Source organism: Molothrus ater, chromosome 3, assembly GCF_012460135.2.
Source record: "Molothrus ater isolate BHLD 08-10-18 breed brown headed cowbird chromosome 3, BPBGC_Mater_1.1, whole genome shotgun sequence".
NCBI lineage: Eukaryota > Metazoa > Chordata > Aves > Passeriformes > Icteridae > Molothrus > Molothrus ater.
The window spans coordinates 26233446-26305227 of NC_050480.2; the positions used below are offsets into that span (position 1 = coordinate 26233446).

At 45.9% G+C, this 71782-nt stretch overlaps 1 protein-coding gene and 1 long non-coding RNA gene across 2 annotated transcripts; one reads left to right on the forward strand and one right to left on the reverse strand.

Annotated features, from left to right (window-relative positions):
• Nucleotides 1–4035: 4035 nt before the first annotated feature.
• On the reverse strand, nt 4036–9267 carry LOC118685724 (uncharacterized). The gene is made up of 2 exons (XR_004980024.2): nt 6553–9267; nt 4036–5059 (listed from the first exon to the last, which is right to left on the reverse strand). It is a non-coding gene; the product is annotated as an uncharacterized LOC118685724 (long non-coding RNA).
• A 25405-nt stretch (nt 9268–34672) lies between these two features.
• On the forward strand, nt 34673–39723 carry SIX3 (SIX homeobox 3). The gene is made up of 2 exons (XM_036380203.2): nt 34673–35855; nt 38219–39723. Exons 1-2 carry the CDS (start codon nt 35089–35091, stop codon nt 38409–38411), a joined length of 960 nt encoding a protein of 319 aa, XP_036236096.1. The 5' UTR covers nt 34673–35088; the 3' UTR covers nt 38412–39723.
• Nucleotides 39724–71782: the final 32059 nt, after the last annotated feature.

Consider the following 71782-nt stretch of genomic DNA (forward strand, 5'->3'; position numbering starts at 1 on the left):
TGAAATCAGGCTAAATTATGTATGAGGCTGGACTGCTACTCCCAGCAGATTTAGGGAACAGGAAACATGCCACTTCCCCTCTTGGGCTGTTTGACCATGGACGCCATGATAAGAGGGGGAGATCTGCTCTGGTGGGCTGAGGTGCACCAGGCTGAAACACAGTCTTCTCAGATTCATCTGCCCCTCCAGTGAATTACTTGCAAGGGGTGAGTAGCTCTAGGAGGAACATTGCAAAACTCAGGAATCTATGCCTTCCCTAGTATTTGACAACTAAGGGATAATGGAGCAGCCAGCAGATGTAGGGAAGAATGAACAAAGCCATGCACCAGGCAAGAAGTTGATACATTCACCTGGGCTTGCTGTAGTTGACTGTAGATGCAGCAATGAAACACAGGACACCAAGCACTGTAGCCACCAGTCTGGAGAACTGTGCTGAATTTTGGTATTTAGTCCCATGGCTCTTTCAAAGAGATAGCAACCACAGTAATTAGGTACCACCTCACTGGGAAGAGCATTCCAGTACTTTATTATTCTTTCAGTGAAAAATTTCTTCCTAAGATCCAACCAGTACCTTCCCTGACATAGCTTGAGACTGTGTCCTCTGGTTCTGTCAGTTGCTGCCTGATGGAAGAGACCGACACCCACCTGTCTACAACCTCACTTTAAGAAGTTGTAGAGAGCAATAAGGTCACCTCCAAACCTCCTTTTTTCCAGGCTAAACAGCCCCAGCTCCTTCAAACATTCCTCACTGGGCTTGTGTTCCAAGCCCCTCACCAGCCTTGTTGCCCCCTCTGGACGCCCTCAAGCATCCCAACATCCTACCATCTCTGGATGTGTTTAAAAAAAGACTGGACATGGCACTTGGTGCTATAGTCTAGTTGAGGTGTTAGGGCATAGGTTGGACTTGATGATCTTAGAGGTCTCTTGCAACCTCATTATTCTGTAATCTCAGCATGAGCAGAGCAGAGACAGAGCAACCATCCTGTCACCTGTCTGTCACCCATGATGTGGAGCAACAGAGCTGGGACAACATAGTCGAGTTTCTTTACAACAGGATGAAGCCTTCCCAAGTAATAGGACTTTTTTCCTCATACCTCAAGCTCTGATTCTCTCAAATGTCCTTTTTGATGCCTGCACTTCCTTTTCTTCCTCATATATCCAACATCCTTGTTTGATCCATTCATCACCAGGGAGCTCTGTGGGATTCAAGATTTTGTGTATGTAGAAAATTTTGTGAGATGGAAATATCTGGCTATGGGTAAGAAAGTGGAAAAGACCATTTCTGTGATGCAGCTTGTTACCTTTACTGTTCTTAAAGCTATTTGTCAAGCACTAAGTCAAATAACAGCCCACCTCTACTGGGCTCTGCTCTTACACTCACGAGTACCTTCCTCCTCCAGTGGTACTGAAACCAGCAGAGACATCCTTCCCACCAAATAAATGCCCCTTATGAGAGAGAGTGTTGGACTGAACCTCTTTGGCACAGAGAGACAATCTGAAGACAGCATGGGGGAGTGAAGGTGCCACAGTAAAGCATTTCAGTGAAATAACTGAGTCAGCTCCTATGAGCTCTAATGGCTGTAACAACCACACCTTGTGGCCACTGCTCTGCTTTTGCCAAGGCATGTTTTCTACGGGGTGACCTCCTCTTCAGGGTAGGCAGAACACTTCTGCTTTTGCACACAGGTTCTTTGTGCCAAATAACATCACATTTTTGTTGGAGGTTCATGGTTACTCTTTCTTCAATGTGTCTCTAACTATTTTGCCAAAGCCACCCATCCCCTGCCATCTGTCAGGTGGCAAGAAGAAAGAATGTGGCTTCCACTGTGCTGAAGGACAGGGAAGCATGTGATGAGATGAGACAAATTCACATCACCTCACAACAGCTTCTTTCATGTGATAGGTTATGAATCATCAGGGACTATTTTATGTATAGTGTAGAAACCAGAAAGTTAAAACCCCGCAGACTAAGAAACTGCAGTGGTGTGATGAAGCAAAAGATGCTAAAGCCCTTTCTGGTCCTATATACCAGTGACCACAATAATAGAGTTTTTTGTAGTGATTCTTTTCAGCCAGTAAGCTAAGTCCTTATGGACAATGCCCACAGTTTATACTTCTCATAGAGCAAACATGTTTTATCTTTTATCTAAGCTGTTTCCACACTTCCGTATGCTTCCAGTTATTTATCTTAATTGTGGAAACAAAACAAATACACTACAAGTAAAGAAATGACTTGACCTTCCTTCCATAGGCCACATCCTATATTCTTTGTGTGCTCCAAAGCTACCTTGCACTCTGATTAACTTGACTAGGAGCTGTGTTTGTGTATATTCTCACACAAAATGCATATATAACCTGCCCTCACACGGCTCCACAGGGCCCAACTGAAATCCCAGAACTTCAGCTGTGGTATTAATCATGTATTCATGATGAAATGTGGGTTGCAAGAAAATATTTAAGAGCCCATAGAAAATTTTCTTCAAAGTATGCAATCCCTAAATATTTGGGTTCACATTATAGTCCTTTAGCTAGGATTTATTAGACTATTTCATATTTGCCTTTCTGTTTATTTTGTAAAAGTATTCTTGTCTAGCACACATTTTTTATGCCAGCCTTGCTTTGCATTTTTACAGTCTGCTAATTAGACCATTTTAACTAATTTGTTTGCATTTTGTATGAGCAAGTTGGGCTTTTGGATTGACTAATGTAATTGCAGCCAGTTTCTGCCAAATACAAATTACTCTTTCTAGTGTGAGCTAGAGAGAAAAGTAAATATTTAATAGCCATCAATACCCTTGCAGCATTCTAAAGTGTGCTTTTTTCCTATGGAAAGTTTAAATAATTTCTTCAGAGCTTGATTGCACTTTAATGTTAAGAAATTATTTTTTAATCTTTTTTGAAATAATAATGAATTAGACATTTTAACATGTCCACAAGGGTTTTATTTCTGTGCACTTTGCAGTTTTAAATTCCAAGCTTTAAGATCTGGTACTTTGATGTTTGAAGTTTATTTGCTTAGCTTTTTATGTACTGAGTACCATCTCCTGAAAACGTTTTACTGGCATGTACTTGGATTTTAATGTTTCTAAGGGGAGGAAGACAAATCTTGTAGCAAAGCTAAATTGTGGGAGTTTTGCTTGCTTTGTCTCTTTTACTTTTTTTTTCTCTCCAAAGGAGCATAGCAGAAGACAGGAACTGTTTACCAAACATCAGCATTATTTGTATCTGTATTTTGAACTGCAAGTCTTACATGCTTCTTGTCTGCATAAATGTACATAAAAGCATAAGAGCCCCAGAGCCTTAAGCAGGTTAAAGCTCCTCAATTTCCAGCCTTAATATTCCTGGGATACTTGCTATGATACAGATTAAGAAGAGCACCGGCTCACCAGGGCAGGGCAACCTTCTTCCTTTTCCTCTTCCTCATGTCTCACTCCCTCTGTGACCCATGTAGAGAACAGGGCTGTGTCTGCCTCACCCGAGGGGCTGCCCCTGAAATGTTCTCTGCAGAACACATTCCTCAGGTCAGGGATATCATAAAAGTCCAAGAGGTATTGATCTCTGACAAAATTTGGTGATGGTGCTCCACATCCTGCTGTGCCCTCAGAGGTGTTATCTGTGCATTTTCCCAAGGGTGTAAGTGCTTCAGTCTCTACTTCCTTTTCCCACATGAAGCTTTCAAATGCATGAGTCCCACAGGTCTTAACCAATAGCCTAAGGAGTGGGGCAGCTGTTGTTTTCTGCTACCCACTGAATGTGGGAATAATCTATGTTTTCTGCCACCCACTGAATGTGGGGAAGCAGGAGGGTTTGAGTAGGAGTGGTGGGTACTGGTTAGCTGTACCTGGGCTGCCTCAGTGCACTTTAAACCTTGCCTTACCTCTTGTGCAGCTGGTACCAGACCCAGGATGCTGTGGGAAGCAGAACCTGCCTTTGCCCATCTTTCTGTTTCATCTGATGAAGCTAAAATGGTTGACAAAGCAACAGTGAGATCCAGCACTAATCAGAGAGAAATCAAAACACCTTTTAGCCAAGTCCTCGACATGTCAGTACTCATTTTATTTTCAGATAGGGTGTTAACACCATGTCATGCAACATCCATAACTGTTAATTAAGACAGTGAATATGTAATCACATCCAAATGACAACAGAAGTCCATATGATCAGCAGGTTATAGAACCAGGTTCTGGATTTCATAATTCCAGCAACCAAATTCCTTCTCTCTGTTTCATTCCTGGTACAGCAAATGTGTCACAGAGCATGAAGCAACAAGTTTTTGATGTATGTTCCATCACTGTCTAAACAATCATCTCATCATGTGCTAAGAACAGGTGCACTGCAAAAAGTAACAATCTTTTTTTGGTTTTGGTATTTACCTGGCCTAGATGGATGGGCAGGTGATATGATCAGTGAATTAATCATGCTGTTCTGAGAATGTTACTACTAATATAACATACTATAAGGTTACAGACAGTCTTACCTGACCTCCTGGATATGTTTAATTGTGACATTTTGTTAGTAAACCCAAAACCACCATTCTTGGATTTCTGCAAGTCCCACAAATATGAGTGGGAAATGTGAGCATAACTCTGTAGTAGGAATTGTCTACTTGGATTAATTTTTTTTATGTAATACTGCACATAATACTAAAATTTGATACTGAGAAGCTGTAGCTAATTTAACTATATTTAATAAAAGTAGATTTAATACTAAATTTCTGGTGTATATTTTCCATTATGACATGCTTGCTCTTTGGGAATAATGGTCTGGAGTCCTTATATACTGAATTTCTAGAGTAAGTGTGTTTTCATGAAAGACACAGAGAAAAGTACCTCCCAGTGTATCCTTATATTTTCTATCTTGGTACCAGTATTTTGGAAATGAAGAGGACAGATTATTGAATGGATTTGCTTATCTATTTTTCTAAGTGTGCCCATCTGAACACATATAGAAGAGCTGGTGTGGTTTTGGTACCCCTGAGAGGAGATAAAAAGATGGAGTCTTTGAAGATGTTGGTACCATCACGCAAGAGATCTGTCTAAAAATACTGCACAGATCATCCCTAGAAAAGAGAAGGAAGTCAGGTTATTTTCTCACTTGTGACCATTCTATGCTTTTTCCATGCCTGTGTTCCCTTGCTGCTAACAGGATTATTCACACAAGGAACACAATAGCACTTTAGCCTTAAGCAGTTGGCCTCCACACTGATACACAAGTGAGCATGTCAGATGGTGCTTGCTGTGATGCAGAGAACAAACTAACCAAGGACTGGACTGTTACAAGTCACAGATAACTGAAATTTATTTTAATCATTTCTGTCACAGGAAAGTATTTTCTAAATGCGTTATGTCAAAACATCCCAAGAAGTGACATGTAATCCAAGGCACATGTTTTATTCTTGGTTACATTTGCAAATTGAATCTCAGTACTTTCAAGGCATTTTGAATTTAAAGTAATATTGTTAAATGCCTGTGTTCTTGTGCTTAACTAAAGCAGTGACACAGGAATATTCAATAAAGGACTTCAGTATAATAATTCATTTATTCACTGAATACCTTGTCTTAACAACTGACAACTTTTACAGATCTGATCCCTCTCCAGAGATTTAGCAATTCTCCAACATGCAACAGCCAGAGATGAGGAGATGGTAAAAGAAATGTACAGTACTTTTCATATTCAAATAAATATCCACCATAAAAAACAGATGCTTTTCACCATCTACATCACAAGACCTTTCAGTGTTTGCTCTCAGCTTATCAACTCTTTATTTCTTTAAAAGCCTATGACACTCAATGTCTTTACAATGTCAAGTCCTGGTAAAACTTTTCAGGAAAACAAATCCCATGTGTTTATCTTTCTAAGCATACAATGGTGTTCCTCACACTGATTCAGCCTGACTGTCTCTGCTGCGCTAGGTTGTCTCAGCAATTTCCAGTATTTCATACTTCAAGGCAAAATCACTTGTTTGTAATTTTGTCAATTTCTAAGGCCAGTATTTCTACACTTGAAAAGTAGCTTGAATGTAAGGGGCAGTGCATCAGTTCCTCTGTGTTACTGTAACAATCCAGCAGGAAAATTCTTGATTCAACTGATGGACACAGAATGTGAAATAGCTGCTATTTCTTAAACATATACATCCTCTATAAATTTGTGCTCTGCCCATGACATTGTTCCACTAAAGACAGACGTACTGAGAAGAAAAATTTCCATGTGAATGGCAAGACATTTTGCAATCATTGTGTGAATGAAAAGGGGAAATTACAATCACCAGTTTTAGACTACTTTATTTATATCAAGAAGTAGATGTTTCTAGTGTTAATTAAACTCTGTTTAGATTATGAGAACAGTGAGATCTTGTCCAAGATAAATTCATGGTTCATTTTATGTCATTTGTACCAATAGTTTGGATTTAATAGACCAAAATGAAGATATGTATGGGAAAGGTATGTGAGAAAAAAGTGCATGCAAAGCAGTGATGTGAATAGTGTAAAAGAAAGAAAAGCCAAAGAAGGAAAAATAATGGTCTGGCTGGATGTTGCAGAAGTTTCTACTCACCTGTGATAGAAAGAGGTGCCAACAAAGCTGGTCCTTGTTGAGTTCTACGTTAATACAGGAATTCTACAAAATTTAATATCTTGATCAACAGTGGGCTTGCTCCTCCAAGAGTACAGATCTAAGCCTGGCCATCACTTACATGATGCACTTTGACACAAAGCATTTCTCATGTTGCTGCTTACTATGAAATTTTGTTTACAATGATAAGCATCACTTTAAAAGGTGATAAAGACACAATGAACAGGAGCCAAACTTTTCAATTGCTAACCCATTCTATAATGTACGTGAAGTATACTTAAAAAACAGGAATGCCAGTTATGTTTGCAAGTGGCTTCAGATTAACAAGGGCAGATATAATCCAAAGTACTGCTTAAAGGTCACTGAAAGGTTTAAAGGTTAAACCCTGCTCCTTTTTTTTTCACTTCAGACTCCAAGGGTTTCAAAAACAAAGGCCATTTCTACTCTCAGCTACACTAGTGTGAATTTAATATTCACAAGTGCTTGGTCTTAGTTGGATTGGTGTGGATTTACAGCAGAAAGACTTCCAGCTCTGGCCCTATACTGCTGCTTTGCTGCTTCGTTGAAAGAGCGGGCTTTGTTCAGCTGCCACTTTCACCTAAAAGAAAAATAGATATAGCTATATCTATATCATCTATATCTAACTTTCTCCATGAAAATTTGTCCATGGATTTTTCAGAGCAGAGAAGCTGCACAAAATACTCTGAATACACTGTAGGTGTTGAAAACACATATAATTGGGAAAGGCAAATTTTCATATTAAACAACCTTTTTTGATGTTCTTTATCTAGAAGCAAGAATAACACACTTCCATCAGCAGTTCTATGGCATTTTTGAATGTGGTGAAAACGTTGGATTATATTTTACTGTTTGTTAACAATAAAATCATCATTTCCTTAATTCTATAATAACTTAACAGGAGCTATACTGCTGAAAAGAAGAATGTCTTATCTCAAATGAGGTTTCCAACTAAGATAATCTGAGGAAATGTATAACAACTGTGATCCTAGGACAACTTGTTTTTCTACTATTAGAAGTAATAAAACCATACTATTTAGCAAAATCTTTAAAAATCTTCAGCCAATATACAAAAATATTTACATCTTTTCTTCCTGGAGAAATACTTCAAGTCTCTCCCTTTGTGTCCACACTTCCTCACATTCCCTGAGGACAGAAAATATTCCAGGGCCGGGAAGGTTCAGGGTCAGTCCTGAAACAAATTGCAAGCATGATACACTTGAGCTCAGCAGCACTGCCTTCACCTGTTCTCTGCCAGCCACATCACCCTCCAAAAGCCCATCCAAATATTCTCTCCTGGCTGGGTCTGTAAGCAGTCACTGCTGGAGAAAGTTGCTTCAAGAAAACGTGGAGGGTGTAGTGATAAATATATAGAAAGTTTACAAACCACATTCTACAAATTCCCTTTGGGTACCTTCCCACAATGTTACCCTGAGAGGTAGCTGGGTCAACAGCAGCAAGGAGCCTTGTAGGATCCCTTAAATCCCTCTTAGTCCTACAGGCTCTTTGCATTTTGCTGTTCTGCTCCTGTGCCCTCCAGATCATTCTTCCTCAGATCCTTCAATTTCATATCCCACTTCTGTGATGTCTCAAGTGTCCTCTCAGAATCTCCACTGCTCCCAAAGCTCCTGCTCCCGTTCATACCACATTGTCCTGTCACTTGCCCATGCCTGCACAACACCATTCCATGGGCAGCTCTCACCCCAAGGTCCCTGCTTGGTTTCTAAACCAGATAGCACTATGGATAGGCTTTTTATCAAGTAATATTTTTAAGCCTTTTTTTCTCTTTTGAAGCTCTCTGAAGGAACTAGATGAGATTTTGAGATTTAAGTCATCATCTCATGCAGAAGGAAAGATGAAATGTTGCATGAGAGACAAAAAAGAGAAATGGCAGCCTTTTTATAATACATCCAAAAATACAGTACAGTTTTGGGAATTGCAGCTGGTTTTATGACCCATCTGACAACTCATGGCTTGAAAATCTGCAAGATGTTTCCTTCCCTTGATCACATACCTGTAAAAGTACTTCCAGCAAGAAGTATTGCCAATGTGACCTTGTGGGGTTTTTTTTTTCCCTTTTCAGCCATTGCAAACAGACATACAAATAAATTCAATTGCTTGGATCTGGATAGAAAATAGATCCACAAGAATGACAATTTGGGCAATGTATACTCATTTCAAAAGTCAAGAAAATATTGACAGAAAACACTTCTGCATTTTCCTCTGGAATTACTGAGTATATTTGATTAAACATATAAACTTCACTTTGGTATTCAAGTTCACCAAGCATGTTTGGAATAACAATTATTCTATTAACATACTGACATGATCTAGTCAAACAAAATTAAACGTGTTTTGGGGTAATAAGATGTAAAGCCTTATTTAAGTATTGCTGCATTTTTAAAACAATGGAGAGACAGCGATATCTGCAGAATCAAAACAGTACTCCCACAAAAACTGTAAATTAAAATCATTAACCTCAGCCTTGACATAAGCATCTTTTTCCTCAGGGGCATGGACCAGCTGTCCTCAAAGAGAAATTTTAGTTTCAAAAAGCTCCTAGGAAAAATAAACAAAATACAATGGTCTACTATTCATAATATACAACAAGTTGTCTCTAATTCTGTTCCTAATCATTGTCAGGCCAGAAGAAAAAATAAAAATGTTTTAAAACTAAAAAATTTTTATAGTCTTAGAGATCTGGGAAGCATCTGAAAAAGTTTAAGTAAGGGATAACATTCTAACCGTAACATTGGCTTAACAACCTGTACAAGCTCAGGTGCACCATCTTATGCCACATTTTCCAAACTGTGAAATTCACATGGTATTTCTTACCTTGTTCAGAGCAGCTGACAGGCTTTAGTTAGAACAACACTTGATTTTCCATGTCCTCTTGCCTATTCTGTTGCAATAGGGTCTGCCTTTTAAGCATTTTACTGTGACATCTTTGTTATCTGTTACCTCAAAGTTTTTGATGGTGCCATATATACGCACATGGTGCTTTGTAAGCAAAGTTCAAAACTGCTGAACTTGTGCACCCAAGCGTTAACCTACATGCAAGAATAATCTAGTTAATGAAAAGATGACCAGGGAAAGCTGAGTCTGTCTGTAAGCTCAGGATGTGAGAGGTAGCATGGTCTGTGGCTGGCGCTAAGAGGACCCAAAACTGCCAGTGACCCATTGCGTGATTCCGAGGAAGCCATTTCACCTTTCTGTTGTGCTTTTCTTCCCAGCCTTCATCTCTCCAACCTGCCAGCCCTTCACAGCAAGATCTGTCTCTTATGATATATCTCACAGCAGGAGCTCAGCTGGGGCTTCCAAATTAGAGCTGATTGGGGATTTTGCAATGAAATGAATTTTCATTAGAAAGTGCAGCTCAGTTTCAGTGCAGTTCTGCAGTGCAGTTGTGGGGATGCTCACCCAATATATGAGGAAGCAAATTCAGATAATGACTCTGAAAAATGCTTTGTTATAGGAAGTAGATCACCTCCAGGAGGAACTGTGGAATGCACCTTGCCCAAGGACAACTATCAGGCTGTGGGTGAATTGACACAGTCCTCTGCAGTTAGAGAGACAGCAGCTCAGGAAATTGAACCCAAGCATGCATGGGGAGATCACGTGTTCTTTTGGTGGGAGCTGGGTTTGTTTGTTTGTTTGTTTGTTTGTTTGTACTAAAAACAAGCCTTCCAAAAGCACTTATGTTTGCTGCTAGAGAGCACTGGAGCATCAGTGGAATGCTGGGAAGTCTCATGGGTAGATTTACTTGGCCTAACTTGGTTCTGCTCCGAACCCTGCCTGCTGTTAACAATGAGATCAGATGTATTTTAACTTGTAAAATACTTACAGTCTAAAGGAAACAAACAACTTCAGAATAAATCATGATCAAATATCTGAGGAGCCTTAATGACAAAGAAAATTTATTTTTAAAATAATTCCAAAGAGAAATAGGAAGGCCTTCTGGTAATTAGGAAAAAAACCAAGCTGTCCCCAAAAAAGGAAAAAAAAACAAGCATGAGGAAGGAGACCACAGCAGGTAGGTGTGGTCAAAGGGAATAATCAGATCAGTAATTCAAAAGAAATAGTAAAAAAATCAGTAAAGAAAACGGGACATTAAAGTACTGAATTAGGGGGAAAGTGATATGGGGCTCAAGTAAGTTTTGATATGCTCTAACAAGAGAAGGGAGCTTGAAGGAGTAATATCACTACAGTTTTTAGGACATTTCCTTAATAGCTTCTGAATATTAATTCTGATGAAACACACTAAAGAGAGAAACACTTGAGAAAAATTGGTTTTTACAAAAAAAGTTCTGTTGTTACAAAGCTGGTCTCCACTATGCACCAGCATAAGCTGCTACCTGTGCAGAACATTGCAGCATTACCAAAATGGCAGTGCTGAAGGGAAGATGTCTTTTCTCCATTTTCTAGCCCCACTTCAACTCCTCTTACTGTCTGCTGACATAAAATACCCTGTGTGAGTAATCCAGAGAGCAGCTGAGCCATGTTCAATCCCCATGGTCACTTTGAGCTGAGTATGACTGCATTACCCATGTGGTATCTCCGAAGAATATGCAAAATGTCATTTGCTGAAATGGCAACTCTTAAACGTGTCTCCAGGGGGCATTTTGTACAAAAGTTAACAATATTGGGAGGACCATATCTCTTAGGCTACAGATTTGTACTGGGCCATGCACTGCTCTGTCTCCAGCTTCTGTGTCCAAAACACCAATTTTGTGTGCATTCCTGTGGAGCTGGGAAGAGGATTCAGGCTCCAGGGTAGCTGCAGTCAGGACACAGGCTGCTGCATGGTGCTGGCATTGCCACTGTGCTCACCTTCCAGGAGAATTAAGGTCTTAAACATAAACTCACTTTGAATTTCCATTCTCTAATTGTTCACTTTAGACTCAGACAGAACAAATCATCTTTCCAACTTGCAGAACAGTATTTCAGGAGAATATAGGGAGAAACAAGCCCAACTCTGGAGGTAAGCTCAATGACAATATTGCATCAAAAGTACAGATTACTAACAAAGTTCTTGATTAGGCCCCTTCATGATGACCTAGGTTACTTCCTCAGCAACAAACAAAAAAAAACTGTGTTCTTTTAAGTTATATCACTAAAAACACCAACGAAGTATGGAGTGTTTGGGGGGAAAAATGTTTGGCTGTGAACCTTCTGCTACATAAATGTAGATTAAAATGAGAAAAATTTGAGAAAAACAAGCACGGACCTGTGAGAGAGAGTTGAAAAAACATGTAGATGAATTCGGAGATGCTGTCCTGTGATGGGAAAATATCCAGGGTAATAAATGTTTACAGAAGAAAGTTCTGTGGATTTTCAGGCAGGGGAATAGCAGTGGTTACCTCCTGCTGAAATATCATAGCCGCAATGAAGTGGCAAAGACGACAACTGACATATCAGAGACACATAAATCTATCCTTACAGGACTGACAACTTGGTCTGATTGCTCTCCAAAGATAACTTTATAACTTGCTGAAGTGTGACTTAAGGATGCCCTGGAGCAGCACTAACCTGTGTACCTTTCTTGTGGGTAACTTTTTATAAGCTGTAGCTTTAGTTAATATCTTATGCAATTTTTCATTTGACCTACGGGTATCCCATGTGGGTGGGATTTTCAAAAACACTCAGGCCCAAATCCACATAGGGATTTACACAGAGATGATTGCACCCATAATATGTATTAGGGAGCAGAGCAGAAACTTGGCCCCAATTTAGCCTGTAATCTAGCAAGGATACAGGAGAGGGTCTGCCACTCCCTAAATGTTCACCAGGAAATCTACCTATGCTTGTAGGTGTGAAATTGCTCTGGACTGTGGTCATGCCTTAGCTCTGCTCCAACTAAAATTGAGTAAAACTGGGCATCAGGCAAGTGCTTTTGAAAAGGCCAGTATGAATATATTTTCTTTTCCTTACTGTAACTTCAGTGCTTTCTGAAACACCTTTTAGAAAGAAGTACTTGAATTTTATTGTCAGGTAGATCACTTCAGTAGGAAAAATGTGTGTGGTTTTTATTTCAGTGTTTTGTTTTTCAAGTGAACTATTGAACACACACACAAGAATAAAAAGGATGATAAAAAGGACAATAATACAATATCCAGTTTGGTCCCAGTGATGTTGGCTGTGCTTAATCTGAAGCTGTTGATAGTCTCGGCATGCAGCTTGAGATCTTTGAGTACATCCTCCCTTTTGATGCTGGCAAAGAGCAGGGGTGGTATCTTCATATATGTCAAACACTAGGAGAAATTTTGTCCTCCATGGGAAACAAGCCACAAGCAGCAGTGTGTCTTACGAATAAGCCCTTAGGGAAGCTGCTTTATTTCCTTTTTTCCACCATCTTTTCACAAAGCCAAACCATCCCCCGTGGCATTTGGACACACAGAAGACAGTTGCATTTGAAAGGCCATAAGCAGTCAAACTAAATAAATAGATGTGAAAAGCTGAATCCCTTGCAATGCCATGCTGAAAAAAGAAAAAAATATAGGTGCCAAACTGGCAACTTCTGCATGAAGGCTCCATGCTGGTCTGCTTCCTCTGACCCAGAGAGTTTTTGGTGAATGTCTCTGAAGAAGTGCAAAGAGCAGGTTGATGTGGCCTCATGCCTGTGGAGCAGGCAGAGGTGTTTCTGAAGGACAGTGCAGCCCCAGAACATTGCAAGCTAAACTCTCAGAGCCATGGTCAGACCCCAGTCAGTGGCAGAATTTACACTCCTCTGAGTGGGGAGAAAGTGCCTTTGAAGCAGTAGAAAACCCCAGGGCTCTTTAGAGCTGCTGGGATGCTTGACCATAGTGGTAGCAGAACTTACTCATCTGGCTTCCACAAGGGCAGGTAGCAAATGCAGTAAACTGAGCTCAGGGTAATCTGAGGGCTGCAGAGTGAACTGGAGAAAAGCCTTTGTTTGTCCTGTAGGACCAGTGCTAGGGAAAAGCCTGTAAATTTTAGAATTTCTAGATCCAAGCACAGAGCCTCTGCTGGCTTCCAGGAGCGTCAGCTGAAGATATTTAGCCAAAGGCTTAAAAGCATAATAGGGCTTCATTTCAAAAGCATTTAAAGTTTATTTTTCACCCCTTCAGGACAAGCAAAGCATGGTAATACTGTTGGCTGTTTTAGTAGTATGGTCTAAGAATATAATAAAAACTGCTGGAAAAGGCAATATTTTCTCTTAGACCAACTGTTTTAACTAGGGGGAATAAAGCTTTCAGACACAAATCCTCCTTTGTATACAAAACCTTACTCCAGATGTTGCTTTCAGTTATCCTACTAGAAGATGTTTCTTTCCCTTAAACTTTCCCTTGGAAACAAAGTGAGGTCTAAACTGTGTTCTAAAGCAAAGTACTGGATGATCTATGTCTACACAGTAAATTAGCACTGAAAATGTTAATTGGGAAAGCTGATGGATTCGTGACATTTCCTAAGACTGACATGATTTTAAAGTTAGTCAGATAAGAGATTTTTCCCCACTGAGCATATTTTGTAGGCATAGGGACTTAAAGTCACATCCTTGCAGGAGGTCATCATGGATTATGCGAACACTTAAGTCCTAAGGGTGAAATATGGACCCTCTGGAACTAGTATGGATATGAGGGCACAGGCCTTGTAGTAGCAGCATGTTAGTAGTAAGGTGGAAGTTGGTGTAGGGCATGGGAGAAGAAGAAGGTAGATTTTACTCTAGAGCACTTCCACCCTGGCTCCTTTTCAAAAGCCAAGTAAGTATTTTATGCTGCATGTCATATCAAGATTTAGAAGCTCTTGTCCTCACTGATAAAAAATACCAGTTAAATGCAAGTAATAGAAAAATCACATAAAAATAATTTCAGCTACTTCCTACTTTGTGGCATGGTCTAAAGAAGCGCTGTTGTCCCTCAATGCCAAAAATGCCCTCTTTGTCAGATAAATTACACCATTCACCATTTGCTGCAAAACAAATATTCTTGTTGGTTCTAGCATTTAGTTCCTTTTGTGCTTTCTAGCTCTTCGATGGGAGGAAATCTGGGCATGAAGCTTTATGATCATAGAACAGGGAAGGTTCTTTTTAAAGAAAGGTTTCTTTTTAAAGAAAAGGAAGGTCTCTTTTTAAAGAAAAGAACTAAGGAACTATGATGTTTCTTTTAAGTATTCATTGCAAAGGCAGGGAAAACTAGGGAAAAGTGATACCCAAGTATCATCTGCAGTCAGATTTGGGGTGAATGTTCTCAAAAGCTGTTCTATATTCTGGACTTGAGAATTTTGTCCAAAAAGTTGATCAAGAACTGCTGAAAAAGGAACAGAAAAGCTAAAGCAGAATAGTCTTCTAGATCCTTGAGTCCAGGGCAGGTACACTGTATTTCTGAGGTTGTTTTAAAATCTAAGTCAGCCTCTCTTGACCTATTTTGGTACCTAAACTAAAAGAGGATAGTAACACCAGGTGCTCTCATCTGTTTATTTCAGTTGGTGTTCATTTTAATCACAGGTGCCACCAGAGACTCTTTCTTAGAGCATTCCATTACTTTGGCCAGCCTGGAGGGTTTCCCTCAGCACTCCCAGATGCAGGAGCAGTATAAACATGTCCAGTGCTGCAGTGATAAGCAAATTCTTTGCAATAACCTGGATCTCAGCATGTGTGCATATTCATACATAGGCAGTAAGGCACATCCAGCATCAGCCTGCACAGAGCATATCAGCACAAGTGCAGAAAGCAAGTATAAATGAGCCTTGATCAAACAGTTTCTACTTCATTTATTCTTGCCCTGCTCTGACTGGTGTAACTTATAATTAGTCTCTGCCGGCAGTGCTGTGGTACCAAAGAATGGTGGATTAGGGAGAAACTCTAGAATTTCTCCATAACTTGACAAGTCATAACCTGAAAAGCTACACTTAGCCCATTAAAGATTTTTCACAGTGACATTTTAGTGCAGCTAGGGAAATATGCCACTGTGCCATTTATCATTTTCAGGCCATGGACAGTGGAAAGGAGGTTGCTATGAAGAACAAAATAAAATAGATTACACGTATAGAAGCGAGGTGAAGAATACTGATAAATATACACTACTGAATGTCAGCAAATGTCACTTGAGAAGCCATTTGCAGCTACCAGAACAGCCTGCAAACCAGCAAAAGTAGCAAAACCAGGCAAAACAAGTTGGGTGTACTCACTTCCACATGAATAAGCAATAAACCTCTCTGAAGTTACACCAGAAAGTTGTTAAACTTGATAGATGAATCTTTTCCAAATTGTTCTGTCGCATACTGTATGTGGCTACAAAGGACTCTGGATGGTTTAAGGTGAGAAAGAGAATGCATTGCTGAGAATGCAACAACTGAAGCATTTTTGTTCAAACATTTGTATTCTGCTTTGTTTTAAAGGGACAGTATGAACAAAGAAGTGATTCATTAGACCACTTTTTCTTCTATAGGGCTGCTCTTTTTTTTTGTCTGAACCTCACTGTCAGAACTATTGCATTACTACCATTTCTCCTTTAAATACATTTGCCATTCTAGCAACAGGACTTGGAGTTAAATCAGTTTGGGTTTGGTAGGCAGAAACATTGCAAATTAAAGCTTTTCTGCCAAAAAACTTCTCACAGTATCTATCTAGCATGTGTAAGTGAAAGACCTGCAAGCAGGTGGCAGGTCTTTGTGGCAGCATCTGAATTGTAGATCTATGGATCAGCTCCATTTTGGGTTATAAACATGCTGACCTAGAAAAAACCCTCCTTGCAAAAGTTACAATACTTCAGAGACAATATAAAGATTTCTTCAGGCTTATTTAAATCTGTGCTGTCTGCAGCCTCTTGAACCATTACTCTTCATTGATTATAAACTTAAAATCTTTGACTCAAAAAAAATCTCCTAGGAAAAAACAGGGGTTCTTAAAATTTCAGAAATTCTCTCTGCTTTTATTTTCCATGAGATTCTTCCTCCCAAATTCTAATTTATCTTAGCAAAATCAGAGACAGCCTGCATCATTTTGATTTCATGAGACTGTTATCCCCAGACATCACACTCATGCAAATTTCAGATCAGTTTTGTTTTCATTAGTGAAAAGCAGCAATGTGGATCACATAAATGGGGTCACACAGGAACTCCTTTATTCAAAATATTTCATACATGCTAAGATATGCTGTTTGTAGAACTATTTCAGTCAAACTTCTCACCATATGTTCATGTAAAAGCTATAAACAACCAGCCCTACGATGGCATCCTAAAGCCAAGGAGTTTAAATCCTTGAAGAGAACAAATTTCTTGTACTTACAAATCCTGTAGATGGAGTATGGGTGAACCTTCCTTTCTTGGGCAGGATGTTTATAAAGTGAATTTTCTTTGTACTAGTCTTCACTCTATTCTTGCGAAATCAAAATCAAAAGTGATCCTTATTAGTCAAACCAAACACTTTATTAAATTAAGTGTAAAGCCTGGTTTAGAAATTAACAATGAAAATTGGAAAACAAAGATTAAACAGATGGGTTGAACTTTCCTGAACCGCTCTCCACCCCTCTCCCCCCCGTTCTTTGAAAACTGAAGTAATCTTTGAGGCAAAACAGGCGTTTTGACAGCATCTGTCATACAGAAGTTCTGTAGATGTTTTGCTGCTTCTTTGGTCTTGTTTTGCACCTCTCTGTCAATTTGAACACACGCAACAGAGTCTCTAGGAGTGATGCTCACCCACAAGCTAAGAAGGCAAGGACCATGTGGGATGCAACAAAAGGGAAAAAATCTATCAGTTTGTTACTTCATCATTAATATCCCCAAAAACTTCTCTTTTTACACAAAAGTGTGCAGTTTGGTGGAAAGCACAAGTAAGCTTATTTATAATTTATAGTTGAAATTTAATATGTTACATAATAATATACCTAACTGGTTTTCAGAAATTCTGAGGGGTAGTACATTTTCACACACTTGTCTTCAAAAGAGACAAAAATACAATTTCCTAAAGGGTATTTGAAAAGTAGAAATGCTTGGCCTAGAGATTTTAAATAAAATCTTGAATAAATAGGCAGCACATGAATAAATATGCTGATTTTGTGACAAGCACTGGAAAGAAACTTCTGGTTAGCAGCCTGCTTAACCTCATGAATGGTTTAGTCCTTCCTTCCTCCATCCTAAGCATGAAAGCTGCTATCCACACCCCAGACTTGACCTAAACTACTGAATGTGATAGAGAAGTGCCTACTGATGCTGGATCAGGCCTGGCAGCCTCCAGGCTTGACCCTGTAGGCCTGAATGAGCCCAAAGCCAGCCTGTGCATCCCCTTGGCCAGGAGTCCTTCCAAAGCAGATGTTAAGGTACGTGCAAAATGTTTGAATTGCTTGATCAGACAGCCCTGGTCCTTTGAAAAAAGCAGAAATTTTGCCTGAATAAAACAATACAGGTTTTGCTCCGGTACAGATGGTAATAATGAAGAATCACAGTTTCTGTTATCAAGTTTTTTGATGCATTTGTCTGAGTAAAAGGAACATATAATTCTAAAGGGCAGGGGAAGAAGATTGTAAGTTTTTACCCTTTTTTATTTTAATGGCTAAACATTGTAATGCTAGCTAAACACAAATTCTTGTCTGTTAATAGGTTCCTCTAGTTTGTAATAAATAGGAATGCTAATGACTAAAATTTGGTATTTGGTATGCATTAGCTTTTGTAAGTCTTTTCTTTACAGGCTTCATTGACATTCAATATGGCAAGCTTCCTTTGAAACATATTTATAAAATAACTACAGTATAATTAAACCAACAAAGCCATCTTTTAAGTAAGCTTAATAGCTCAGTTTTTCACTCTGTAAATTTTTTATTTTAAGGAGGAAAAATAGTTATACTCAATTCTACTCTATATTTCATTTTGCATATAATATTTCCCTTCCGTTTTCAATCTGTGCATATCTAATTCTTGACAACTGTGATTATTAATAAATGTGCATGAAAAACATGCTTCAGAGATTCTTCCACAAGAATATTTTTTGTTAATGAGAACTAAAACATATCTTGACAAAGACAATATAGGTAATACATATGTGTATATATACATATTTCAATAGCTAATGGTGGTGTAGTTAATACAGAAAAATGGATTAATAGATGTGGCAGGTAATACTCGAAGTGGATGCTGTTTGATAAATGTAACTAAAAATATTTTAATTATATGAAAGCAATAGGTAAATAAAAGCAATTATATTCAATTTAGCTTTCAGCTTGTGAGCATTTTCTGTAAGCTTTAATAGAGGAGATAGCCTGTGCAGAAGGCTAATGGTATAGCCACTGCTAACATTGCTCATTACGGTTTCTAAGCAGTGCTAATTCTGAGGTATTTCTCTGGAAGACTACAGTGTTCTTCATAAGGGTACTTGGAGCCTGAAAAGTCTAATTCATAATAACATCTACCTCATTCAGAAGATTAAAGTTTACAGAGTCCTCAGCAGTCTGAAAATCTTTATACTATTTAGAACCACGATCATGTTTACTTAAGGACAAGGTAAAAAGTGATAACTCGCACTATAATAAGTAAAGTGGAACCTCGTAACAGTTTCTTAAACACTGTCCTCTACAGGCACAATAATATTGAGACCCCATTTACGGTATGATGAATAAAAACAGTTGACATCATTGTTATAACCTTTATTTAAAACTGTTACCAAGGTTACTAATTACCATCACTGTGTGCAACAGGTCCCTCTGAAGCAGTATCTTTACAGATGAACTGTAATGTGTAGGGCTATAATAAAAGGCATAAGGGATTATGCACAGGCAAAAATGCTGAAAATCGCACAAATACATCTACATTATTCGGTGCATCACTTTGCGAACCTCCGCTTTCGATGCTGAAATACACAATGCGACTTTTTGTTTAATTCGAGCATTTAGAGAGATGTTAACTGTGCCCTGAAGCGACTTCACAAATATCGGGGAGCAGAAGAGGTAGGGACTACAGTGACCAACAAAACCTGCTACTGCTGCTGCTGCTGGAAAATGTTCTCACCTCTTCTTCACTCTTCGGGGGGCACCTGGTACACGGGGAAGCCTGCCTGCGTTGTGTTGAGCAGGACTGCAGGGAGAGAACACGGAGGAGGCGGGGGCAGCCCCGGGCCCGCACCGCCTCCGGCGGGGGGAACTCGCCCGGGGTGCCGGGCTGGCTTCAGGGAAAGCGGGGCGGCAGGTGACATCCCGCTCGGCCCCCGGCCACCATCCCGCCAAGCCACACCACCCCGCCCGCAACTTAGTGACACAAATCCGGGCTCTTAAAGTCTTTGCGACTGATCGTACTCGCTCATTTATAAATAATGATCTCCATATAGATGCATAACAACAACATACCAGAAGTGTTTGGGGAGAAATCCGATTAAAGTCTATAGCTTTTTTCCCCTCTCTCCCGGAGCAAAAGTCTTGCCACAGGTCAGCTGCCGCGGCCGGCCCAAACTGCGGGGTTAAAGGGAAGAAAAGGCTCCAGGCGGGAGGGGGCTGCCCCGGCCCGGACGGAGGGAGGAGGGAAGGAGGGAAGGAGGCTCGGCCGGGCATTTTGGGGGGAGGGAGCCGCCGGCTTGGCTCGAGCGTGAACTCTGCTCCCGGGACCGATTCCCCCCGGCGCCAGCATCCCCGGGCGGGGGCGTGGGGCCGCCCCACTCCGCCCGGCCCGGCCCGGCCTGGGGTGGCGGTGACGCAGGACTGTGCTTTGCTTTCCTCTTTCGGGCGATTTAGGGGAACTAGAAAAACAAACATCGGGCCGTTTCATGAAACGGTGGAGAAAACTCCGAAGGGAATGAGAGCGGGGCACATCCTTTTAGAGGAAGGACAAGGGTTCTCTGAGGAGGGAAAACAAAAGATGACAGTGGTGGCTGTAACCCCACCATGAACCAGGGACCTTCTGGCCATGCTCGGAGAGCTAACCTCCCCGGACTTCCCATTACCTCTCCATGACACTTCACTAATGCTCACACAATGGCCAACTGAGCAGTTTAAGTAAAGATATTTTAACCTGAACTAAACATTGTCTCTAGACAATAGGATGCAAAGCAACATCTGGTACCACGCATAAACAATGCTGTGCAATAGCATATGCTCGACGTCTGGAAGTTTATGTCAACGCTAAGCAGTCGAGGCATCGCTGCTTGGCATGAAATCTTAATAAATGGCTGTTTGCTGTGCTTCCGAGATGAGCATCTAGGATCCTTCCTCTCAGGGCGTCCTCTTCAGGCGGAGATTGCCCGGCAAAGACATCTTCGGACCCCATCCGCGCCTCTTCCCTCCCGCCCTAGAAGTAGAGCAGCAGTGAGAAATGCCGCGGGGAGAGCCCGTGGATCGGCCTGGGGACAGCCCCGGGTTCGCCTTTCCCCGCTGTGGCTCCGGCTCGGCCGCCGGCGCCGGTGGAAGCGGCGGAGGCTGAATGGCCAACTTCAGGGAAGCGCTTCTTTAAAGAGGAGGCTCTAGGCTAATGAAACAACGGGAGGTGACTATTGCAAACAGCTGTTCCTCATACATATTTCATTATACAATCAGATAATGCGTCTTACCACCTTCTCAATTATTCACAGATAAACATTTTCAAGACGTTTTGACATCTGTCTTAGGGCCTGCTATTAATTTAGTAATCACTATGGTTAAAAATGCATGGGGACGGCACCTCACAATAACTCGGATTTTTCTTACGGAAAAACTATCGTAAGAGCTCGCCCTAAGCAGCTCATCGGGTCAAAGAGAGCCCCGAGATGGAGGGAGCACAAGATCTTTGCCCTGCAGCCCTGGGGGTGCCGCTCGGGGGGGCTGTGCCGTCCCCCCGCGCCGTCCCTGTATGCCCGGGCTGCGCAGCGCCGGGCCCCCCCGGCTCCCTCCGGAGCTCCCGGGAGAAGAGATGGGCGGAGGAGGCCGAGGGGGCGGAAGAGACGGCACCTTCCCTCGCCGGCGACCCACAAAACACCCAGAAAAGTCGCGTCTGCCCCTTCCGTCGGGCTGTGGGCACAAGCGCTGCCGGCTCTCCCGGCGGGCGGAGCGCGGTTCGGCTGCCCCGGGCCGGCCCGGGAGAGGACACCGAACACTGCCCCGCCGGGACAGCGCTCCGCCAGCCCTCCGGCCAGCGTGCCGGCCGGCCGGGGACAGCAAGGAGCCGTGGCAGCTCCCGTGGCTTCGTTCCCCGCGGAACAAAGCCCGCGGGTCCCCGGCCGTGCAGCGAGATGCGCTCCTCCTCGCTGAGCGTCGGTAAACTTCTGACAGCAAGTTTGTTTCACTGCTGCTGAGCTGGTTGTAAACCCGCAAGGCTCTAGGAAGACGCAGCATCTTAAAACTGTCTCTTTTTCTCTTCCTTGGCAATTATCCCTTTTCTCAAAATACACCCGCAAGGCGCAGCTGGACACGCGCAGTACCAGATGTTACACATGAGCATTAAAGGGCAAGTTAAACTAGCAAACGCGAGAATCAAATCTCGACAACTATTTCAGACATTTTATTGATTAAATTAAGCCGCTCAGCGCCTTTCCTCCCTCCCCTTCCTCAGGTTACCTCTTTTTAACCTCAAAATCCACACACAATCGGCGCCTTTCACGACCCTGCTCCCCCTTCCCTCCATGCCCAGGTAAGCAGATGGAAACGCTTGCGTACTTCCCTGTCCTGCTACATAAGATCTGATCACAACTAGTTTCTAGAGCTGCGGTCTCGACAGCGATAAGGGGAATCGTTTTTGCAGAAGGAGCAGGACCCACGCGTGAGCCAGCACAACGAGGGAGAAATGGTATTTTTAGCTTGGCCAGACTCCTCTCCCCGTCCCGCGGGGGCACGGCCACGGCCGCTGCCCGCCAGTTCCACCAGTTCCCAAAGTGCTGGCCGTCCCCGATCGGCCCATCCCGGCGGGCACCCGGCTGCGGGTGGGCTTGCTCTGAAGCCTCAGCCAGAGTCCCGGCCGTGAATTTCATTTTAATCGCACTGCCAAGTAAAGTGCCGGCGCCCAGGACGGACGACCTAGAAGTGTAAAGGCCTTTCTGCCTCGCAGGTGGCGAAAGGCAGAGAAGGATTTGGGAACAGCCAGAAGAGGGGATGCTCTGTGAAAAGGAAACGAGAACTCTTAGTGCTCCCTTCAAAGTATAGCCCACATTTGAAGACCTTGCCTTGTCTTGAATGCTCTGTAAGCAGCAAAAGGGTTAGTGGTGAGCTCTGAGCCTCTGGTTCAGATCCACCTGGAACCCATGATTTTAAAAGTCAGAAATAGGGGAAATCGGGCTGTGAATGTGCGGAGGTGAGACCCTTCCAGCTCAGCAACATTCATTATATTTTAATGTGAAGTGTCAAAAGCCCGCTGGAATCTTTGCCGCTCTTGAATGGGTCCTGCACTTGCTCAGAGCCGGTCTGCGCCGACCTGGCTCCTGACTTCAGCTCTCTAAGTCCTCGTAGAGTTTCAACACTATACTTGCAACTTTGCCCCCGCAGAGCCGTCCTGCTCCCCGTCCCTAGCCCAGCCTCAAGACGTCCTTTGCCCTATTGATGTGTGCTACAGCCAAACAGGGCAAAAAGACGAGAATTGTATTCGACAGATGCTGCTCACTCGTGAATAACAGGTTCAGCGCATACGGTATCTCTCGCCATTATCTTGTAAGTTAATATCGAGTAGCAATAGCTGTCTAAATATCAAAATCTATTTATAGGGGATGCAGAGCTATGACTTCTCCATCTGACCTTCAGGAACCGCAGGCTGGAAAACGGGGCAAATGAAGAAAGGGAGGGGGGAAAGGATAAGCCCAGGATTACAATGGAGATTCGTGCGTGGCGGAGCTGGGCTGGGCCGCCTTTGTTCCGAAATCCTGAGAGGACTTGAATCCTTAGGACGGCACCGGCCCTGCGGCCCAGGGGAGGAGCGGCTCTGTCCGGCTTCTCTGTGTCCCTGCCGCGATCGCGGTGTTGCTTCCTCCACTTCTGCACAGCTACAGAAGTTGTTGTTGTCGGGCTTTGGGTGGGGTTGGTTAGTTTTTTTCACAATAAGAAGAAAAAAAAAGCAGGCGGAAAGACAAAAAAGAGCGCCTTGACTAAGGAGCAGGTCTCTGTGAGAAGTGAGGGAGCAGAGAGCTCAGCAAAGTGCAGACCCACAGCTTAGGAAAACATTTTCCATGGGGGTAAGAGGTGTTGGGAGTGTTTTCTGATTTTGAGCCTCATAGTCTTCCCAGCGCAAACAGGGAGCGAGGCTTCGGGAGTTTTCCCAGTCCCTCCCCGGCTAGCAGCAGGATGGGGGAAGCTGGGCGCTCTCGGGCGCTGCCCGGGGCTGCCTGGGGCCCCCGGCAAGGCGAGTGTCAGGGCCTTGGACAGGGCCTCCGTGACATCCCGTGCTCTCGGGGATCACCCCCTTTCCAGCGGGCGAGAGGGGGAGGATGCTCCGTAGGGTCCCAGAGCAGGCATCAGTGTTACAAAGCGCATCCCCTCGAGGGGAGTTGGAAAAGGGAGGAAAAGGACGATAGGGAGGATAGCGGGGGGGGCGGGGGAGGGGGGGGGCTAAGAAGAAAAGAATAATCCCAAAGTACTTTTTTTTTTCCCTTCTTTTTATGGAGCCATCGAGTGCTCGTCCAGTCTGAATTAACAACTGCGTAAAACTAGACTAACCGCGCACCCGCCCTCCCCCCGCCCCAGCCCCGGCTCCCGGCGGTAATATGGCGCCTGCGAGAGAGAGAAGCACTTTTCTCGGTGTTTAGCAGTGGAAATGTGCTCCCTGAAGGTCACACCAGGCGACGCGCCCGTTGGCTGCCGCGCAGGGCCGGGGCGAGGGCTGGGCCGGGCCGGCGGCAGCGCCCGACCGCCATCCTGCCGGGGACAACAGAGCGGCTCGGGCAGGTCCCCGCAGCCAAATATGCCCCGGCTAGGCTTTCTCTTCCCCTTTATGCTTCTGTGTCTACAAGGGAACCGTACCCCATCTTCCCTCTCTCTCTTATTAGGAAATAAAAAAAAAAATCAAAAACTCTGACCAAAACACCCAGCAATAGACCACCTAAACCAGCCCGGCGCTCCCAGGGAGCTATTCCTTGTGTCTGAAAATTAAAAGGCTCAAATCTCCTACGTGACCATGTTGAGACGCGGGAGCACTGTTCGCAGCTACTTCAAAGCGCCAGTCCCAGTTGGTTTGGAGGTCGGAGCTACTGTTCTTCAGTAAGAGAAGTGTAGTTCAGGAGGCAAACTCTGTCCCCGGGGGGTGTGCAGGCTCTCTTGCCGCCGTCTAAGTGCACCTACCAAGGGAAAAGAGAGGCAGGGCTGCTCACCGAGCTGCTTAAATGTTCCCTTCTTTCTGCTGCCGGGGGCTAAGCAAGGAGCAAGCTTCTCTAGCTTTCCGAATAAAATTAGAAAGATGATTTTAAAAATCGCTATTCTTGGCATTTGCGTCCCACTTGAGAAAAGTGTCTGGGGGGAAACAAAAAAAAGGATCTCCCAAACTCTTCCCAACACACTTGGTAATAATCTCCTTTTAAATCTTGGGACTTGCTACCACATTATTCTCCGTGATATTGCATTCCAAAGAAAATAGACTGGGTATTAGAAGAGGAATCCCCTTTTCCTAATGAATATTTACCCTGAGGTCATTACATCCGTAATGGTCCTTGCTAACTTACCTTGTTCCCCTCTTTCTCTGCTAGAGACTGGGATTTCAATCACAATGCCCTCGATTTTAAAGTGTCGTGTACCATTTAATGGCGGGGTGCAGGAGAGGTTAGAATATTATTGACTTCATGCAATATATAAGATGGATGCATTTAAGACTTTTAACTTTTTGTTGCAATGACATGCTGTATTTTTATGAGATACCTATTATGCAGACAGAACCATTGTGCTGTAGCTGCCTCACAGTTGCTGGATCGTTTCTATCAGATGAAAGATTTTGAATAGTTTTCTTTCAACAATGCATCCTTTTGGTCTTGATACAAAGAACGTAGGCATGGTATACACTTAAACAGCTCTGTCACAGAGCAAGATTAAATAGAGTATATATCGAACCCTGTCTGCACTATAATACGTACAGGGAACAGAATGGAGCTCCCTCCTCCGCTGAAGGAGCACATTAAGGTCTGATGTCCTGGGAGCATCTTCCAGGTTTCCCTTATCTCTGATATTTCGTTAAGCTGTTAAAAATCTTTACAGACGGGCTTTAAAATCGGCTGTTTCTCGCAGAAAGACCGAATTTGATGACAGAGTCTTTTAACAAAACCCACTGCTGGCGCTCCAGGAAAGGGACAAGTTGCGCTCTATCCAGTCCCCCATCTCGGCCCCCGCGCCTGTCCCGGGCAGGCGGCTTTTCCCTGCCCTGCCGCGGAGGCGAAAGAGGGGCACGGGTTCAGCGCAGCAGCCCCTGGCGTGCGTGTGCCCACGCCGGTGCCCACCCGCGGCGGCAGCCCCGGGCCGGGGTGCGGGAGGGCGGTGCCCGCGGCCGCCGGTGCCGGGCGCGGGGGGCCGGGGGTGCAGCCCGGGGGGCTCCGCGCCCGCGGCCACCCCCCTCCGGTGCTCACTCGAGCGACTTGACCAAAGTGCACGTGCTGAGCCCAACTTCCCTCTGCCCAGCTTTGTGCTCGCCGCTGATTGAGTCCCCATATTAAGCTCGAGATCCTTTCTAAGCAACTGCTAAGAAGTCAAGAGCATCCTTGCTTGCTTTCTCTCCGTGGCCTTTCATGCCCTCAATTTGTTATTCTACTGACACTTTTCTTAAAGTTAGCGCCTAGCATTGAAACATTAGCAACAAAAGCCCTGGAAAATCTCTCCCTCCTCACTACTAAATCCTCTAATGGCTCTGTGCGTCTCGAATTTTTATTTGATTTCCAATAATCTCTAGCGCTTCAATATTAAACCTACCTCAGCCCAGTACCTCACCTATGGGATATTTTTCAGTGCTGCTTTGGAAAGTAGAGACGCTCAGATTTCCTTCCACGTGCACCCACTAATTTATAAATAAGTGTATACAGCTGTCTTCGTGTATATCTGTGTCTCTGTATCTGCAGTAACGCTTTCATTTTGTGTCAAAATAACACATCCTGTCACTCCACACCAAAAGTATATTTATCGAATGAAATAGCACCGCAAGCTGCATTTTCTTTATCAAACCTTCATTTCTGTTTTACCCAATTGTAAAATATCTTTTCATTTCTTTTCCTATTTTAAAATATGTATTACAGTAATTGTTACTTGGAGGTCTTTTGTGTATCTATAGCTCCTTTGATTCATATCTTTTCCTTTCTTTTAATCTTGTTACGCAAAATTATATACACATTTCTCAGGAAATCCAAGGAGCATAACTTGATTAAATAAAAACCCCCTAATCCTCGAGGTTTGTGGCAAATACCAATTTTTAAAGTACACGTTCCTAACCTATGGGTTTTTTGAATGAAGATCCCTAAGTCCTCTTCACTTTATTACACGGATTTGGTGAAATGATTCTTCAGGCTCTCTAATTTAAATAAGTTTTAGTGTGAACTAAGAATGAACATTATCCTCTAACCTGAGGTCAAGTGAAGGGTGATTTACATGACAAAGAATAATTCCCATTTTGTCCAATATGAAACAACTTCACCTTCGGCATCATTAAGAAGAGTTTAGCACTTTCAGGGCTTTGGGGGTTGGGTTTTTTGGTAAATAGTTGGCTATGTATAGCGCAATTTCCCTTTTATAAATCACAATACAAAGGCTGACTTCTTGTGCTCTTGAATTTCGGCATTATTTTTATAGCCTTAAGTAGAGTGAATTTGCACCTGCTGATATTTAAACTTTAACATATTAGCTGGGGAGGACTTATCAACCCAGAGCACTGCCTCGAAGCAAATTAACAATCTTCATTAAAGTAAAGGGGGGGGCGGTGAGGGGGAGAGGAGATGTGACCATTTAAGACGCTGTCCCGGATCTCTCCGATCTATACAGGTTCCAAGTGGATTATTTGGGGTCTTTACAGCAGCAGAATAACCGCTTTACTCCCCCTCCCCCCAACACATATTCGCTTCCAAATTTCTACTTCTCTCCCGGCACTTTAACCCTCTCGATACCTTCTTGCCCTCCGCCTGGAGCGATGCCCCTCAGAGGAAGGTTGCGAAGAGACAGGGGCAGCTCGACTGCGCTCCCCGTCTCAGCCTCGGCGGCCTCCTGCTCCCAGCCCACCTCCCTTTAAGAGCACTTCCCCCCCAAAAAATCAAGTCGTGCTCTTGGTGGTTTCTTCTCTCTCATTTATGGTCACTTGGAGCTGAACTTGCTCCCTCTCCTCCTCTTCCTCGCATTCACATACTCGCACGCACACCACAGGAGCCCGTGAGGAGGTGATCTTAATCTAAATATCAAACTTACCGTCCGGAGCATCCTGCCTTGGGAAAGTTCTGCTCTGTTGGGTCTCAAAGTTAAGGAAACCACGGCCATCCCTCATTAAGAGCTCAGGTCTCGGGGAGAGGGGCTGCTGGCGGAGGGCCACGGGCGGGGAGCTGAGCTCCCCAGCTCTGCCCGCCCGGCGATGCCGGCTCCGCGCCCCGCGGGGACCCAGACCCCCCTGCCCGCATGCGGCCCCGGCGCCCTCGGGACGGGGCGCCCCGGGATTTCTCCCGTGGGCACGGGCGTGCGCGCCTGGCCGTGGCTCCGAGGGGGACCCGCACGCTCCCCGCGGCGGGAGGGGGCCCCGGGGCAGCGCACCGGCTCTGCCCGGCTTCTTTGCGGGGGTGGAGGGGTGGTAGTGTGCTTGTTCGCAGCTACACCGGGAAAGTGGGAGCATTTCGTGTTTACAACCGGCTCCGGCTTGTATTGGTGAGATGTAGTTCAAGCAGCGCTCCTGTGTGTCGCGGGCTCTTAACTGGAGCTTTGCTCAGTCATTGAGAGCAATAGAAAGTATATGGAAATCAATATATAGACAGTGTGGAGGGCAGATAATGGATTCGAGTCAGTGAGTGTTATAATCTGCATTATGGGCTTCCTATTGTTTAGACTGAGCACAAATTTCCAAAGGGTGAAGTGTTGGGTTTTGGGTCCCCCCCCCCCCCCCCCCCCCACTTCTTCTTCTTTTTGGAGGGCTTTGTGTGTATAGGGGGAGGGGGAGTGTTAAATCCTCCAGCCACAATTATCAGAGTACACCCACTCCCCCCTTCCCGCCCGCCCCATCTGATTTTAAAGGTAGTGCTTTCACGGCGAAGCTAATGACTTTCATTTAATTGAACATGCCCTGATGTAGCGGATTGTTCTCGCAGCCCTATGCCTTTGTTGCTTTTGGGGGGAAATAAAGCTAATCAAACCTTTTGTCACGGCCAAATTCTCCCTCAGGGTCTCCCAAACATTTGTTTGAATAATTCACCTCAAGAATTGAAAATACTAATTGATTTTAAAATGCCAGCCCGGAGGGACGGGGAGGTGGGGGGTTGGGGTGGGGGGGAGCCTGGAAATTAGAGGCGAAGAGCGAACGTCTACCTGCCAGCAGCGAAGCCTCCGCAGCCGCTGCCCCCGCCGCAGCCGCTGCCGGGCTGAGCCCCCCCGCAGGCTGCGGTGCCCCCGCCGCCGCCGGCCGCGCTCTCCGCTCCGTGCCCTCCCTCGGCCTCTTGTCCCCCTCCCCACCGCCAAACTGCGCCTGGTCACCTCGGTCCCGGGTTCTCCGCTAAAGTGCCGGCGGTGGCAGGGGTGGGCTCGGCCGGGCGGGGAGGGGATCCCGGTCCGGGCGCCTCGGCCCCATTCAGGGAAGAATTTTGATGCGATTCATTAGAAGTAACGAGTTGACATAAGGTAAATCTACATCGAGGGGGCCTTTCTTTGAGTGCATGGGGAAGCTTCATTAACCATCGCTAACAAGGCGTGCAAATGCTCTGATTGGGCAGCTTTCTTGTAACGCCAAGGCCTTAGCAGGATGCCCACCTAATGAGGGTCACTACAAGAGACTGATAAAATATTCAAATTTTCCGTCGCACCAGGAACTTTGTACTAAAGGAGAAAGTTGAGACAACTGTGTGCTTGTTTACCTTGGGAAGGCACACTCGGGGGAGAAGGCATCTGGCTCTGACATCTCCATCTCCCAGAGAAGCCCCGAGCTGGATGGTCGCTCTTTTACGGACGTTTATTTGCTAAATTCGTCAACAGATTTTCTCCCGCCTTCTCTCCTTCTCCCCCATTGTAATTGTGTTTCTCTCGGATTTAATGCGCTGATTAATAAATAACCTGTCTGGGAGGTTCCATATTTTTCTTCGCTTTTCTTTCCTTTTTTTTTCCTTGAAGATTTATTAAAATCAGCCTGATGGCTTTAATGACACGTCAATCATTTCAAAGTTGCTGCTTGTTGCTAATATGTCAGACTCTGTACACATCACCGCTACTTTCCTCTTCGTAGCGTTTAAAGCCTGTCCCCTCCTCCCCCCGCAATTTGTTTCTTCAAGTTTTCATCGCTAGGTTACGATTTCTAATTAGAGCTAAGTATTTCACTTAATATTTAATTTAGACGCCAAGCACATATATCATACCTAGATCAGTCAATCAAGTGTCCCTTGTTGATAATGCTACATCATTAAGAGTTGTGTTTAATTCAGGAGCAAGCGACTGTACGGCTGCTTCTGCTGCAGAGCAGGTAACTTTCGACTGGCGGGAGCTGCCAGCAGATCCAGAGGGATGAGGGAAAGCAGCCCAGCCCAGACGGGAGGCGGCTGCGGCTTCCTCACCTCCTCGGGAAAGTTTTCTGCTTCCCAAGCCGTCACCTCACCGCGGAGGCGAGCTGCATTCCTTTTCTCACTTCTTTTTTTTTTTTTTTAAGTAATTTAAAAATTGTTGGTGTTTCACGTTTCCCTCATCCAGCCTCGGTGTTTATGCAAATAAAGCGTGAGAGGGGTCCCCGGAAGTTTAACTTGGAAGCTGAAGCAGTATTTTGGACCACTAATTAAATACCCCCTCGACCTCTTAAGACAATCCAAGCAACTAAAAAAAACACCACTTGCCACTTGTTTGTTATCACCACCGGTACAGCACACACCGCATCCACAGAGCTCTGTTACGCCAGCCGGATGGGCCACATCTTACACACCCATCAAATGCACATTCATTTATCCCGGGAAATCGTGACTAAAGAAAGAGAGGAAGAAAGAAAGCGGAAAGGAAGGAAGGAGGAAGATAGATGTGTTTTTAAAGATAGCATCCGTGCAAATTTGTCAGCGCTTGCCCTTGAAGACTGACAAAAATCCAATTAAATCGTTGTATTAATAACATAAAAAGCCTAACAAGACCAACGCGATGGGTTCTTCTTTACCTGCCCCTGGCTCTCCCTTTCTCCCCCCCCTTGGCTTCCCCCTCGCCGCGGCCGCAGTGCTGCATTTTCCTCTCGCCGGTACCTCGACCGCTACGCCCCAGCCCCGTCTGAACCACTGCCTCCCCCGATAAAAAAAAAATAATCAGAGCTCGCAAGCGTCGACTGAGTCACTCCCGAGTCAGGATTAAGGGGCACTAACTAGGCAGCAGAAAATCGCAGCCTCCTGGGAGCGACCATCAAAACAAGCAGTGAAATAAAAGAGCTTCTCTCTCTGCTTCCCTTCCTCTCCCCAGAAAAGTCCTTCAGGTTGGCAGCCCGACACACACACACGCACACAACTTCGTAGGGCTCCCTCCAGGACAGCGCACCGGCTCGCCCGGGTTTGTTTAGGGGGAGGTTTTTGGGGAGAAGGGGGGTGGGGGGTGGTTGCTCCCCTGCCCTGCAGAGCCACATGTCATTCTAGCAGCTGAAACAATAAATCATGCGGGACCAAGTAAGATTGACTGGAAACGGACGGCAGGTTCCCCGGCCTGGAGAAGACGGCCATCGTCAGAGCAGAGGGACCCCGCCTTGCGCGGCCGCGGACCCCGGGCCCCAGCGCGGGGGTGGGGAAGGGCCGGGGGGGAGGAGGGGGAGGCCGCGCACCCCCTGGGCGCTCCCCCGCGGGACCTCCGCCTGCCCGTAACAAACTTACAGGATCCGGAAAGGATTTCCCCGGCCGAGAGGGCAGCCTCTGCCCAGCCCCGTCCGCCGCCGCCGCCGCCTCCGCCGCGCTCCCGCCGCCGCCGCCGACCGCGCCCGGCTCCGCGCCCGCCGGGGCGCCCCGCTGCGCCGCCGCTCCTCCGCTCCGCTCCGCTCCGCGCCGCTCCTCCGCTCCGCGCCCGCGCCCGCCCGGCGGCGGCGGCTGCGGCTGGGCACCCGGCGCGTCCGGGCTCGGTATTAGCCGATCCCATTGACAGTTTGCAGCCAGCAGCTGCAGTCATTAAAAGCCATTTACACCCTGGCCTCCTCACACAAAGCTGGAGCGCCAACAATTATCTGCTTGCACATTTCAGGACATGAGAGTGTGTCCCTAACAGGCTTAGGGGAGCGCTGAATCCCCGGCCGCGCTGGGCAAGCGCAGGATCTGCTCCCCGAGGTCTGGCTAGCGACCACCGAGCCTCGGTGAGCCGCGTCTCCAGCCGCGGGAGCCGGCGGGAACGGCTGAGGATGCCGGCTCCGTCCTCGTAAGAGCCTCTGGCCAGCAGAGCTCCCGTGCTGGACCGTGCGGCACAGAGAGGAGACTGGGCTTCAGCAGACCTTGGTGCTAGCTGATAGGCAGGGTTGTGGGTTTGTTTGGTTGTAAACACACACACACACACACGCACAGAATACATGCATTAAAATACCCCAAGGAAGGATATTGTGGAAGAAAGATTTTCGCCAGAAATGCAGTTGTTACATGTTTCGTATGTCTGGAGGGGAGAAAGGTAAAAAAAAGGGGGGGGGGGAGCTGAAGGAAAAGAGAGAGAGAGAAAGAAAGAATATATGTAGAAGCTTTCAGAGATTCATCAGGAATACTAATAAAGAGGTTGCAACCTGAAGCTGAACGACCAGTGTATGATAGTCCTTGGGATTAAAAAAAAAAAAAAAAAAAAAACAAAAAAAAAACCAAACCAACCCAAAACAACAGAGACGGTTTGGGTGTTATTCTGGAAATACATTTTAAGGCAGTTTAATTTGCAGCTCGAAGAAAAATGGAATCAAATATTAAGAAACTCCCGCAGGAATTCCCCCCACTCTCCCCTCTATAATCCTTTACATAAAAGGAAAGGATTACAAAGAAAAAGATTTTGTGTGTGTGTGTGTGTATTAAAATCTTTGGCTAAACATATTGTTGTCCAATTAATACCTCCAAGTCGATTTGTAGAGGGGCTGAGAAGTCTCTTTCCCTCCTTAGCTGTACGACTGGAAATATGAGCCAGGGAAGGTGGGAGGGTAAAAAGAAGTTTTTCCCAAGTCTGTTAACAGAAGTGCTTAAGCAGATCACTAAAAATTAAGAGGCCGAATTATTTCCATTAGGACTGTGAAGCCATGTAGCACACCGATGACAGTTTAGTGGAAATCAGATGAATGTGTCATACAGCGAGCTTCTTCCAGTCCAGCAGCTCTTCCAACTGGACCTATTCATCTGCCACTTAGAATTATTTCACGAGGAGTGCGCTATGAAAGGATCACAACCAGTTTGGAGCGCAGCTAAAGAACTTCTACCACCCATAGCAGTATTATTATTATCCTTCGGATAGGGCAAGTCACGCTATGTTTTCACATTTTAATTGTAATATCTCACTTCCCCCCCTCCTTCCCTCCATTGATGTCTGAAAGTAGTTTGGGCTCCAAGCCTCACCCCTCGATCTCCATCGGAATGCAGAAAAGATCTTTAAAAAAGTTTTGAATTCCTGAATGATTTTTCTTCTAGAAAGGCGGCTTAGGATAATTATTTCAGCTTTATTGAGGGCAGATTAGTTGAAGTCTGGATGCTGCGTTTCAATACTCGTTGTACATGCCTTTACAATGTCGGTATTGTTTGCTACTGTGTGTGAACCTATTCAAAATATACACTTTTTAACACCAAGCAAAGTCCTGTCTAAATATACACAGTAAGTCTGGAAAGATGTCCATGACCCGTACAAATCTCTGTAAATCACACTTCCATAGCTACAGAAACCAAACAAAAGAGTTACCAGCTCAAGATGCTGATTAAATCTTCTTAAAAGCAACATACCTAATAATAAATATAGTTGCATGGTAGCAAGGTCTGACGACCCAGCTGTGTTTTACTCAGGGATGAACTCAAACCACCACTACGGATATTTTCCCTGCTCTCAATTTCATAATAAAAAAATAAATAAATGAATAATTTTTTTTTTTTTTTTAAAGCTCAAAACCACTTTGGTTCGCATCCCTTTCCTCTTCCCCGCACAAGAGCCTTGCGAGTCGGGGGGCAGAGTTAGCGGGGAAAAGGAGAGGTAAGGTGTAAAGCCCCGGCGGATTTCGGGGTGAGGAACAACCTCGCAAGGTCGCTGGGCTCCGGAGAAAGGAAGGGGCGAGGGGAGGTGAGGCGAGTGGGAGGAGGAAAGGCAGAATACAAGAAAAACAAAGTGGGGAGAAGGAAGAGAAAGGAGAGGGAAAGGGAAGACGAGAAGGAGCAGGAGGGCGGGGAAGCGAGGAGTGGGACGGGGGAGGCAGCGAGCTGGGGTCGGTGGCGGAGCCGGGCGACCGGAGCGGATCCGGGCTGGGCGCCCTGGGCGGCTCCCGGCGGAGCGGCCGCGGAACTCCGCGCACAGCGGATCCCTTCTTCTGCGGAGAGGGGCAGGGAGCGGGAGAGGGGAGGAGAGACTCTTGGGTGAACCAGGGCTAAACCCAGCCTGTACTGTATGTGCCTGCTTCTGGGAGGGTCACCGGCGCGAGGATGGGTCTAATGATCTCATCTTTCTTTTCTTCCCCGGCACTATTAGTGCTCAGATAGGCAGAATGAAGTGAAACTACGTGCAAATCATGTGTAAATTGTCTCAGTTAGGAGCCCTTTATCCGAACGCGTATCCCAGCCTGGCCCATTTACTTTTCCCCCATATCTCCTTTAGCTTTAACGAGGCTCGTTAAGATCACAATAATATTCCACCCTCTAATTGCTCATCCCATTCAACAAATATGTGCACACTGCTTTTCGCATTATTTGATCCCTTATTTAGGAGGGGTGTGGAGAAGGAGGGGGGAGAGACAGAGAGAAGGGGAAGTGCTGAGATTAGGAGTTGCAAAGATTAAGGAGGAAAAAAAAAAATCCAAACAACAAACCAGGCTTTTCCACCAACCGCCCGGCTTCCCTCCCCCCCGTGCATTTGGGCGAAGTGGTAAAAACCTCCCTTACGTACTCCGTAATGATTGGCAGGGCTGACAGTGATTGGCAGCGGCTGCCATGGCAACGCCACAACGACACTCAGAAGACCAATAGAAAAGCGAAACAAAATGTTTCAGCGCTGCACTCACTGTGGATTTAGGGGAGATATTATGAGGCTGTTGTCATTAGGGCGATCGCTGTTGAATCACTGAATCCTGACTCGGCGGCGGCGCGGGGCCGGGTGTGTGTGAGTGCGTGTGCGTGTGGGGTGCGTGTGAGCGCGCGTGTGCGTGTGCCCGCGTGTGCGTGTGAGTGTGTGTGCCCCCGTGCCTCTATGTGGCTGTGTGTGCGTGTGCGGGTGTGGATGCGTGCGCGGTGCGTGTGCCCTTTCCTCCCTTCTTCCTCCCTTTCTTTCTTTTCTCCTTGATTTATCTCCCCCTCTCCCCGGTCATCCCATGGTGTTCAGGTCCCCGCTAGAGCTTTATCCCACCCATTTCTTCTTGCCAAACTTCGCCGCCGATCCGCACCACCGCTCCCTCCTTCTCGCCAGCGGCGGCGGCGGCGGCGGCAGCGGCAGCGGCTCGGGCTGCAGCCCCGGTGCCGGCGGCGGTGGAGGCGGCAGCTCCCGGGCACCCCACGAAGAGTTGTCAATGTTTCAGCTGCCCACACTCAACTTCTCCCCGGAGCAAGTGGCCAGCGTCTGCGAGACGCTGGAGGAGACTGGAGACATAGAAAGGCTGGGGAGGTTCCTCTGGTCGCTGCCGGTGGCGCCGGGGGCATGCGAGGCCATCAACAAGCACGAGTCCATCCTCCGCGCCCGGGCGGTGGTGGCCTTCCACACGGGCAACTTCCGAGACCTCTACCACATCCTGGAGAACCACAAATTCACCAAGGAGTCCCACGGCAAGTTGCAGGCCATGTGGCTCGAAGCGCACTACCAGGAGGCCGAGAAGCTAAGGGGTCGCCCGCTGGGGCCGGTTGATAAATACAGGGTGAGGAAGAAGTTTCCGCTGCCCAGGACCATTTGGGATGGCGAGCAGAAGACGCACTGCTTCAAGGAGAGGACTCGCAGCCTCCTGAGGGAGTGGTACCTGCAGGACCCTTACCCCAACCCCAGCAAGAAAAGGGAACTGGCTCAGGCCACGGGGCTCACCCCCACGCAAGTAGGCAACTGGTTCAAAAACCGAAGGCAAAGAGACAGAGCGGCGGCGGCTAAAAACAGGTCAGTGGGGCTGCCGTGCCACTTTCCGGGCCGGGGGGCGAGGTGGGCGGCGGGACCGTGCGGGCGGGCGGCCGCGCTCCGCTGCTCGGCAGCCGCCTGGCCGACAGCGCGCCTCCGCCTCTCCTTTCCTCCTCCTCCTCCTCTCCACCGGGGAGAAATCGGTCCCCCCGCCGGGCGGGTAGGTCTTCTCCCGGCAGCCGCGGGGATGCGACGGGGATAGGCACGGCTCAAAGTTGCCTGATGTGCCTCCAGCCCTGCCCCGGCTCCCTGCGAGCTCTCGGGGTGCGGGCAGGGCTGGGGCTCCCGGCGGGCGTGGGCAGCTCCGCGGGCGCGCCTGTGTGCAGATACGCGCGGAGCACCTCGGCTGCCGCGGGGGCAGCGCCCGGCTCTCCCGGCCTCCCTCCCTCCCTGCTCCGGCGGCTGGCGCGGGGGACGGGAAACCCCACGGCTCCGGGTCGATGGGCTTCGGTTCGGCTTTGGGCTGGCCGGGATTCGTGCCTGGCCGCTCTCAGGCGCGGTTCCCCGGCCGAAGGGCCGAGACAAGCTGTGCGGTTCAGAGCGGGTTTCGGCGGAGCCGGCGGCACCGCTCCAATTGTTCGTACTGCTCTGCGTGCGCAGCGGGACCAGCACTGGCATACCCCAGAGCTCTTTAGTTCATGGAGGAAAAAAAAAACCAAAAAAACAACCCACACCTAAACCAAAAAGAAAACAACATTTAAGAGACCGGGAATCTTTTTTCCCCCTGCATCTCCATTTCTGTGTTTACACCACATGGCGACCTGGCCTCCTGGTCGTGTGTTTCCTGTGCATTTACACTTGCATTTATTTGCTTGTCTCTCCGTGTCTTTTTTCTTTTTTTTTTTCTTTTCCGCTTTGCCATGATAAAAGCGAGGCACCCTTCTTCCTTTCTTTTGCTTTTTTTCTTTCTTTCTCATTACTGTCGTAAAAGTTATTTTGCAAATGAAAATGGACCCTTAATTTAGTTTGACACATTGGTTTTATTTTAATTTAAGTTTTGCTACCGCTGTAAGCGTGTAAACAAAAACTTCTTCTTATAAATGCTGTCTCTTAAATTCCTGCTAAGTACAGCAGTGGTGCTACTGATTAAAGATTCTGTAGGAGAAAAGCAACCTAAAAGTGCCTCGCTATTTAATTTCCATTAAATGGAAAACAGATCAGCTTAGGACTGTAAATAAACAGAAGTTGCCTACGGATGCTTTTGTTGACTCAATGCTGTTGACAGCAGATGAATGCACCAGGATTTGTAAATGGGAGAAAAATCAAAGACCCTGAAATTAGACAGCTTAAAATAATGAGAAATGTAGAATAAACTGGCTACATTTTTTCTGTTCTTTGCAGGAAGTTAAATAAAAAAAATACCCCGGTGAGAAACATTTGAGCGAAGAGTGTGTTTTGATTCACACAGGCAATCCTGGGCGCTAGAGGTTGAGTCTGGTTACTCAGTCCAGGACTTTTAGCTCTTATCCCTGAATTCGGCTTTCTTTGGGTTTCGAGTGGTATAAACGGGGCCAGAGGAATATTTGCAATATGCTAGGGTACCTAAAAATATTTATTGTCTCTTAAAAAAAAAATCAAAGGTAATATTCCCTTAAGCGTTAACAATGAAAGAAATTAAAGAAAAAGCACTTAAAAGCTGATTATGGCTTTCAGATGAAAAAAGGACTTAAATTTCGAGGGAGAGTAGCTCTGCGTTCCACATTCTCCTTCCTTTATTTTATTCATTGCGCTGCGCCCCTGGGACAGGACCTCCCTCCTTCCCTACCGCAGACTCACAGTGTCTGTGCACTGGGAAATATTTAGGCAGGTGTTGGCTAGAGCACAAAACGGGGTTCCAGTACGATTCTTGCCCGCTACGGACCGCTCCTCGAAGCTTTTAGCGGTGTCCGAGTGCTGCAGGGGCTCAGCCCCGCACGCTTTCTCCTAGGCCCGCCGCGCTGCGGGCACGAATGAATGGCACTTTATCCGGGAAGGAGAAGGCGCTGCTCGTGTTTTCCAAACGCGGGCACGGGGAAGCGATGTCCCCGCGCTCCCCGTCCCGTGTCAGACCGCGGCCCCCGTGGCCGTGTGCGCTCCGGGCGCGTCCCCCTGCGGCGGCCTGGCCTGCCCGGCAGCGGGGGCAGCGCGGCCCGGCCCGGCCCTGCCCTGCCGGCCCTGCCGCCGCTCGGAGCTGCGCGGGGCGCTGCGGGAGAGCGGCCGGCCCGGGGCCGCGCCCCACGGCCCAGGGCCGCTCCCGCTCCGGGCCGGCCCCGGGAGGGCGCAGGGCCGGGCGGGCGCCGTGCCCTCGGCCGCGCCCGGTGTCTGAGCGGGGCTGTGCTGTTGTTTTGTCTCCCGGCGCGATGCAGGCTCCAGCACCAGGCGATAGGACAGAGCGGCATGCGGTCGCTGGCAGAGCCCGGCTGCCCGACACACAGCTCGGCCGAGTCTCCGTCCACGGCGGCCAGCCCGACCACCAGCGTCTCCAGTTTGACAGAAAGAGCCGAGACGGGCACCTCCATCCTCTCGGTAACCTCCAGCGACTCGGAATGTGATGTATGATATCGGAAAACAAACAAACAAACAAACAAAAAATCCAAATCCAAACAGCCAAGCACCCTCTCCCCGTCCCGAGCAAAACAAACCGAGGCAACCTAGAATCAGGACACACACACGCATGCACGCACACACACAGCCAGGAGGAAAGAAAAGGCCAAACCCGACCCAAACATAATAGCAAACAAACAGACAGGGATCAGAGAATCCACCACCACCACCACCACCGTCAGCCAACACCACCACCAAGAGATGGAGCTAAAACTTCAACAGTCACAAACGCTGGTGCTGCAGCGGGAAGGGTGGGGGGGAGGGCGGGAAATAATAATTATTATATATATAAAAAGAAAGGAAAAAAAAAAACAAAAACAAAGCAAAAGTGACAATTGTATTCTTTTTAGGACAAGCACGATTTCTCCTTTGCGCTTTTCCATGGACGCATTTCACCCACTTGCATGATGATGATGATTAAATTTGTATCTGGGAAAAAATATTCTCTATAGTAAAGGAAAACAAACAGAAACCAGACAAACAAATGCAAACTCCGATCGAATTTGTACAAAAATCAAAAATAAAAAAAAATTTAAAAGGAACTCCTTGAAGAGGGAAATAACAAATGTTTATCGCCTTTTTGTTGGTCCTATTTCTCTTTCTCTCTTCCTCTCTCTTTCTCTCTTTTTTGTTTTTTGTTTTGTTTTTTTTTAGTCCGAGTGATGGTCCAGCCAAGATGCAATTTTCTGTTTTTTTGTTCCGCAGACAATCATTTTATTCGTAAGCACCTTTTTTTCTACACTTCTGTCACTGCCTGTGTGGGTACTGGTTATAAATGTGGAAAAAGAATAGTTATGACTGTAACAGATTTTTATTTTTATTTCAAAATTTTATATGAATTATGTATATCTTAATGATGCGGTCATTTTCCCAGTTTGTAATATATGTGTAGAAATGCTTGTATATGATATTTGCTCTCCTCTTTCTTCCTCCCCTCTCTCTATCTCCCTCCAACCCTTTCTCTCTCTCTCCTTTTTATTTTCCTTGACTCGGTGTTCCTTGCACAAACTTAGCCGTCAAAATCTGACGTGCTTGGTTTCCAAAAGGGACCTCAGCGATAGAAAAAAAAAAGAAAAAGAAAAAAAAAAAGCTTAGGGTGCAACTGTAGTTATCTTATGCAAAAGCTATTTTGAGTATTTCATAGCAGCTTTGGGGGGTCTCTTCTTAAACTCCACGTAGGACGCTTAAACTATTGTTTCCTTAACTGCGTGTTTATCTATATGTACAAACTTTCTAAATCAAATACAGTATTCCATTTTCTTATCTACCCAGCGATGTCGGTGTTTCTGTCCGCCACGGAAAATCACTCCTTCCCCGTGGGCTCCTGGCCCCGCTCTCTGTCCCGCGGCGGGGCGCGCAGCGCTGCGCGGCCCCTGCGCCCCTCCGGGCCCTGCCTTCCCCGGCTCGGCGGGACAGCCCGGAGGGATTGTACAGGGACGGAGCGACCCTGCGAGGAGGCTGCGGGCGGCAACGGGGACACAGTGCTGCGATAGCGGCGGCGGCGCCAGGCACGGCCGTGTCCCTTCGTGTCCCCTCCGCCACGGCGGGCTCCATCGTTTCCCCTCACCCCGGTCATTTTTTTTGGGCACTGCGAGCTAAAAAGCTTTCCCCGACCGCCTGCCTGCAAGGATGGGTGTCTCCAGAGAGCGGTTAAGACATTTCGGGATTTGTTTTGTAGCTTTAAATGAAAACAAAAACAAAAACTCCTCGCCCTTAACGGGTTGCAGCTCCTCCCCTCGAATCCGGAGTATATTGTAATGTGCTGAAAGAAGCCTTTATTTGCATGACTAACAGTATTTCAGCATCTTTCTTTCTTTCCTTTCCCCTTTTTCTTTTTTTCCTTTTCCTTAAAGTTTTGCTTTGCCCTGGGCAGATTTTTCAGCCGTGAATTAGCAAGAGGTGAATTTTAAACTTGTTTTTACTTGAAAATACAATTTTGAATATTACCAGGGATTTAAAGAGAAATGTGCCTGGAATTTCTTGACCATTTCCAAACTAGTATGGTCTTCCTATCTACCTTTGTGTTGCCCGAATCCTCTCTCCCTCTTCCCTATTCTTTTTTTTTAGTGAAGTCCGAGCTAGGTCTGCAGAGAGACATAGAAAGCGCATGGGCTCTTCCCCCCTCCTCCCTCCCCCCCACGCCTCACGAGGCTACCTGTGGATTTGGGAGAACTGCCATAGGGTGCGAGATTTTAGACCAAGCCACCAATGGGTAATTTTAAAGGACGAACTGGTGTGTGGACACGCTCGCACACCTGAGGCTCCCCTGAGGAGGAGCGGCGCGTGTGGGCGCAGTGAGCCCGTGGGGAGCGCGTCCCACCGCGCCCAAGGACACGCACGGCCCCGGGCAGCGCCCGCCCCACGCGCGGCTCCGCTCCGGGGCCCTCCCCTCGGGCAGCCCCGGCCGTGCCGCTGGCCCGCCGCCAACACGAGTGGGGAGCTAATAGAAAATAAATTCCCGTCGTACGAAACTGAAATGGACGGGAGTTGCCTGGGGGCAGGTGCACAATGGGGCTACCGTGTTCCGCGTGGGTGGTGTGATGGACCTAGTTCTTCCCCTCCCCCACGCGGCTTTTTGAAGGGAAAAATATTACCCGGGAGGGGATAAAAGGTTCCCCAGTGGCCGACACCCTCATCGGGTCTCTCGCTAGAGCTTGGGCTGCTTTTTCTCTCCCCGCCGGCAGAGAGGCAGCGGAGAGGCCTTTAGAAGAACAAACTGGCTTTCCAGTCACCCCCAGTTCTGGGTGGGAAGATCTTTGGTGTCGGTACATTGTTTTTAAGGGCAGTATTTCTGTTCCTCTCTGATAGCAGCGTCGTTTTTAACGGAATTTAATACCTGAAAGGATTCAGAGGCGTGAAAGTTTGGGACGTACTTTTTTCCTTTCTTTTCATTTTCGCGTCTCGAAGCTGCAGCTAGAAGGCGTCAAGCCGGCAGCAATAATCTACCTCAGGTCAGCCTTACACTGATAGGTTTGGATTCTTCTTCCCTCTGGTTAAGCCTCCTGAATATCACCCCGTCGTGCCGTGACTGCTAGGGGAGGCCAGAGATCGCCCTTAGCCTCGCCCCACCGGTACCTGGCCTTAGGCTCCAGCATAGCTTAAGCTGAAGGGCAGGGCCTTTACTTTCCCGCGCCATTTGTCACCCCCATCCCCAAAAGTTGCTCCTTTGGTCGGATCCCCAGCCCAAACCCGAAGGAGGAGCCGCCCCAGCCGGGCTGGGGGTGTCCGCCCCTCCCTGGAGCCGGCGGGGTTTGTGGGGGATCAGGACACACCTCATCCAGGGGGCGTCGGTGCCTGCATGGTTTGGGGGTGCCAAGGGCGCAGCTAATGATATGCCGTTTCAAAGCCGGGCTTCGTAATGGATAAATGATGTTGTTTTAGGATTTGCATAAAAAACCTGAATGGCTGATTGAGGTGTAAATCTATGAAAAGCTGCGTTTAAGCCTTCTCACCCACTAAGTCCATCTGCCCCGGGAAGATAGGGCCTATCGAGCCCCACCAAACCCGAGAGCTGCCTCCTCCCTGCCCCTGGCCCGGCATTATCCACAGGCCCTCTCCAGCATTAGTTTGTTATCCGCGCCGAGCCCGGCCTCTGATTAAGATGAAATTACTCAGAAGCTGAAGAGCGTCTGATCAATATTTAAGAGAAAGCCGGAGGACAGGAGGCAGATGGCCGGAGCCCGGCAGCCCAGCGAGCTGCCTCCCCGGCCCGCGCCGTCCCGCACCGCCGCCCCTCGCCCTCCGCCGCGGGGGCATTGCCCCGCCCCGCCCGTCGGAAGTCGGGCCGAGACCAGCCGGTTCCGGAGCAGTTTGGAGACGATGGTTAACCCCCTCACCACCCACCCCTCGCCTATAACACTGCTGTAACACTGCCTTCGTTCCCAGCTAGCTCCGATTTGCGGGTCCACCGGCGCGCGTGCCACCCGGCGCGGAGGTCTGGGGACCACCGACGCCACCTGCCTCCATCTCTTCCTCCCTCTCTCTCCGTGGTGGCTGCCCGAGCCCTTTAGCATGGCTGGGGGTCCTTTGTGTGCCTGCTGGGCCGCGGCTGCTGCTGGCCCTCCACGGTCAGGCGTGGGCTTCGGTCACCCCATCTCTCTCTGTCTGATCAATTACAGCAGCCTTTTCGAGGGACTTGAATCTGCTTGCCCGTTGCCCTTAATTTTTAGCATACCCAGATGAGGTTACTGCCCCGGCCCGAAGTGAAAAGAAATGTGGACGTTGGTGCCCTGGTATTGCTCTGATTTCCTCGGTTAGCTGAGCACAACTTTCTATTCGTGTTTATTCATGCAGTTTCTTATTGAGCTCCGCATCGCACTGGCCTGGATTCCGCGTGTGGGGAGAGGACAGACAAACATCGCCTTTTTCTGGAGCGCACACACGCACACGGGTGTGCAGACTGACACACACACACACACACACACAGGAGTACAAAATGCAGAGGGTCTGTAGCCACATCACCACCCCGCAGAGAGCCCAGAGACACAGAAGTTTGCAAATGGTGTATAAAAAGGGAGGAAATGAACCAAACCATCCAGTTGCAAACTGACCAAGGGATGGCAAAGGCAGGGAGGCGGGTGTTTGTGTGCCTCTGTACGTGCAAGAAGGAATTGGGAAGGGAAAGCACTAAGGATATTACCGACAATCATGGTAAATATTATCTTCTGGCACGGTAATGACAAAAGGCAAGGGCTGTCGGGTTATAGCTGTGATTAAATGATACGAAAGGGATTTGTGTTGCTGTGTCTGGGGGAAGGACGGCTGTGAGGTTTTGTTTTCGACGCTGTTCTTTTTTATTTTGAAAGTAAGGCGGTTTCAGACCAGGAGGCTTCGAAGTGGCTTGGTACCTCGCGATCTGCAAGAGAAGGAAGATGTTAAAGAGTATTGAATAAAGTGTAGGTGTAAATACCTCCAAGTGCATGGTTAGAATCACCTCGCTCAGGTGAAGTGGCAGAATCGTTTCTCCCTGAGGCAGACAGGACCTTTGCTGAACAAGTAGAAAAAGTAAGACGAGAACTACACTAGAAGTCAAGATTTACAACAGCTAAATCCAGACTGCGACTGATTTTAATTCCAGTTCTAGTTATTAGAGGGCAATTTAGCTATACTGCAAATATTTGGTTGGGTTTGTTGTTTTGGGGTTTGCTGTTTGGTTTTTATGATTTTTTTTGGGGGGGGGGTGATTTTTTTTGTCACCATAGAAACATCATCACGGGAAGTTCATTTAAAAATAAGGTCACTTACAGAGTGTTTTCCAGAACTGCTTCCCTACTGGATTAACCTCTCTAGCAATATCTGGCAACAATAAAGTTATGCTGCAGTTTACCAAAACTCACGAATTTCGACAGGACCTGGAGGAGCATGTGTTATTGCGTGGGTGTGTGTCCGTGTGGACAAGGGTGAGCCCACACACCCACAGAGTGTGGCTGGATGTGGGCACTCGCCGATGGGGTGGAGCTGATGTGTACAATGTCCACACACAGAGAGGAATATATATGTGTACACACATATGCGTGTTTTCAGATTAAAGGAGCTCTTGTAATATCTTGTAGAACACTGAATATTCCCTTATAATATCTAAATAGGTCAGTAATACAGTTCAATAACATTGGAGGTGTCTGTATATTCTCTCTCTTCAGTCTGTGATAAAACATTCTTTAAGACTATTGGGATTTTACACTGTAATTCTATTAAATAGTAATTGAAGGGGCGCGAGAGGCTATGATACAGGATCAGCAGTGTGTAAGCCATCCGTTTGAACTTTAATTTGGAATCATAGGCAGATGGGATCACGGCCTCTTTGTGGTGCTTGCAGATTTAAAACTAGCCGGCACATGGAGGGGGAAAAAAAACCTGCAATGCAGATTCATTCATTAAACATGAAAGGTTAGTGCTAGAGAGGATAAACGTTTAGACGTCTAGGTAAATACAAAAATATACTTCACTTCCCTCCCTTGCTCCTACCATTACCCCCAGCTATCTTAGTTACTGATTTTCTATTGTTATTACAAATAAGTTTTCTTTATATCCCCAGTGGGGATAAGCGTACCTGAATGACTTATTTATACCTGCATCACAGTCTGTCTGTGAAACTTTAATTCCGCTTGCAGCCAGGGGGGAAGCCAGATTTATTTGTTTATTTATTTATTTACTCTTTTGCTGCCTCTTCCTTGTTCCTCCTTGGATCCTTTTAAAGCTCTTTTTTAAAAGATTGCTGGAGCCAAGCCCCTCTGTATAGAGGACACGGCAGAGAAGGGATAAATTCTTTCCTAAAATGGACAAATTAAATTTAAAAAACCCAATAAACCCCAAAGAGAAAAGGTGTGGTATGGATTGATTTGCCTCGGCCGGGAGGCGAATGGTAACAGCCACATTCTGCAGAAGGAGCCGTGGGTGCTGCTGCTGCCTGTGGTGGGGAGCTGCTGATCGTGGCCGAGGTGGCGTGGGTGTGTGCCCGTGGCTGCGTGCCCGTGGGTCCATGCCCGTGGGTGTGTGCCCGTGGGTGCGTGTCCGTGGGTCCATGCCCGTGGGTGTGTGTCCGTGGGTGTGTGCCCGTGGCTGCGTGCCCGTGGGTGTGTGTCCGTGGGTGTGTGCCCGTGGGTCCATGCCCGTGGGTGCGTGTCCGTGGGTGTGTGCCCGTGGGCCCATGCCCGTGGGTGCGTGTCCGTGGGTGTGTGCCCGTGGGTGTGTGCCCGTGGGTCCATGCCCGTGGTTGCGTGTCCGTGGGCCCATGGCCGTGGGTGTGTGCCCGTGGGTGTGTGCCCGTGGGTGCGTGCCCGTGGGTCCATGCCCGTGGGTGCGTGCCCGTGGGTGCGTGTCCGTGGGTGTGTGCCCGTGGGTCCATGCCCGTGGGTGTGTGCCCGTGGGTGCGTGCCCGTGGGTGTGTGCCCGTGGGTGTGTGCCCGTGGGTCCATGCCTGTGGTTGCGTGTCCGTGGGCCCATCCCCGTGGGTGTGTGCCCGTGGGTGCGTGTCCGTGGGTCCATGCCCGTGGGTCCATGCCCGTGGGTGCGTGTCCGTGGGCCCATGCCCGTGGGTCCATGCCCGTGGGTGTGTGCCCGTGGGTGCGTGTCCGTGGGCCCATGCCCGTGTGTGTGTGTCCGTGGCTCTGTGCTGGCGAACTCTTAGGCCCGACGTTGCAGTTCCACCTTATCAGAAAACAAAAGAATTTCCAACTGAAAGAGTCAAATCCGCCCCTCCTCCTCTCTTCCCTGTCTGTATCGTATTAGAAAGGAGCTTTCATTGTTTATTTCTAAATATTTGTGAAGCAGACAGTCTATGGGTTAACCTAATTAACACATCCATACTGTATATTAGTGGACCAAACGGTACGAAGAATTTCTAATGCGATGGTTGAATGTGATAGTCATTTCTGTGTTACAGGAGATTACAGCAACACTGGAGCATTTCCAGATTGTAGATGGTTTTAGATGTTGAATTTCCAGATGAGTATTTACCATCATAACTAATTTAAGACCATTATTAAATAGAAATTCTCAGCAGGGCTCTTTAATGATGGAACACGTTACTAATTACAGAGTTTACGCTCTGTTTTGGCTAAGCAGTCTAGAGGGATGGGATTGTGCTCTGCATGCAAAGCCAATATTACTAACGAGGAGGCATCATACCCCTAACATTTCAATCATATTATTAAAGAAAGCCACTTCTTGCCTTATCTGCGCGAGGAGATAGCAAGAGCGTTTTGTTTACCCTGCTCCCAAGCTCTGAAAATAGCTGGAATGGAGAGCGGGATCTGCCTCCCCCTACTCTCAGAGGTCTGGGGGCCGGGGGAGCTGTGCGAGAGGGCCGCCCCCTCCACCCAGCGCTCCCCGGGGCCGGCTCCCCGCCGCTCCCGCCCCGCCGGGGCCGCCCCGCTGCGGAACCGTGCGCGGGGATGGGTACAAACAGTCAAGGAAGTGAAGGGCGTGTAGGAACAATTTTGGTGTCCTCACCATCCCTCACTCCTCTGCTCCCCGGGGCCCACGTCCCGGGCAGCGGCCGGCGCGTTTTCCCCGGAGGCCCGGACCACGCTCCCCTCGAAGCCCGGGGAAGCAGATCCCCGCCGCGAGGTCTGTATTAAAATGGGAAGATGTGTTCAGGGCTGGGAGAGAATGACCCGGTGGGAGCGGGGGAAGTAGGACACCGGGGTACCTGTCAGGAGGAGTCCCTGCTCCCCGCGGCTCTGTCCCCTGGGCAATCCCACACCTGCGGGGCCAGGGCTTGCCTGTCCTTGCTGTCTTTGAGACACCTTTAGAGATACCTTTGGAGACAGGAAGAAAAGTAGATCTGAGGCTTATTTACTCATCTCAGCTGTGGGCCACCTAAAACTGCATTTAGTTTTCCTGACAATGGCAATTTTCCTCTTACCCACCCACTTCCTGGCCCACCTCCTTCCCCGCTCCAGGTTACGGAGCACGCCGCTCCGTTCAGTCCCGGTGTCAGTACCACGTTTTCGTTGCCCTTGAAAGGACGACAGACGGTTCTCAGCCTATTTTCATTCTCGCTATCCATTAATGTATTTGATCTGGACGATTAATAAGTACGGAGGACAGGTTTGCAATAACCTGCTATTACGTTCAGCGTCAATTCTGCCCGAGTAAAGACTTTTGGGATTGGCTCGCTCTGTTTGTCTTAAAAAGGTGCAGTATCCATTCTCTGTATAGATGAGATGCACATATATGCGTATATAGAGAGACAGGAGCACAGAAACACATCTTCTCTTTAAACACATACGTATCTGCAAGAACAGCTGGATATATTCCACACATCCCCTCTCCAACCTGTCCTTACAGAGGACGAAAATTGAGGAGGCACAGGAATACAAGCCAGTGGCCAGAGGCTCGCTAGGTTTCCCCCTCCCCTATTTTAAAGAACCTTTTAATGACATCTAAACAACAATCTAAACATAAAAATCTTCGAATGGATCAGAGGGAAATTAAATTGTCTCCCCCCACTGTGTGCTTGTGAGCGAGTCACTGTGTTAACTTCTAAATGGATTCTCTCAGTTTGTCTACTTATGTGTTTTACTGCAGCGTGTCTTGTTCAATAACGCAGGATGTGGCACTCGGTGAAAACCCGGCCGCTTTTTTGGGGCCCCGCTGCTTCCCGGTGCCGAGGAACTTCCATCCCCGAGGCCGGGCCGCTCCGCACCCGGCGTCTGCGGCCCAGGACGGGCACCCTGTCCCTGCTGCTTCGGGGCCCTCCGCACGGCGCGGTTTCTCCCGGGGCTGGGGTTCCCCCATCCTCCTGGCAAAGCAGAGCAGAAGGCAAGCCACGGAGACGGGCGTGCATCCCCTCGGAGCGCGTCCCGCTGCCGTCGCGGCGCAGCCATCGCGGGGGGAAGGAAGGAAGGAAGGAAGGAGGGACACCCGCCCGGGGCTGCACCTGCCCTCGGCGCTCTGACCGCCCCCCGGCAGGCGGGCCCTGCCGGGACCATGCCGTGCCGAGCCGAGCCGAGCCGGGCCGGGCCGGGCCGGAGCGGTGCCTGCAGCTGCCCCTTCCTTGCGGGTCCTTCCCGCCCGGCGTCCCGGGCGCCGTGTCCCCGCCGCGCCGCGGTCCCGCCGCCACCGACGGCGCCTCAGCCCGTTTGGAAACTGACTCATTCTGTAAATAATCTTTGACGTCCCCACAAAGCCGCCCTTCGAGAGGAGTTTATTAGCACGGAGCCATTAAAACAGATGTCATGTTAGCTTCCCCGTGACATTTGGGTGACACATCTCTCCCGATGAATTGCTAATTGTCTTCCCGCCCGCAGTAAACATCCCGCTCCATTGTCTGCGCTCAAGAGAGTTTCTGCCGCAAAATACAGTCCTGCGCCGCGGAGAGACCTTGCCGTGCGCCTCCCCGACCCCTGCCCCGGCCCCGGCCCCTCGCCCCGGCCCCCTCGGTCGTACAGCCACCCTTCTTGCTCCCCTCAGCCCCCGTCTGCCTCAGCCACCCCCCGGCTGGAGCCCCGGCCCCTTGCCCGCACCTGGAGGAGCGGCAGGCCCGGCCCGGCAGCCCGGCTGCCCTGCCCTGCCTCGGCCGCCGCTCCCGCCGCCGCAGGGACCCCCCGGCCCCGCAGCGCCCCCGCTCCCTTCCCGCCGGGCTCCCGCAGAGATCCGCGCCCGCGGGGCCGGGGCCGGGGGGAAGCGCGGCCCTCCCGCCGTCTCTCCCCTTCTGGCGTAACACCCTTTCCCAGCTCCTCCGAGTTGTTTATTTTGCCTGGAACAAAAGGTGTGTGTGGCGGGGTCGGGGGAGGCGGCCCGTTTCCAGCAAAGTCCAGGCACGGCGGTGACATATGTCTGTCATTTTCGGATGTGAAAAGCAGGGATGTGCAGTGCCGAGCCTTCTCCTTATTCCCTGGTGAAGGTACTGGGAGGAAGCTGTCAGAGGGCTTTGAGAGGATAAGACAGAGCAGCCTTAAAGAGGAGCTTTGCAGCTGAGTGGCTGACTGAATCCGTCTTACCTATGTACGTAAGGTTTCATATTCATAGCCGTTGTCTGTACGTTGATACATAATCTCTCGCCCTTGTTAATTCTCAATAGATGCAGAGATAACTAATCCTCCCAGATAGATAGACACGGGCAGATTATGCGAGCGCAGTCTATCTACCTATCTGTCTGTATAGTCCCACACGCATATATATAAGCACGTAAAGCGATTTCACTGCGTTTTCTTGCACAGGAGTACACAGGACTGAGCAGATAGAGAGCCCAACGCCCTGCCTAGCAGATACAGAAGTGTTCAGCGAGAATAAAAATACACGTATCACTCACATATTCGGGGCTACTTGTTGTTAGAATTTTTATGTCCTGCACCCACTTTCTCTCCCTCTCTTTCTCCACAGTGTGCTCGAGTTTTGTTTGTACAAACATGTACAAGCTTTCCTAGTGAGGTAAATTATGGAAAGAGGGAGAGGGAGGCTAAAGATTGGGTGGATTCGGAGTCTTTAAAAAAAACAAACCAAACACAACTCTCCCCCTCACCCCAATCAGCAAGACCGCACTTGAAATTACTTATCTGCTGGACAAAGAGACCTATCTGAAGTTAACCGAGATATTATTTTCATTGCCCAAAATGTGCCTGTCCTTAAGGCCAGCCAGTATCTACAGCGAAGTTACCTGGGCACGGCTTTGTTCTGATTTTTAACAGACATGTTTTATGGATGCCAATCGCAAAAAAAGCGATCTTGGGATGCCTGCTGAATGTTGCTCGGAGTGTGCCTAGCCTCTGCCCGCCCCAGTCCGGGATGCTCGCCCCCCCATTCCCCAGAAAGCCGGGCACGGTGGGGCAGCGCCCGTCCCCGCCGGCTGCGCACACACCGTGGGCTGAACTCGGCCGAGTTTGCAAGGGTCCTTCAGTACCTGCCCACCTCCGCGGATGGGATGGCTTTGCAGCCGCTTGGGAAGATGCCCGGCTCGGGCCTGCCCAATCCCACGGCTGCTGCTGAGTCTCGGTGGGCCCTGCCCGGCCCGGCCCGGCGACCGTGCCGGGAGCGGTGCCTGCGGGCTCTGCGCAGCCTCTGTGCAACGGGAACCCTGGCCCCAAAGCGGGGCTGGGGCCGTTCAAATGCCACCTCACTACTCCTCGGTGAATATTAAACATCATTGTCTTACAAATGAGGAGAAACCGCTACAGTCAGAATAATAATAAACTACCTCTTGAAACCCTAAGTCTCTTACAGCGGGGCGTTAGAGACGACGAAGCTCTTAGTGCTAAAATCGGATTCCTCCCACCTGCGACTTCCCCGTGTCCTCATGTCCTGAAACTGTCCGTCTTGTTTCTCATGTTTGTTCTGCTATTAGCGATACACACCGGTCCCCACAAGAATGATGGGATGATTTCATCCCGTGTGAATTCCTGCAACCTTTCTCCAAAAAGGGGCACTTTCACTCCGGTCCTCCCCTTCTGATGATCAAGTTGTCTTCTTGACTGGAAACACGGGGGGGACGTGGGACTTTGTCACTGAATCTGGGTCAGAAGAGGAAGGCAGCTTATGTTCCAAAGGTTTTTCCCTTTGGCTTATGACTTTGTCCTATGTCAGTGAAGTCACTAAGGCTTGTTTGTGTCTGCAGGTCCAGAGCAAACGTTGAAGAATCCTCGAATTCTACACTTCTCTGCTGCGGCTGTGAATGAGTGAGTCAGTCACTCGAGAATAACCGTGTATCAGAGGGGAAACTGCTCACTGCAGACGGGGATCGTGTCTTAGGAAGCAGCTTCCCGAGCTGTATTGTTCAGACTGATGCTTACTTGTCTCATTACAAAATCAGGAGACTCTTCTGTCTCATGCAACATCCCAGTGTTACATCTCGAGAGGGGAGAGGAAAGTCTGGAGAAGTGAAGGTGACAGGTTGAAAAACGGAGGCAGGAAACAAACCCCACCACCCTTCCAAAATAAAAACCTCTTCACCCAAATATAGCGCCAAATAAACCACAAATCTGTACATAATCAATACTGATCTGGAACCAATCTGTTCCTCCCCAGCTTCGTGCGGATCCAGGGCTGCAAGTGCTTGTGATTACACAGAGTAGGAGGGTCATTTTCTAACAAGGGTGCTCACTGTATCTGAGCTCCAAATTATCCAGAGAGGACAGATGGCCCTTCTGATCTTATAATGAGAGCAGGGAGTGATTATCAGCCTGAACAAAAAAATGATGCTCTGCTGACATATTTTCACAGTTCTGAAATCTGTGCTTGCACTTATGCCTCGCTTCATATCCCTCTTCATTTAATTTAGGCATCGTTTGGGATTTTGGAGGGCTGTGTGAAATCCGTTCATTTATCTGGGTCTGTGTGTCTGTCTCTCTCTCCCCATGCATCTATCTAGGACATGTGTACAGACATAAAACAAAGGAAAGCAAAAGGTCACTTCACAGGAACTCTTAACCCAAATCACGCTTGGCAAAATATTTATACATAAATATATTTGCCAATAATTAGGAAGCCCAGCTGCCTCCCGGATGCCTAGATTTTATCCCTGCTCCTTGGCAGTTTTCTGGAGCTGTTGCATTCCATCTTTGCAATTACTGCAATACATGGTGAGTCAGTTCAGACCCCAGGTCTCTTCAGGGGAAAAAAAAACAACACATACTTGTGCATATTTGGGGCTTGTGTTCATGCTTTAACCATTTTGGGGTTTTTTTGTTTTGTTTTGGTTTTTTTTTTTTTTTTTAAGAAGTATCTGTAATAGAGAGCAGAATCCTCCACGAAGAAAAAAAAAAATCATGATGGCCAAGTGTAAAGGGAGATATTTCTTTCATTTGAAGATTTCTGCGATTTTGAGCCTAAAAGCAGTGTTAATCACCTTGACCCTGCACATAAAGTATAACAGAGAAGGAGGGCCGGGGAAGTTCCTAGTGACTGGCAGCAGTCAGATCTCCATCCCTCTTTCCAGGTCCCTCAGAGGCGAACTTGCAATTGCAGAGAAGTTAGGTCAGTACAAACAAATTAAATCAGGGAGCTATTCAGTGGTTACACAGTAATTTCGCTCTCCTATTTGCACTGTAATATTGCATTACCCTCTAATTGTCACATATACTTTTCACTCTCCAAATATGGAAGACAAATACTGAATCCGTTTAAAGTTGCGCCGCTTTCCAGGCTGCCCGGCTGGGCAGGGAAGCCTTTTCTGCGTGTTCTTGCTGCCATCTACTGGTCCCACGGCCGCAGCCCTTCGTCTGTGAAACTTCCCTCCGTTTTCACAGCCGAGAAGGGAAAGGTCTATGGCAAACGGTGGGAAATGCACCTAATGAGAGAAGGCGTGATAATGTCGCCAGTGGCACTGCGAGGTCACCACGCCCTTCATTTTAAGCGTAGGGGAAGACGATGCTTTTAGTTAGTGGAGGTGTATTCACTACTTAGAACTAAATACGAGCATGAATCTTTATCCAGCTCTAGGTGTAAGCTGATTTTATACAAATAAGGTAGTTAATTAAGGTGTAGTTATATATATAGTTATGTAAGGTATAAAAATAAGGTAGTTATTTCACATTTTTGGTGCTAAGAGCTTTTTAAAATATATTTTTGAAGAAAAAAACCATTCCTTTTGCAGAAAAAAACCCAATTTTAGATATTCTACATCATTACCAGTGTCAGATTTAAAGGCGACCAGTGCCAAAGTTTTCCCTACTCCCTTTTCCCTCTTCAGTGTCTACCTGAACTCCACCCCCAAACCTTGACAGAAGAGGTGTGTCATACTACATAAGTAATATCAGTTTGTCTTTGTCTGCCTTTTGCAAGCACTTTCTCTAGAAAGTACTGTTTTTTCATAGCAGCAGCTATGTGTTTTTTCATAGCAGCAGCATTTTTTCCTGAGGTATCACCTCATGTTATTTTCTGTTTATTTCCAAATGACTGCTGATTTGAAATAATGACACCATCTAATAATCTTATCCCATGAAAATCATAACATGCATAAAAAATTTCTTGGAGAAATGTATGGTTAGGAGAAATTTCTAGAGAAATGTGTTCCATTTCCACCTGTAGATTGTCTGGGCCAGATCCACTGAGGGCTTGTCACTCAATTATGAGCTAAGCCTCCCAGGTTCCTGTGATCCCTCCAGTAAAGCCTTCACAAAGTCCACACTTCAGAGACAGAGTGTTCAGGAATTTTCTGAAGGCATCAAGCAGCTCTAGGGCACTCTGAGGGCAATGAGAAGTTTTAGGCCTTGGACCCATCAGCCATCTTAGGTCAAACGCCCCTTGACAGAGCCCGTCTGTGGGGCCTCACTCAAGGGTCAGCAATTTACCATCTTAAAAATACTGCTGCCTCCATTGTCCCCTACAATGTGAGAAACTTCAGTGTTGATTTTTACTCCAAACAAGGCAGGGTATAACCACAGCTAACCATAGAAAACCTGTCTACTTCCATGTTTCCAACTTAAGGAAAGGAGTTCTGACTGGATGGTCCACATTCCTCCAGGGCAGTGGCTTGTCTAAGTCCTAATTCCTTTAATGCCTTAGGTTTAATTTTTAGGAAATAGGTTTCTGAGGTAGTCTTTCTGAGTTGCATTTCTTGATCCATAAATCTGCCTGACTATTTCAACCATCCCCTGGCTCCATGTCACAGCTTCTGGGACACCTGACTTTGGCAACAGGGATCTTCACCCAAATGAGGTCAAGAACACAGAGTTTAAAACTCAGTTGGCAGGAGAACACCAACAATGCACGTGATGCAGTGCAGAGTTGTTTCTGCCTCATTCTGAAAAGCCAGCTGAACAGCATGAAAAACATCTGAAAAGCATGGTCTGGACACAAGGAAACAGACTCAGGACACACCATGCTTTCCTTCAATGAAGGATCAATGAATAAATGAATCAATAAATATCAATGAGTCAATCAATGAATAAAGCACAACCCACAGATTCCCATCTGGCCTCAACTTCAGTATCAAACAAAGCATACAGGTTTTCTTTAAGGATATGCAAAGAATTATAATATGTATTTTGAGACTGTAGGTTTTTAAGGTAAGACCAAAGACATTTATAATGTATCATGAAACAGGCATATTCTGGTCATTCCCTCCCACCCTCTCTACATTCTCTGTGCATTTTGGCATTTTCCATGAGGTCTGAGCAGAGGCACAGTCTGGTATGAAGTACCTGAGCTATCAACCAACAGCATGAGGCCTTCACACAATGGTAGAGTGTCACACTCCTCTCCATGAGATCTCTGAGGGGCTACTCTGTCTTTAATTGTGGCTTGTTTCTGAATAAGCTATACTGTGACAGTCACACCTGTAGAAAGCAGATGTGACAGCTTTTGACTCCTGAGTGACTAGCTAGCCATCCAGGGAAGTTACCAGCTACCTGCTTTTCTCTTACTGCTATTAGTCTGGGTTTGCCTGTTCAAAGAGATTCTGCCTCAGCATATATGAACATCAAACAGAACATTATCTTTAAACACTTTTAGCCATTTTTTTAGCAGGACATATTGATATAATGTTCTGCTTTGCCTGTGTGACATCCACATGACAGCTTATGGTCCATGATCACCCATTTTTTAATCTGCTAGCCACTTTCACTTCCACTTGTCCAATGCACTGATCACTGCAGTACAGGGCTGTGTCGAGGCACATCCTGGCTGTGTGCATTTAACCTGTGTGCTGCTCTAAAATACCTGTGCTCCTGAGGTTGAACAGATGGCCACAGAAGATGTTACACACGGTATCTCTGGTTAAATGCCTCTCTGCACATGAGAAAATTATTTTTTGGGCAGTATAGCATATGATCATATGGGTCCTCTGTGACTGAGCTGCAAGCACACTGAGGACACAGCTGAGGCATGTTCTCAGCTGAGTTGTGGTGCAGGAGAAAGATTTGTGTCATTTTACACATTCCAAATGATTCAGGGATCATGGCAATGTGCTTTGTTTTGAGGCTGTTGGCTAGCTTTTATTAAACCAGAGATTAATTTATTCCAGGGAATGGCCCAGATTCTTGTAGAAAGGAAGACATCAAGGCAGATTCTGCAAAGCCCAGTGGAAAAATTATGTTATTGTTGTTTTAAATAGTGTTCAACATATGACACTGTGAAACATAATGAGTAGCCTGAACATCTTGCTGCATCACTAATTCATAGTAATACAATTCTTTTTTCTGAGATGGTTTGTACTACTTCTTGTACCACTTGTAAGTGGTACTTTGAAGTCAATCGATGCCTATTATTCAACATCTTCAGCAGATTTCAAAATGGAGGGAATTTATTCCATGCAAAGGTTAACATTTCAAACTTTTAAGACAACAAAGAGGCAAAATTTTGACATTTTAGTTACTCCTGAATATCTACATGAACAACCAGAATTTTCTATTTCAGTAAGTTTGCAACACTCCATGCTAGTATGGATTTCTTTTGACTTAATAATATGAACTTTTCTATTCTCTTAATATAAATTATAAAAACAAAGGGAATCACTTCAACAACTTAGAAATTAGATGCTCCAGTATTCTTTGCAAAGAACATTCACAGAACTTTCATCAACCAGTATTGAAATTGGCAACTTAGAACTTTTATAACAAGTTCTAATTATCAGATAATGAAGTGACTAGAAGGACAGGAAGTGTTTGCTCTGCAAAATAATAATTTACACTGAAACTGATAACTCTTAGTGCTATGATTTATGTGCTAAAATATGTGTATGCATTGGGAAACAAGGGAACTTACATTTAATTTAAATACTATTCAGGGGACAACCATTGAGATATGAATGCCTTAAGCAATACTCCATGTAAGCTGATATTCCTACAGTCAGACAAAGCACAATAGGATAAATAGGATTTCTTTTTCTTATTTTATTTTAAGAAGAGGAAAAAAATATTCTCTTTACAGTCTAGCAATGAGTGCTCTTTGATCTTCAGAACTACTGTGAGGTTAAGTGGAGAGGAGAACATTTGCTGTGCACCTTTACACATGAATTGCAAACACAGCTCCTGGTACTGAACATTCATTTGGGAATTACTCAGGCTCCCCATGTAGATCTGGGCTACTCAATGTACACATTAGATGATGTGGTTATTGAGTAGATTCTAAGAATTACCTGTTTGAGAGTCAAGTCCCTAAATTCCTTGCAGACGTGTGTACCCCAATGAATGGCTGCTCCTACACTTGAAAACTTTTCTTTTTCTTCCAAATTACATTCAGAAAACATTAAACAATTTCCAGTCTGTTCAACTGAACTATATCTGGTGAACTGCCTTCCTTTTTGATTTTTTTCCATGTTTGTGCCAATTGGAAGTATAAAATGAAGCCTTGCTTTCACAGGGGACCAAAGCATCTCTGTGCTAAATCTGATGCTGCAGACTGGATAGATGAATTCTGAATGAATGATGGTCTTACCCTTGTGATATGCACTTTCAGAATATTCTTCATGGCTCATCTTCCCTTCAAAAATATTGAAGTGACATCTTTTCTGGTCTCTGCTGACTTCTGGCTGGACTAATTTGGTCTTAGCAATCATAAGTGTTGTAGGAAATACTGTGCATTTTAGAACTGAAGCTTTGACATGATACAAGTTAGACCTCGTTGAGCAATTTGGATAATCATGTGTTTTATGGCTTTCAGATGTTCTTGCTGCAGCGTAAAAGTCCATAAATATTTAGAACAGAGAGTATGTGGTCCATTTATGCCTATTTTATGTGGCATTATTTTTCTTTATTGGAGCTTGTTATTTTGTGTATGACAGCAGCATTGTAGTTTTCAAATAGGATTTTTTTTTTAAAGATTTCTTGTAACACAGAAGCGTTGAGGTGATCAGAAGATGAATTCTATTTTAACATCCAGAAACTGGAAGATATCAACAAAGATTAGCTGAAGAAAAATAAAGAAATAATCTATGACAGTGTTGAGAACGATTCTCAGAATTTTAAATACTTGTTAAAGGCTTTGCTGTATTTCACTTCAATAAACATCATGCTCCAGTTACTACTTGAAACCATAGGGGCATTATCCTGTGCAGCACTTATCAATATTTTAACACGTGAAAGTCAAATGATGTTGAAACATTGAACTATATTTCCATCTGTGCAAGCTAAAATGGTACAAATGCATCCTGTGTAATGGAATACTACATCCCCAGTTACTTTCTTACAAGTGATACCTGATTCCTCTGTATTTTCTGTGGTTGTTTCCATTGCTCTGATGGTGCCCAAAGGAAGACTGTCTTTTAAAATTAATGTTTATAGCATTTAAGGAGTTTTAACCCGATCTGCCTTAAATCCAGAGAAAACAAATTCTTGGAAATTGCTACAAAAATTAGTAGTTAATTTTCTGTTGCCCTTGCCTCAGTGTTAAATTTTTCTGTGCATTTTGTGTGAAAATGGGTATTGGTACAAAAACAATGACCCTGAGATTGGCTAGAACACAAATATACTTCTCCCACGAGTGATTCTGAGAGCTTGTGTCCAATGGAAAAATGTTCTACTGGTGGGCAGTAAAGAGAAGAGATGGAGGTTGCTGCCAAAGGTTGCATATTTCAGTGGGATTTCTCTGAAACCTCTGGGAAGACAGCTCCAGTCCCAGACCTGCAGCCTGAGCCCCACACGCCGTGGTCCCAGAGCCACCAGCAGCAGGCACAACTGGATGGCCTGTCAAATACTAGACCAGCCACCTGGCTTCACCCCAGGAGAAGGATCACTGCCCTGCAGATGGGTGTGACACAGGTGTGACAGCACAAGAGTGTGACACACATGTCAGATGTTAACTGTATTACTGAGTGTCACTGAGAGTCTGCACCCTGACAAGTTCTTCTACCAGCAACCCATCACAGATTAAATGGGTGATACTCCTTCTGTGAGCCCCCTTCCATGAACCTGTCTCCTGTTGCTTATGTTGTATCTGACATTGTGAGCCTTCTATCTGGTCACTGAATTTTTTCTTGGCTTGCATATTGGTTTGCTTTGTTTCACAATCTCCTTGTTTCTCCTGACTTATCTACCCAAGGCCTTGGCTTCTATCAACGAGCCATGTACTCTTTTATTTCTTGGAGCTATCTGAAGTGTTCTCTCTCCATGGTCGTGTGTCTGTGCTTCTTGTATGATCTCTTTCCTACTGAAGCCTGGACTGCTGCTGTTTGCTGCTGCTTTAGAAAAGAATTTGAAGACTATCAAAGCTGCTTAATCGTGGGGCTGCTTCAAGTGCTTTTCTCCAGTCCTTCAGGGGCTGCTCATTTAGCTCCCATGTTTCTCTGTCTAGTTACAGGCTGTAACACCAAGTGAAGCAGACTTTGTCTTCTCCTGCCCACTTCCTGCACAGTAGCCACCTGTGCTATTGAGAGGATGAATTTTTAAATTGCATTATTGCAGGTCTGGACTTCCTTCCCATCTGATCTGATGTCTTCCTGTAGGTGTTCAGGTGCATCAATGAGCCAAAGAGAGAGCTGAGGTACACAGAAAAATGACACAGAAAACTCTCATTACTTGGGCACTTGGTCCCTTCATGTGCCAGTCAGGTCCATGCTTTGTAGTGGCCTGCTCATCAGCAATGGCCAGGACTCCAAAATGCCAGTTATGCCTGTGTCCAGTGAGAAAGATTCTCTGTTTTCACAGGTTTCCCAGCTTCTCACACTGGCCTTACATTTTTTTCACTTAATATAACCAATCACTGCACAATCACTGCACCAATCACATATTCTTCCCAAGACTTCACTGACTCTGCTTTATATTTTTAATTCTCCATGTGAGGATAGCTACAGACAGTCCATTACTATTGTTTAGCAGTGTTTCTTGGAATGGATTTCAGAGGGCTTTCCATCCACCTAGAAGCAACTTGATCCATTAGCCTGTAAGTGTCTGTAAGTGCATCCAGTAGAAGGGCTGCAATCTTTTAGTCAATACTTTTCTTCTACAATGCATGCATCTAGAGCACCTTCAGAGCTGGTAAAATTATACAGCAGATGCTGCTGCTTCATCAGAAGACCAATCCTAGGTCAACTCCCCACTACCATGGGATAATCATGGTGCTGGAATGTAACATGAGTCTTTTTGTAATGCTCCACTGTACCCATGATTGATTGTAAGCTGAACATTTCCCCTTCTTTTTTTCCATTGAACCCTGACATCTGCATTTTCCATTTGTCTGTCTGCCTGGCTTCCTACTTGTTTTCAGCTAGAGTGCTTGAGAAGTGCTGTTCTCTGTCAGTACTGAAACCCTTTCCCCAGCAGCTGATCTGTTCTCACAGTTTGGGTTAGTTGCTTCAGACTGGTGTCTCTTTGCATTCTTTTCTCTGAGCTGCAGTGGAGAGTCCCAGGCAGCACAGGCATGGTGACAGGAAATGGCAGCAGTGTCTGGACATGAGACAACAGCTCTGGGAACCCTGTAATGCCTCATGTGGTTACTGTGATCAACCAGGGAAAATTATTCCATATCCAGCAGCTCAGTAGGCAGTTTGGGGTTGGAGACATTGTGACTTTGTGAGAGATTTTGATTTTTCAAGCTCTTGCACAGATCGCCAGTACATAAATCTCAGAATCATGCATTTGAGTTCCAAGAGGACTGAAGTTAAGCATGGAGATCATAGGGCCTTTTCAAAAAAGAAATGGGGCCTAGGATTTGTGATCTAGATGATCAGGCAACTCTAGCTCAACAGCAAAATCAGTTTTTGATCAACTTTGGACTGTAAATAGTGAATTATTTTAACCAAGACTGGAGCAGAGCTTTGTGTTTGGATATCCACTTCTGACTATCTTCAATGAAGTAGGGCACAGAGATAATGCCAGCTGAGGTGTGTAATGCCAATGTCAATGCCAAGTGTTCCATGTTTGAGACATGGTGACCCTGGCTTCTGTTTGTTATGTGCCCCACAGCTGAGTGCTGCTTCCAAATTTATGTGTGGATGCCAGTTATCATCTTTGTTAGGTAAGTAAATGATAAAAGAAATTAGTCAGTAGACATTCTATTACAACAATATGGTCATGCAGTATTTTAGATGGACTTTTGAAATTTTCCTCCTGAGAAGAATATTTAAAAAATCTTCACATCCTTATATAATTATACTTTATGCTTAGCTCACTATACAGGATGCATTCCTACCTTCATCCTTTTATTAAATTTTTGATCTGTAAATCCTGCAGAATTTTCAGAAGTGTATGTCCCCCCATACAGGTGGGATACACTTTTTTAAAGTGTACTTTGTGTGGTAGGTATGCCATGTTTCCTTGCTCGGGACATTCTTTTATGTGAACCTCCATAAACTGACTAATGTCATGCTCTAGAATGTACTAAAAGTGAAGTAATTATGCCCTGAGATGTCAGATGACATTCAATGTAAATAAATGCAAATGCGTGTGGAGAAAAGGTGACCCATTTAAAGTGATGGCTCAAATCTACAGCATACCCTTGCCAAGTTATTGTTTTGTATGTTGTTCTGAGCCCTTCACCTCTAAGAAAGTATAACAAAGCTGGAAAAGGTTCAGAGAAGGATGAAAAGGTGGCCAAGTATATGGAATTATACTTTACGAGAAAAAAAAGGAAATATTCAAAACAAACAGAAGAAAGTATATTCCTTTATACAACATGTCTGAAACCATAGGAATGCTCTGCTGTGGGATGCTGCAAATGGTGAAAGCTGACCTTGATTCAGGGAGAGATAGGGAAAATTAGCATAAGAGAAAGACCCAATAAATAAAATTATTTTGGATCTGGAAGTCCCTGAGCAGCAAGCTGTTGCAATGTGGTTATGTGAGTTTGGTGTCTCTCAGAAACAGGTTGCTGTGCTGGATGGATCATTGACTTGATTCACTATGGCCACTCTTAGCATTTATCTTAGAAGACTCCATATCTCTGAACAAAATGACAGCTGGCCAGTGGCTAGTCTTCCACTGTATTTCCTGGCCAAAAGTGGAAAGCCATGTTTGAGCCCCTTCCCTTTGAAACTGGCAGCTGGGCCAGGCTCTTCCATTTGTGCCTGGAGTTATGAGCAGCAAAACAAATCTACAGCACAGACTCTGCTCTAAAAGATTTGGGTTTGTGCCAACAAGGAGCAAAAACACATTCTGAAAATTTTAGTGTTGCTGCAGAGTACAACAGTGCATGGCGCATGTAGCTTCCTGATGACTTGTCTAACAATCTTACCTGGAAATGTGTTTTCCCCAAGATCAGATGGAAGAAAGACCCAAAGCCTCACTTTCTTCATTGCCCTCTCTGCTTAGACACAGATTTTGAAGGAGTAGGTGTCTGCTTTGGTCAACCATTTTGGAGAAATTGTGATGGGCTTTGGGACCCAGACTAAACAAGGCATTTATGGAGTTTCTATACAGTTGGATGTCACTTAGTTTGGCAAGGTTGTCCTGTACCTAGAAAGGTAGGCAATAAAACTTGCAACCTGTTTTCTACCTAACATATGGTATCTAACCCCACTGGAGGCTTGTGCTTGGCAAGCAGAGGAAAAACACTGCAAATTTGATTTAGGCACATATTCAATAGTAGTCATATGGTTTCCACACGCTCTGCTTTGGACACAGGCCAGTGTGTATAAACAAAGGAATATAAAATACCAGTAGTATGGAATTTTCTTCCTCTTTTCAGCTTTCACTAAAAATTAGGTGTCTTTGTTCAGGAACACAAACCATTCCTTCTGGCAAAATAACCTCCAAGCCCCTGGCCTTCCATTCATCTTCTTTGAATCTATAAAACAAGTTATGATGTCTAAAGGATCACAAAAAGGACAGGAAAATACATCCATAATCTGTCATCTTTATTTGTGTTTTGTTCACTTCTTTGTTCACTTCATTATTTATTTCAAGAAACATTATCTGAAGTTCAGAAATATGTAGGAATCCCAAATAAGTTGCAGATGCAAGGATCTGGTGTCTTTGAAAATGAGTCATATTGGACATATATGTTTGAGTTTTCGCTGCCTCAGTTTACCTACCTAAAAAGATAAGAGTTGTATCTGCCAGCTGACTTGGCTGGTGCACTGTGGAATTAAATTGGGGATTGAAAAAATGCTTTGAAGTTCCTATCTGAAACACATTGAGCATTTGTGAGGTGTTACAGTGTTTAAACGAGTGATAGCACACAAGTTCAACTTATTCACAATACTATGTAAAAGCAATGTATTAACCTTTTGGATTGAATCACAGTTTCAGTTTGGGATGGAATAGAGGTCTCTCTAAATGCATTAATACCTGAGAACATCACCAGACTGAAAATCAATTCCCTCAAGAGACAAGCTGCCGTGGTATCATGGTCAGCAGGAGCCAGAAAGCGAGGAGACTGCACCAGGGTGTGGATATAGACAGCGCATACAGCCACTGTTAAACAATTCAACAGCAGTTCTTCTTCCTCCTCCTCTGCTGTCTGAAGGCAAATGGTTACCTGAGACATGAACTGCAGCACTCAGGCAATGTCATAATTCATGCTGTTTCATGCTTGCCTTACTGCCAAAAGATCCAAAGACTATGAATTTTTCTGCTATCCATGAGTCTGAGATTTAATTATTGCACTCTAATCTGAATTCTGAGTGAATATTTTGAAGAATAATTGTGAGTTATTTGGAAACAAGACAGTTCCTGTGGATTCATACATCAAAAATCTTGACTTCATTTGGGAGCTGAGCTTCTGGGCACAATAAGAAGTAATTCCCCAGCAGTGAAAAAGCTGCAGAGAAGTCCAGCTATGGGCAGTCATGTGGCTACTGAGTGTTCAGGTAGAGCAATTGTCCTGGAGTCTGTGGGTTGCAGAAACAGTGCAATATATTGATATAAACGCTCACTAACACTGAATCCAATCCATTTACTGGCACTGGACCCCATCTCAACCACATCATGTTACTGAGGCTGAATAGAGATACCAATATTCAGGAAATTTTGGTTGGTCTGGAGGCCAGCATGAGGCCTCAAGGTACTGAGGATTTGTTTGAGTTCAGATGTGGCCCTGTCACTGCCTAAACTGAATATTTGTTACTGCACCTCCTTAAGGCAATACCTGTATTGTCACATTGCTGAGGTGGAAGGAAACACAAAGCCCATCAAGCAAAATTTAGAATTTGGGACAATGATATAAGATTGTTAAGCTGCATTTGGGAACTGCTGTTAAGCTTGGTTTATAGGGCAATCTTGTCACCTGTTGGACATCTGATGTTAAGTGCCCACACTTTTTGTGACAGTTTGGCTCCTGTGACAAGGTAAGAGATTGAAAGAAATCCTAAAGGGACTCTGAAATATATATTATTTCTTGTTTTAAGATGGAAGGAGGGAAGAGATGGAGATGGACAGTTCCTTGCCTTCAGAAACTTTCTGGTCTGAGAGCACTCAGGCTTGAGGCTATTCCCAGCGTAGCAATGAGGCTACCAGCAAAAACCAGGGTAGATCTGAACATGTCTCTGCAGGGTTTCAAGGCAGGTGGGTGCTTCCAGAGCAGCCACTGTGTCCTGCTATGTTGATAGACCTACTAAGGAAGCAAGGTGTGCAGGCATTGTGTAATCCTCAGGGCTCAGGAGGAGAACAGGAAAGAATTATTTGCCTTTCTGATGGAAAGTAGGCCCAGGAACTGGTGATACTTCCTTGGGTCACATGATAAGAGAATTCTCTCCAAAAGACATATTCTTGCCTCCTTTAATACAATAATATTTATTCTGGCCACTTTACTTAGGCTGCAGGTTGAGGGAGGTGGAGGGGAAACTGCACAGCACTGAAGACTTTGACTCACCAACACATTTCTCTCTTGCTGCTTGGAAGGTGACATTACAGGTTCTGTTGATGAATGAGCATTGCTAACCACACTGTACAAAAATGTGCATCTGGAACATGGCACTTCAGCTTCTCTCTCCCCTGGAGAGCCAAGCAGAAGTCAGAGTGGTGCATGTGTGTGTGAAAAACAAAGGCTTATCATGGCAGCATGAAATGAGGAAGGGATCTTCCACAGCTGTCCTCAGGAGCAAGCATGACAGTCATTTTGGCACTTCTCTGATGCCTTTCAGGTGGTTGCACACAACCTTGAGCATTTTCTGGGACAGGATGTGTGTGTATATGCATCACAGTCCCAAGGCATTTAATGAGGAACTTTCCAAAGCTGAAGTATTCCCCACTATCTTTTGCTTATTGAATGGAAAAATTGGCCCAAACCACGCACATGTGCACTCGCATTAGGTAAAATTGCAAAGGATGTGAGTGTTGTTAAGTATAAACATCCATTATTTTCACTCTTGAGAAGATGCTTGCATATATTAAGATTTCTCTACTTCAGATATAAATATGGGTACAGATTTTCTACTGGAAGAGAGCAGGTATCAGCAGAGAACTGGGCCAGGGAAGCACCATCCCTCCATTGTTGGTATATTCCATTGCAGTACACGTCTCTTGGCCTTGCAACACAGAGGAAGCCATGTATGGAGGCACCTGGCTGTACAACTTCAGTTACAAAAAGATTTTGGAGTAGTTTTTCATCTCTCTTCCCTCAATTGGGAATACAAGCTGCAAATGACAGATTAAAATCTTAAAACAGATCTTATGGTCTGAAGACAGCTCTCACCATTCTTGCCTCTGCAAAGAGGAGCAATGCTGGTGACAAGGACTGCACCTAGGTGTGCTGGGGCACGAGGAGGCTGCACACAGGCACACAGGCAGGCAGTGTCCCCAAGGCACAGCTTGCTAAGGTAGCCTCATCCCCAGCTGGCTCAGTCTTTTCACATCACACCTGTGTAGAGTCTGCTGCATTTCAGGGTTTGCTTGTCCCCCTCCTGGGGACCGGGGATGGATTTTGAGGCTTGACACAGCATGAGCACCAAAGTGCCCAGGGCTATTTAGGGAGCCAAAATACAAACCATCAATCCTGATTTAATCACCAGAAATACCTCTCTTGTTCTCAATAGTTGATTCCTCCTTCACTACTATCTATAAGGTGTTTAAACTCTCTTTAAATACAATTTCATGGAGCTTTCATTTACTTTACACTCAACTCATTTAGTTTGCTACCTTTGTTCATAGATGCTGAGAAACTACATTTCAGTTGCCAGTTCTCCCAGTCTTTCTGCTCATTTGCTGCTATTCTTTCTCATAGAAAGAAAAGGTTCTTTATAGCACTTTCCAGGTCAACCTCCTCCTTTGAAAGATTTTTTGCTGATTCCTCCAGAATCTTCCCTTGTGGTCAATGCCATTCTTATGCTTATATTCTTAATAAATATCTAACAGCTTCATGTGATTCTATACTCTCTTGGACTGTCCTAGTGGCAATATTGACATTTCCTGACTGCTCTAAAACTCAGCTTCAGGTGTAAGTGCTTTCTGAGAAATCAAGTTCCAAGAACATTCATAAGCATATCCCAACTGTCCATCTGAACTGTGGGATTATATTCCCTATTGACCAACAATTCACATTTCAAGTACCTTGCTGAAGACTTTAGGTCTCACTTTATTTTTACAACACCGCATGTGAATGGCTGTGAGATGAAATCTTCACTGATTAGGAGGGGATGCACAAAGGCAGTGTCAGAAGTCCAAGCTCTCTGAACTTTCACAGGACCACAACTGAATGAGTTAAAGGTGCTAATGCAATGAGACTCTCAGGCATGGCATGAAATTTATCCATAGTGATTAGGGAAACCCTATCCTTTGGGCTGTTTTGGCACATTAGGCACTTTTTAAAGCTAAATGAATCCCTTATCACCATATAGCTCCACACACTCTGTCTGTGAATCTGTGCTGGCCAGCTGCTTGTATTTACTGTCATCCAGTCTGCCCTATTTATGCTTCAGTGTGCTCTGTACTGCTTTGGAGATTATTTCTCTTCCATGTTAAAGAGTATTTTGCTCTTTAGGTCTCATTAATGTATTTGTTCCTGACACAAGCACACACAAAATCCCAGCAAAGAATGCAAACCCAATTCCTTCTATGACAAAGATCAAAATTTGGTCTTTAATATGAAAGCAGCTGTATTTTTGTTGGAAAATGTAGAGGGATGTAATATAACAGATTAGGTGGTGACATATGAGACAAATGGCCTAATTAATGGCTCATCTTTCCAGAGATTTCTTAATTTATTTTCTGTGGCATTTATTAAGGAATTTGCTGATCACAGAAACATCTTGAACAATGAACATTCTACTTTTTAACTGAATTCTTGCCCAGACACCAAAGGGAGAGACTTAGTTTTAGGAGAAATTACTTTCAGAGGAGTGTAATTGCAACCCTGAAATTCAGGTCATTTCCTTATGGGCTACAGTATGAAAGAGGGCCATTAAAGCTCAGGAAATCTGGAAGAGAGAGTTGCCCACTCTACCTGTCCCCCCAAAAGAAACCATGATCATGCCAAATCATTCTAAAGCATGTAAGGCATGCTTTAGAATGTAGGGCATATTCTCTGTATTCTTCTATTACTGAGAAACTCCTTCTTCTTCCTATGGGGAGTAGGCTGTAGCTGGACCATTGTCCAGCCAGGCTGAAAGAATAGTCATTTGGGAGTGTACAGGGGTCCTAATGAAGAGGAGCTTAATACAGAGTTTACAGGCAGTTTCTGGGATATCCAATAAGGGTCATACCCATCTCCCATTATATTTTGGAGGTTAATGTGCTCTGAATCCTTTTAGCCTCCTTTAATAACCCTGACAAACCCAGTGAGTTCTGAGTATATGCCACCACAAATAATTTCTATTCCAACTCCTTATGAGGACAGAGGATGCATAGGAATGAGGATGGATTGAGTTTCTTTGGTTTTCTGGAACTTAGAGATGCAGATGCAATTTCTCATGTGGAATTAAAGGCAGCTAGGTGCATCAGCATTTTTTGAAATCTTTCTGTGGCCCCAAATCTCAAGATCACACAGGTTTCTAATTCCATCTAAAGTCAATGGAGTTGACCATCAGTCTGAAGACCTAAATCTTAGGGAGAATTTTCAAAAGCACCCAAGGTACCAATTTCCCGTCAATACTGTATATAACCTGCTGATTTCCAAAGAAGAGAACACGGAGTTTGCCATCTACTGCAGTGAAACACGGGGGTTGATTCATTTGTTACAGGCTGAATATATATATTAAACCTCCATTCTCAATCTGTTTCTCCACCTGGATGTCATTGTGCCTAATACAGTGCTCACAAGTTCTTACCCTGCAGTTACCAAACATGCTTGTGTCTGCGCATGAAAGTACTCATGGAAATGGCAGAGACCTATCACATATTTTTCCAGGCATTGCCATTCCAACTTCAAAAAACTGGTTGCAATGTCAGTCGTGAGGTTTTCCAGCATCTGGATTTTTTTTAAGGTACCAGTACTTAAAGGAAGAGGAACTCAGAAAGCCTATTTCTGACATGAATTCTAGCACAAAGAGATAAAGACTGGTTCAACAGCAGCCTTAAATAAAGAAACATGACTAAACAGGAGCACATTCTTATTAGCAAGCAGTTGTCTGTCCTACAGAAAGCAGAACATGCTAATATATGTAACCATAAAGACAGACTCCAAAATATTTAAGTTCATGAGCAGAGGTGTTGACAGTTAAATTGAACTTCTGGCAGGCATTTGCAGCTTGTGAGGGAGCAAACAGCAACTCTTCAGCTTTCAAAACATTTACCAAAGATAATAATTACAAAGCCACATAGTTTCAGAATGACTTTTATTTGTCAGGACAGTTAACAGAGTGGGAAGCAAAGCCAAGAGAAAAGCCAAATGCTAGCAGGAAAATACTGACAAATCACTTGATGTAAATTTGAGCCCTGTAGTAAGACAGGAGAGCACAGGACCTGCCATCTAGTCCCAGCAGGCCCACACTGAATCTGTTATGGTTTTCTGACCTGGGGAGGAACCAGGCTGTGCTGGGATTGTACCCGAGTCTGGTGCAGCCCTGGGGCAGGGCATCCAGTCCGAGAGTGTCCCTTTCCCCTTCACCCCTCTCCAAGTCTGCGTGGGTATGGGTGGGGCTGCATCATGTCCTAGCCAACAGACTGAGAACTTCTTGATGACAGGGAAAGGGGGAGAGAGGAAGGAGGTTTCTAGGAGTAGACAACAGGGATAACCACCCCTGTGGGAAGGGAAGCATCTGGGATATTATCGTTTTCTGCTTGACAGGAGGAGGAAGTGTATCACTCAGTGGATTTGTTCCACATTGTACCTTAGCATCCACCTCCAACTTTCTTCTCCTGCTGCCTTCCCTCTGTGCCCTCTGGCCATCCCTCTAGCCTTATTTCTTCTATTCTGTAGCAAAAGTGGCTGTTGGCAGCCAGCTATCCAGAGCCAGGGCACCTCTTAGCTGGTCCTTTATCTGATTCTCATTAGACCTGTTTCAGCCTGATGAATTTCACATGGGCTCCACAAGTCACCCTGCTCTGCAGGCATTTTCATGAAAGCTGAACTTGCAATACCATCCCTGGGCAGTAAATTTGGGCTGTTGGTTCATTTGTAAAGGTCTTGCAAAGAGTTATCACTTACCATCTCTATTAATTTCCGTGGAAAATAAACATTGGAACTAAAAGAGGGAGGAGACAGGTGAACCGATTTAGGTTAAATAACCTCTAGCAAACGAAACTGTTTTCAGATACAATATAGGTTGTCTGAGTTTTGTTTTTCAGGTATTTGCTTTTAAACTCAGCTAATCCTGACCAGTGTTGGTGCTCTTCTGCTTTCTGTCTTGGAACAGACCCAGAAATAGCAAAATACTTTGCAGAAGAGGCTGTTCACAGAGGAGGTCTGGGAGTACAGAAGTAGGAGAGAGAGAAATTTTATGAGTAAATCTGTTCATATTAATCTTCTGTCCTGATTACTCAGATTAAGAATGTTTCAATAAGCCCGTATTATTTGCAGTACAGAAAGAAGTCAGCCAGGATGTAGACCCTCCTGAGCTCTGTCTATCCACAAAGCCTGGAGAAAATGTAAGTAACAAAGTCTGCCCATAGGATGTGACTCTTGGGAGCAACTCACAGCTATGGCAGCTGACACCAACTGCAGGGGCTGCTCACCTGGGGAGACTATGATAACACTCTTTGTTGGAACCCAGGGCACAGGGAATATTTCTCTGCCTGTCCTGAGAAGTCCTGATCCCCAGGGGAGCACTGCTTTTAACTTTCATCCATAGAGAAAGCTTCCAAGGCTTTGGGATGAATTGGAATCTATGAATGTGTGAAATAGATAATAGTATAGTTTATCACAGGGTGAAAAACTCAGAGTTTTAGGGTTTTAGTATGGAGGTAGATAGAAGACAAGATGGAGGATTTTGGGTGTTGTCTGATCTCCTTCTTGTTCTTCATCTGCTCCATTTTCTGCAGGGTTGGTGGCATGGTTGGAGTGATTGGTTAGATAGAGACACAATGCAGATGTTGTGTGGACAGACAAATAATTAATTATTGGTAGAAAGGTAGAAATAAAGTATGTTCTAAGAGTTAATTGGATAAATTAGCTTTAAAAGACCTTGAATCTGTGTGTCTCGTGACTTTTGGTGCCTTCTCTTTGTACGCTAAGTCTGAGATGTAGACGGTGTGCTGAACTTCTGATAAGAGAAAAATAAACAACCTGAAGACCAAAAAACCAAAATTCCTGTTCATCACTCAATACTGACACAGGACTTTTTACGGCTCTCCCCATCAGGGGGATCCTTGGGGAGGAATTCCACAACTCTAAAACCAGTGGATATCATGCATTTGTTGCCTCATATGTGGCTCAGAAAAGAGAATGTAAAATCTTCTAATCTTGCTGTCAAGCCACTAGCTATCTTCAGTGCATCTTAGCAGAGTGAGGACAAAACCCCCAACAGGTACTCTAGTCCAGTGCTACCCATGTGGATGAGCCGCAAATAAAGATTTCTGAGCATCGATGAACTGTAGCAGCCTGCATAACATACCACAGCCTTGCCATGATTTGGCAATACCAGCAGAAAGATGCTGAAGTGTTACCATAATACTTTCCTTTTCACGCTTCAATAAGTAGTTAAAAAGAGTATTTAACCACCCAGTCTCCATACTGTCATTCCTTTCTGAGACTTCTGGCAGTGATTCTCTAGATAGATGATACCAGTATCATGTTCAGGTGAGGTAGAAACACTTCTGGTAACTGTGCATTCTTACAAAAAAAAAATTCTGCTTGCAAAGAATATACCTGGCTTCAGAGCAAGAACAAAGTGGGAGGCTTGATACACTGCACAGATGTTAAGAAGCATAAGGCAATTACAGCTCCTTTAATTCAGCCTTTCTGTGTTGAAAGCACTGTAGATCTACAGAATTATTTATTATGGACTTCTGCAGGTGCTGCTGCTGTGTCTTCTGGGAAATGCCATCCTGAGTGCATAGAGGCACACAGAATGACACATTGGGTATGGTCAGATCAACTCTCCTAGGGTAGCTATGAGATATTTTCTAAGATAGCACTTTGCCATTCTGGAGTCCTGTGTTTCTGAAGAGCTTCATAGAGCTCATTTGATCCACAGTTGTGAACAGTCAAATCTGTCTTTAGGAAAGAAAAAGAAGAAGAAGGAAAAGAGGACATCCCATTTCTCCCTCAGTTCTGGATTCCTGGGTGTGTACTGAAACCTTTGATGGTTCTGGGTCCGGTCAGGGGTGATGGTGACAATGATGACAATTTTCTGGAAAAGCAATCATTAATTTAAAATGGGGGTTGTCCTTTCAGAGTCATATTTTTTGTGGCAGAAGAGTTGGTTGCAGTCATCAACATCCTTGGCCCATATCAGCAAAATGAGTATTTTTTGTAGGCTATCATTGACCAGATGAGTTTGGTTCATAATCCAAAGAGCTTGACCGAAAACCTGGATCACTTTTTTGGAGTTGACTACAAGACCTTTACTTTAGTTCTGCTTCTTGTAGACCTTTGGCAAATGGAGGTGAGTATATGCGCACAAGAATATGGGGATGCAGGCTCTACAAGCAAAAAAATCTGTGCTTGGCGCAGCATGGAAAGATGCATTTTAGATACTCTACTCAGTCACATCTCACACTTATTCATATAATTTTCTGTGCTATTCTATCCGTTCTCACAGTGACTGCATCCCCCCCCCCCCCCAAACAACCACACCAAACTCTTGTCTTTGGGGCTAATCCTGCTGCCTTCACTCACCCAGACTGGGATGACCCAGCTCTGTATGCTCAGCCATCTCCCAGCCTTGCTCAGGGAGGCCCCATGGCTGTCTCTGCCACACCAGGGAACTGCAGGGTTTAGGCCAGCCAAGTGACCATCCAGGCAACTTCCATGCAGGCAGCATCCAGGGAGCCAAGCCCCCCTGTGTCCATGTGCTGGGAGGACCAATGTCAGATGAGCTCCACAGGGCACATTTGAGCTACATCTGAGCCTCCTTTCACGGGTTTGTTGTCTGCGTGACTGATGTGCCTGGTATCAGGGCAGCTTTGGAGCTGCCCGTAGCACACAGTGGGGGTCCAGCCTCAGGGCTTGGTGATCCTTCTCTTCTAATTATTTCTAGAGAATTACACAGATGAATTGTACAGGCGTGATAAGACTTACCAGGGATTTAAGGAGTACTTATGTGTTTCATGGGGAAGCTGTGGGAAACTACATTCTGCTCAAAATATGTGCAGCAGGAACGGATCCTTTCCTTGAAGGGATCTAAAAATACTCTCTGTTACTATACTGTAGTTGTGTAAACCCTCTGCTTATAGGATTAGAGGACTGTATATATGGAAGGCTCAGGACTAGAGTTGCCACGGTCACACAGTAATTATTATATGTGACCTATAAATTCTCTTTTTGTCTCACATCACTATAGCAATGCATTAAAAGCATTTTGTCCCTTTCTGTCTTTCTTTTTCTCCCTTAATTCTCACATCATTCTGGTGTCTTCATACATGAAGATTAGAAGAGTTTTTCTTTTCAACTTCATGTCATGATGACATCAGGATTGGGACTCCACAGGCTCACACTGAAATAATTGACGCTATTTGCATTTTACATTCTAACAGCTTCAT

What these genes read in the sequence shown, in the direction of transcription:
- SIX3 (XM_036380203.2), top strand. Translation starts at nt 35,089, where the DNA reads ATGGTGTTCAGGTCCCCGCTAGAGCTTTATCCCACCCATTTCTTCTTG. An exon ending in GCGGCGGCGGCTAAAAACAG is followed by an intron (nt 35,856 to 38,218) that starts GTCAGTGGGGCT and finishes GGCGCGATGCAG; the next exon opens with GCTCCAGCACCAGGCGATAG.